Source organism: Oncorhynchus keta, chromosome 33 (assembly GCF_023373465.1).
Source record: "Oncorhynchus keta strain PuntledgeMale-10-30-2019 chromosome 33, Oket_V2, whole genome shotgun sequence".
Classification (NCBI taxonomy): Eukaryota; Metazoa; Chordata; class Actinopteri; order Salmoniformes; family Salmonidae; genus Oncorhynchus; species Oncorhynchus keta.
The window spans coordinates 20,130,629-20,193,267 of record NC_068453.1 but is presented as its reverse complement, the minus strand read 5'-3'; the positions used below and the strand labels follow the sequence as shown (position 1 = coordinate 20,193,267).

The 62,639-nt window shown below is 41.8% G+C and overlaps 1 protein-coding gene across 1 annotated transcript; it reads right to left on the bottom strand.

Annotated features, from left to right (window-relative positions):
- Positions 1–2,410: 2,410 nt before the first annotated feature.
- LOC118366367 (synaptotagmin-10-like) lies at positions 2,411–28,780 on the bottom strand. The gene is given in 8 exon segments (XM_052492405.1): positions 2,411–7,122; positions 7,982–8,111; positions 8,993–9,164; positions 11,746–11,866; positions 22,034–22,209; positions 22,212–22,594; positions 26,313–26,718; positions 28,496–28,780. Coding segments are annotated over 8 exon segments (1,662 nt in total). The 5' UTR covers positions 28,698–28,780; the 3' UTR covers positions 2,411–7,050.
- Between the last annotated feature and the right edge of the window lie 33,859 nt (positions 28,781–62,639).

The following is a 62,639-nucleotide window of genomic DNA, read 5'->3' as shown; positions in this document are numbered from 1 at the left end:
GTTATGACCACACCACGTCTCGTTAATCATTCGACACATGCTATCGGAGTCGGTACAGCCAGCTCGTTTCTTCATGCATCACGCCTACAGAAACAAGCATCTTTCTGGTAAGAAGAAGGGCGGGGGTGTATGCCTTATGATTAACGAGACGTGGTGTGGTCATAACAACATACAGGAACTCAAGTCCTTTTGTTCGCCTGACCTAGAATTCCTCACAATCAAATGCCGACCATATTATCTACCTAGAGAATTCTCTTCGATTATAATCAGAAGGACTTGAGTTCCTGTATGTTGTTATGACCACACCACGTCTCGTTAATCATAAGGCATACACCCCCGCCCTTCTTCTTACCAGAAAAATGCTTGTTTCTGTAGGCGTGATGCATGAAGAAACGAGCTGGCTGTACCGACTCCGATAGCGTGTGTCGAGTGAGCCATGTTTCTGTGAAGCAAAGAACGTTACAGTCTCTGATGTCTCGCTGGAGGGCTACCCTTGCTCGGATTTCGTCTACCTTGTTGTCAAGAGACTGGACATTGGCGAGTAGTATGCTCGGGAGCGGTGCACGATGTGTCCGTCTACTGAGCCTGACCAGAAGACCGCTCTGTCTGCCCCTTCTACGGCGTTGTTGTTTTGAGTCGCCTACTGGGATCTGATCCATTGTCCTGGGTGGTGGGCAAAACAGAGGATCAGCTTCGGGAAAGTCATATTCCTGGTCGTAATGTTGGTGAGTTGACGACTGTATGTAATAAAACCTAAAATTACCCGGGGTAACAATGTAAGAAATAACACATAAAAAAACAAAATACTGCATAGTTTCCCAGGAATGTGAAGCGAGGCGGCCATCTCTGTCGGCGCATGTGAATGTTATGATATTCTCATCCTTACTGGAATTTGGTGTCAAAATTGAACCTGTTGCGTCCAACAATAAACGTGTTGTAGCAATGAAATGAAACAGTTATTGTCATTGAAGCCATCAAATCTGGTGACAGATGGAAAGACAGACTTCCATAGAGACAGACAAAAAGATAGGTAAGGTACAGTGTGTGTACAAAAGACAATGATTCACGACATACCCCTCATCACAGAGCAAACCTAATGACCCCTTAAATATGAGAGCTGTTTAACAGAGCCTGACCTCCGCCCATCTCACCTCAGCCAATCTTGGACTCCATCACCACACCTGTAATTGCTCCATGGCTCCTTCACTCATCCCTCCATCTTTAATATTTGAATATCCAAGGGGGGCAAATGGCATGTGTGAGCACCTAGAGGCCCATTACTGAAGCAGCTCCATAAACGAGGGCTGAAATCAACCTCTTACCCATGGTGAGCACAACAGCACTGTCTGCCACACACAGACAACACCATCAATTACTGAAACGAGGACATCTGCCACCATTGCAAGAAGGGATACTGCAAAAACTCCAAAGTAAACAACCCCAGACATGTCCCTGACACTCTGTTCAATTCTTAAATGTTTTGGTTCATTGCTTTACACATCGTACTGATAGTTTGTTAGAGGACGTTGGTTCGCCTGCAGGTCATTTAGAGTGTGAAGCTGCTGAGTAAATGGGCTTATTATCAGTACAGTCCTGGTTGCCAATTTTTATCTGGCACTCAATTCAGTATCCAGTGCACATAGTATGGGTTGCATAACCCGGATATGTTGTGACTAGCGAATACACCTCTTTTTGGCACTAGGTAATGTGCGTCCCAATGACTTTTTCCTGAAGTGTGCACTTGTTCACTACTTCCCACAAACCCAAAAGTATTGGATTGGTGAAGGAAGATATTATTGGGACACACCGACAGAGCTGCAGTGATATCCACTCTGCAGGGTTACATAATGGATACGTGTATTATAGGGGAATTGAAGTAATTATTCTTAAACTGGCACAAAAAAATGCACTCATCTTTCATACTGTAGCACAGGGGTATGAAACTCACACTACGAGGTCCGGAACCTGCTGGTTTTCTGTTCTACCTGATAATGAATTGCCCCACCTCGTATGCCAATGAAAGGGGAACACTGAAAACAAGCAGTGGAACTGACTGAGGTCCAGACTTAAATTTAAGGGCTAAAGTGAATTCAGGGGGTAGCCCCGACCGGGACTCTAACCCGGGTCCAGCGACTGTCAAGCCAACACCTTAACCATTACACCAAGCTGTCCGAATCTATATGAGGTTGCCAAGTGTTTGGTTAAGGTCACTACAGTACGTATTGCGTTTTCCGTAAGGGCAGTCTCACTATACCTATGGGACATTTTGTGCTTGGCAGAGTAATTTTCCAAAGGAGGCTACTGAGTGATTCATGCATCCACCACACAGTCAATCAAATACACCCACACATTTTTTAGCACAGAAAATGTCTGACAGTAATAATTCACAAGATTATGATCTGTTCTTTGTTTATTTATTTAAAATACATATGAAACAGATAAAGTAAAATTATATTTCAAATGTTTACTGCAAATTGTTACAAAAGTTATCACAAACTGTACATTTCATGACAAATAGTTACAATTGCTGTTCTTGTTTAATATACTATTGATGTTAGCATTATGCACACAATCTCAGCTAAAAAGCGCTAAATTCCTAAGCATGGAGTGTCCCGAAAAAGTAGAGGGTTGCCTTAGATATGCTTACAATATGACAAATCATTCCACAATTGATACGGAATGTGTATAAAGTCACCCAAAAACACAAGCTTGAGCTGTACAAATGATCACCAAACGATCCATATAAATACACAGTAACATTTTAACAAGTTTTCAACAACAAATGTTCTTAGAAGTAAACTTTAGATATATACAAGTATTCGCATTGTGAGGTTTATGTACAAATGTAAAAGTAAAATATTAGCAATATAAAATACTATATTATATAATATATTCATGAAACTTTGATCTTTGATATTCTTATACTACTTGAATATATTGACTCGCATGCTACAAGTACAAATACTTATGGTTTTTATATTGGGGCCAGCCTGGGAACAGAAGCATTATTATATTACTAATGCGCAAAATAAATTAACAGTACACAGCCTTAGTATTTTCTATGTTCATATTAGTGATAGGTCATTCGTGAACTAGCGGCTCTTTTGAAAGGCTCTTTTTGGTGAACGTCAGGAACCTGAATCGCATTTGTGAAAGAGCCATTCATTTGCCTCCCTGATTTGTATACTGCTGCTTTATGAGCTGCAAACTATGATTATCTGCAGTAACAAATAGGTAGTGAGGACAAAGCCTTACTCTGGTCCACGCTCAATTCTCAATTTCATTTTGTTCGGAATTATTATTTTTTTACTCACATTTTACAATCTGAGAAAACAGTATGCAACTTTCTAGCCTTTACATTAGATTTGTAAAAATAATTTTCATACATTTTTAAGCACTACTGAACCAAGAGCCATTTAGGAGCCAAATTAACAGCTCTTCAAGGTGAATGGAGCCGAGAGTTTCGGCTCACCGAAAAGACTCCGATATGCCCATCACTATTTCATATTATTACTCACATGTGCAACTGAAATTCATTCTAGTAATGTTTTCAGATTGAGTACTAAACTCGATATCATAAGGCTTTATTTCATAAGGCTTTACATAAAGTGATTGCAGAAGACACAATTACAATTGGAATCTGGGGCTAGGCCATATGCATTTACAATGGCCTGCTTGTAAAGAAAAATGTACTCAAATTAAACAAATCACGAGCTTCGGACTATAATGTTCTATCTGCATTTTAGTCAAAATGTAGTTATTGACATAGCCGTGTTCTGTTCAATTCCTATATAGTACTCGAAATACCACAATTCATGTTAAGTTCAAAATAATTCAAGATCCAAATTGCTGATACCATTCAAAACAATGAGGGTTCAGAACTAAAACCAATTCTCAGAATCATCTTTTTGCAGATAGAACCTTACAGTGATTGATGGAAGTTTGTTTCCTGTGTCCCGTAACACTTTTGTCTCCACAACTAGAACAAATTACTCTTCTAAATATCCATATTAATTTGTCAGAGACCATTTTAATAATCTTTTTTTTTTGCTATTTGAAATCATATTTGGCACATGTGAAATACACATCAAAGATTATATTTTAAAGAAAAAAGGAAAGCCATTAGCTTAAAAAAATTAATTACCTTGCTTCAAACCCATCATAAATGAGTTTGATCTCATTTGCATGGTTTTACTTTTCTGGATTAATTAGTAAAATGCATTTCAGCAATCATAAAGATCTCTATCAATTCCAGTAACAGATAAAATGTTGGGCAAAGTTTCAGAGAAAAATGACCTTGGACACTGAAATGTTCTTAAGAAGTGACGAGGTCAGACATGCTTTTCTGAGTGTATTGAGTTCTGGCGGAAGCAAATTACGTTGAGTGAGATTTAAATGCTTATAATCTTCAGTGTAGCAGCTGTGGGAACATGTTTGCAATTAAAATGTGTATCAATCAATAAGAAAACTTTTTGTTTATACAGTGCTTTCAGAAAGTATTTATACCCTTTGACTAATTCCACATTTTGTTGTGTTACAGCCTGAATTCAAAATTGATTAAAAAAATAATACATTCACCCATCTACACACAATACCCCTTAATGACAAAGTGAAAACAGACATTTTTGCAAATTTACACCCAATCAATACAAAGATGCAGGCTTGAATGAAAACTCCACGCAAAACTCCGTTGGCCAGCAAGTAGGAGGGTTTTCAGTGGTCAAATTAAATGTATTCAACATGCGCAAGGGAACCATGCCTGCAAAGCTGGTTACGCACCTTCATAAGGTAAGTCTGAATACTAACTACTGAGATGTGCATAGGAAAGCTGTGTGTAAGACAGAAAATTATGCCTAAATCGGAATCGGGCCCATGGAGACTTACCCAGAAAGACTCACCGATGTAAATTGCTGCCAAAGGTGATTCTAACATGTATTGATTTAGGTGGTTAAATACTTATCTAATCAAGATAGTGTTTTACATTTCTTTTGTACAAATCTTATAATTTTTCTTCTACTTTGACATGAGTATTTCGTTAAAATCTTTGACAAAAAATGACAATTAAATACATCTTAATTCTACTTTGTAACACAACAAATCAAGGGGTGTGAATACATTCTGAAGGCACTGTAATTTTCAACATTTTGTTGCTTCAATACTTGTCTCACTTTCATCTCCCACAAAAGAGTTGAAAACACTATGCTACATTGTGTGGCTACTGTTGCTCTAATCTCAGTTAATCCAGATTAAGTTCTTTGGGGAGACGTGTTAGTACAATTTCTAACGCGACTTGCGAAGTCTACACCCTCGTAAACGGAAACTCTCCCATCTTTTCCCAATCCTGATACATCCCAAAAAAACAGTGATGAAAAACCCAAGTACCTAAACTACTCTTGCTTGTTAGTCGACACATCCCATTGCCCCTAACAGATTTATGGTACCATTTATGTTACGTAGTCTGTCCACGGGAGAATACTGCTGCTCTTACCACGTATTGCACTCTTGTTGATCCTATGACAAATGAATCTGCAACCCACTTGTGATATGGTGAGATATGCACCATGTTCTTTCAATGAATGGGATCAATTGGCATTCATTAGTGATGTGCCACTGGCAAACTACTGTATGCTCTGGGATTGGACATTCACCCAGCCCTTTGAGTTGATCAGTTATCTGTGTTCCCTGTGGCTACGCCCAGGGCACAGTTGACTGGCTTGTCTACTGTATGTCTATGTTGACATGTGGTCTTAGAATCAAGCCTAGCCCTTTAGTATCACATCATCCCAAATGAAAATGGCAACTCACTAAATAACTGTGAGAGGAGCAGAATGCCTTGGGCAAATGTATCAACCAGAAAGTGTTGAAGTATGTTACAAAGTTTAGTTCAACGTTTAGTTCTCTTAACGCCCACTGGTAGTATTGTGGTAATAAATTGCTATTCAGGAAACAAATACAATACCATTGGAATGAGAGGATGAAATCTCCATTTTGTAAAGCTATTATCTGATATGATGCCTTTCGGACCCAAGTGCCTCTCACGATGTACAATGGAAATAAAACTCTTGAGAAGTAAAATCAATTGTTTTCACAGCTCTATACTGAATAGCTTGCACAAGACAGAAAACCGAATTCTGATCATTCAAACTGTTTACTCTGAGGAGTAGAACATTGGTTGATTAATGCCATAGTACGAACCAAGATTAATTTTCCACTCCAGTCAAGCAATATAATACTGTAAATGGTATGTGATAAAGGTTACTGAAGCAATGATTAAATTAGAGAATTCATCATGGATAACACTATTCAAGACACAAACTTTGTAAATTTGTAAATTCACATTAAATGTAAAATGTTGTGATTCCACGAACAAGGCATTCTCATGTGTGGTCCATAACTGCATTTCAAAATCAGGCCATATTATAGAATGTTTTTAAAGGCCCAATGCAGTCATTTTTATATCAATATCAAATCATTTCTGGGTAACAAATAAGTACCTTACTGTAATAAATTTCCATTAAAAATGATTAAAATGGCTTTTTAGATAAATACTATTTCTCAAGCAATAATTTTACAAGGACTGTCTGGGAGTGGTCTAAGTGGGGAGGGGGAAACTGAAAACTAGCTGTAATTGGCAGAAAGGTTTGGAACTCTTTGTCATTGGTTCTATTAACCAAATGTATTGTATTTCCAACAAACAACTCTCAGGAATTGTGATCACACTTTTACAGTGTTAGTTTCATCAGCTGTTATACAATGATACAAAACAGAAAAATCAAATTTTGGCTGCACTGGGCCTTTATCTTAAAAGTAGGCTAACCCTTCCTGCAAGACATGAATTCAGTGCCAATGTTGTTTGTGTCATAACTCTGTAATGTAAAGTCCTGATTGATGATTATTAATGCAATAGGCCTATACGATTAAACACAACCTATAATGCTAATCGAACCTTGGCACTGGACATTTCTGTCTTTAACTGACAGAATTGTGGTTACTACAGCTGTACACATCTAGTTAATCTGCTATCAGGTCATATGGTTCCATTCGTGTTTCCTATGGAGTTTGTGGAGGTTTGGGGGAAGGACAAGACCCCTGGCTCTCAAAGCTTGTCGCTCTTCCTGGCCACTGTGGACAAAACAGACAATTAACAAGGGTTAGTTCAACAAGAGTTGGCTAGGTCTCCAAAGCTGCTATTGGTTTGTGTTTTAATATCAATTTTCTAAATTACCTGGATTCAAGAAAGCATTCAAAATAGATGTTTATCCTTCAGGTATTTTAGATTTAGAGGAGGACCATGTTATAGGGTGAGTACTCCTCCAGTTCTTGTTTCTTTGTTCAAGCTAAATAGAATTACACGACTCTTTGTTTAATGCACAACCACAAGGTGAAGTCTTTTCCCTATGCAACCGATGGGTCTAAATTCAACTACTCGTCTGTCAATAAGTATTTCTCCGGATAATAAAGATTGGAATGTTTCATACATTTTTCAAGGATATCGTCTTGTGTTCATAAACTGTTTATAGATTGTGCTATTAAAACTCACATTCTCTACTACTCCTGAAGAGCAAAGAAAAGGGATGGCCCACCACTATAATATGTGGTCCCCAGTTATGGGAACACACCGTAAAAAAATAGAGCTAATGACCCCATCCAACCATCCTGGGTGGATATCAGGGCACCAACTCCCCAATTACTTGAAATGCTTCTAGTTCAAACTAGCCCTTAAGTTTCTAGAATCAAATTGGTCTTTGTTCTAGTACAGACAACATCCTTGCATCTTTGTCATGCTGCACTATTACACATCTCTGTTGAAATTGACAGGGTTATTTCCTCAAGCTCTATGATTGGCTGCAAGACCTCTGGCTTTATCTGCTCTCTCAGAAAACCAGAGAGATGCAGCGAAGCATTGTGGGAGCTCTGGAAAGTCCTGCAATTGACTTGTACCTCCTCTTACTTTGAGGGAAAAAAACGAACAGTCCTCTACCTCTCCCAGGGCATGCCAGTGAGTAATGGGCTTGCGTGGGTAGGCCAGCATCTCGTTCCAGTGGTACCTCCCCAGGCCCTCAGCATCTGGCCCAGTCCGACACACACCTATCACCTCGTTGTGGCCCACCCTGTGGGCATTATGCAAACACACACAAACATGCAATATCTCGAGTGCACAAAATATATATGACACCTAAAAGCTGAGTGCTAGTTTGATTAAATCATTCTAAACCTAGGTTTGGTTATTTACAGTGAAGTATGTGGCTCCTGAGCATTCTGGTAAGTGGTCATGATTATATTGTATAGCGGCGCTTTCAGGATTTGAGTGAAAAGTTCTGTTGATCAAGTTCAACTCAAAGTTAGAACATCACTCATTCCACCTTCAATGTAAATGTTTTTAAAAAACAAGTACTTGTTTGTTGACTATATACACTGAGTATACCAAACATTAAGAACACCTTAATATTGAGTTGCGTACCCCCCTCTCTTTTGCACTCAGAACAGCCTCAATTCATTGGGGGCATGGACTCTATAAAGTGTCAAAAGCATTCCACAGGGATGCTGGGCCATGTTCACTCCAATACATCTCACAGTTGTGTCAAGTTGGCTGGATGTCCTTTGGGTGGTGGACCATTCTTGATACACACAGGAAACTGTTGAGTGTGAAAAAAACGGCAGCATTGCAGTTCTTAACACAGACCGGTGCGCCTGGCACCTACTACCATACCCTGTTCAAATGCACTTAAATCTTTCACCCTCTCAATGGCACACAGACATGTCTCAATTGTCTCAAGGCTTAACAATCCCTCTTTAACGTCCTCCCCTTCATCTACACTGATTAAAGTGGATTTAACAAGTGACATTGAATAAGGGATCATAGCTTTCACCTGGATTCACCTGGTCAGTTAATGTTTTATATACTCAGTGTATGTGTGTACTTGTACAAGCATGCTTATGACCACCATATGTGTTGAATTGTGGGTGTTGTATTTAGTGTGGTGTCACTCACCGGTCATAATCCATCACCATGATGGACAGGCTGACCTGTTCCACGTTCTCTGGGGGGATGTCAAAGATGATGGCCTCGTTGTACACCGGGTTCAGTGTGCTTTTCTTGGTGGTAGTTTTCCGCTTCTTCAGCCTCCGTCCGTCACAGAGCAGGGAAACCTTTACATAGGGATCTGTGTGCCACAAATAACATCTCCATGAAGTCAGTCGTGTAGATTGCAGGTAATGGCAACCAGTGGGGTGTATTCATGGATGCCAAGGGAAGGCAGGCTTCCCAAAATATTTGACCAATGAAAAATGCAAATATATCAATAATTTATCTTTCGTCTCTCTCGGTTTTTATAATTTTCCATCAATTCGCAAGTTGCTGAATCTCACTGAAGAAGTCATCAGAGATAGGAAAACAGCACCCCCCTGTCTCAGTATGTGTAGCCCATGTATCTGATGCTGTCTGGACCAAAAGAGTATAACATGTGGCCGCCGTAGCATTTGATTGATGCCAGCAAGCAATTGGCCTCCCCTGATAACATTGAGCTCAACTGTGGGTTGTCCTGGTGCAGAAAAACACCCCCCCCAAGGGAGGCCAGTTTAGATTTGGCTTCAGACCAATCAAATCACTTCCGAAGCAAAACGTTATTTTCAGAAAAACTTGTCTGTTTCTGGTCTACTGGTGTTGATATCCTGCAGTAGCTAGCTTGCTAAATCGTCTCTTTCCTAAACCATGGATCGAGATGGTGATTTGGACTCTGTACAGGCCAATGATTACGAAGGCGATTCTGATCTAACTATAAATAAATATGTTGTGCCACTGGCCTGAGACGATTGAAGTTCAATATGTAGCCTAGTAGGCTCAGGTTAACTAGCTAGCTAACTTAGCTGGTTCATTGTTGCCAATGCTAAGAAGTTAGGCTACCTAGCTAGGCCTGCTAGCCTATGACAACAAAAATATAAAGTGTATTGTATGAGAGCCATAGACCAATTTGCCAACATGAAAGAGAGGAGGATGGCATTGGAGTTAGGGTTGCATATTTTCTCTCTATTTTGCAAATGTTCCATCCTGAGAATAAATGTTCCATCCTTGGGCGGTAAATCTCAGTAACCGGGTTCCTGCCATTCAACCCTAATTGGCGTTCAACTAGTCTACAAGTAGGGCGAGTCAAAATGCTTTGTTTAACCTGCGTGAACATGCACGTACACACACAGAGACAGAAATCAATACCATGGACTGCCACATGATATTTAGCAACATTGATTGGACTAAAGTACTTTTGAGATCTTTAAGTTTGTTTTCAGTACATTAAACTGAGCATGTATAAATTGAGCCTTGTTGATTGGATGTTTAAATGTTTAATTTGAAATGATGCTGGAATAGCAGAAGCAGTGCTCTTGTTGTCTTTGTGCTGACCTATGGTAACTGTGGTTCTAAAATCAGTAGTTGTTCATAACTGTCAAAAAAAATGTCATTGCTTGATCATGCTGCAGGTGATATAATTGTTTGTTACATTAAATATTTGCTTTGTGGACTTCAGCAGACAGATGTTGTTCTCCTGTTTTATGGTGAAACTAATGTATGTGTAGTTGAATTTATTCCGCCACTGTGTGACTGTTGTCTTTTTGTTGTTGCGGCCTAATTATATATCATGGTGGTGTATGAACAAATGGGTTATAGAGCAAACAACGCAATTATCACAACATGGGTTGTAAATATGGCTTTTTTACAGGCTTGGCTTGCTCAGTGATTTTTACCCACACACAGCTACTGATTCAATTATTCATTTTGGCTAAATCCAGTGATCTTTTTTTGACAAGGTAAGTCAAAATGTATCTTCTATTACAATTTCACCACAAACAGTGAAAACACATGAAAGAAGTATCTCCCTGACTACTCTTATCTAAGGTACAGCCTGTTGCCTGACGTAATTATGTTTTTTGATTCTTTGCTTGCTCTTTTAGAGCTTAACAGTTTATTATATATATTTGTTTTGTTATTTTATTGAATATCCAAAACATACAATATACTTGCAGTGAAGCCACTCAACAACTACACCACACCAGTCATCCAACAGACTCCCATTCAGCGACACACAGAGACATCTAGGGTCAACGCCCTGCTCAAGGGCACGTCGACAGATCTCCCACAGTGGCAAAAAAAAATATAACTGGGACGCGAATCCTCCGAGACCCCTCCTACAGTACCCCCTCCACAGAAAAAATAAAATAAATAAATAATAAAAAATTACATTAATTCCATTCCCCACCCCCAAGAATCCCCCAATGCACCAACAACCAAGAAAATGAACTCATGCGAAAAAAGAAAAACAGAAAACAACAATGGACATCAAGGACAACTGAAATCATAACAGCAAGGCCAACTGTATATGTTTGAGTGCTTGTCTGGCACTGTTTACATATGTGTATCCCCGTGTGTGTGTGTGTGTGTGTGTGTGTGTGTGTGTGTGTGTGTGTGTGTGTGTGTGTGTGTGTGTGTGTGTGTGTGTGTGTGTGTGTGTGTGTGTGTATGTATTTGAATGAGAGTGTGTGTATATGCATGTGTACAAACACCTGCACAGCATCAGCCGCAGGCAAACCGGCATTAACTGTAGAAACTCTGCCCCTCAGTGTCATTCAAACTGACTTTATGTTTTATTTTGACTTAATTTTTTACCATCATTTAGTTGTCCCTCATTGTTATTCAGAGAACCATAATGTTTTAATGCCCAGCCTAAATGGCTGCGAGTTTTGTATTGTTGTTACCTGAGGAGCCAGTGATGTCCATGGCTTTGAGGTTCCGGCACTTGATGACGGTCAGGGTCATCCGTCCTGCTGTGGGCAGGTAGCATAGAGAGTACATGATCTCCCCCAGATCCACACTCTCCTGGAGAAAGACAAGGGGAACACTGCATCAAGGAAAGGGCGCTGTTGCTGTAGAATAACTATTTTAGGAAAGCAATTAGCTTTAAACAAAGAGGTGTCCTAAAAACTGAGAGAACATTTTCTTACAATGGGTGACGAAACTAGAACAAATCCAATCGTATTCAATGAATGTGTATTCAAAATGGTCGCCCTCTGGTAGTGATTCGCAGGATGTGCAAAGATACAAGTAAAATGAGGATTGTGATTGGTCACATTAAGGGTTTTAAAGCGCTACCTCTTCTAAATATTTTGCTGTGCTAATTTTAATTTGGGAGCACCAGTGCTCCTAGAAAATAATCTGTTCCACTGCTTCCGAGTGTTTTAGAGGTTTGTGACCGTGTTGATTGCGTCATTACTCCAGAGAAAACTGCTTGTCTCGAGCCCAAACCGTTTAAATGTTGTGACCCGTATTACCGATGCTACATTTTGTTCCTTCTATTGCGCTTTGGCGATGCAGCTCCATTGGCGGGCCGCATTTGGTATTCATTAACGATGCTCAGACGTTGCATGCATCAACCAATGGTTGCGTGTCACGTCGTCGAATGTTCCGTCGGGCACCAGATTATTATAACATAATGATGTGGTAAACTGATACGTAAAATACCTATCCAGGCGTTGAATGGTCTGGCATGCTACGGCAACACCTGGGCAGATGAACGCCCCCCATGTTGTGGGCCGTTCTTAAACTACTCACAGGCCGTTAACACGGTGTTCAGTAATGTTACCTCATTAGCTAGCTAGCTAACAACCTGGTAACTTTACCAGTATATCCAAACATTTGGGGACACAGAAAGAATGGAAACGGGTTAGCTAGCTTCTTCAGGAGATCAATGATCATAACAATAAATGACAGATATGCAAGTCATCACTGAAAGTCACTGACATTAAAGAGCATCTCCATAGAAAAAAAGTGTTTTTTACACAATGTAGAAACCTAATATTTATATTATAATATTTGTATCAACATTTTAGCCTTTATCATAAAGAAATGTATTCCCATAGTTACATATTAGTTTGTAGGGTACAACATGTGCTTCAAAAGTAGTTAGAATTCAAATAGACCCACTAAAGGCGGTGGGTGACTCAATCAATTTTAAAATCATATTTTCTGGTACTCTAAATTTTAATGTGATGCTCCTAACTTTTTAAGATGCAAGGACCAACATTTTTATTTATTTATTTAGAATCCTGGTTACATTGCCTCTATGACAATGTCTCTGTATAAAATGGACAATAACTTTAAAACTAACAAAGATCCCACTTTGGAACTTTGGTATATCCGTAGAGCGCATATATATATATATATATATATATATATATAGAAACATTTGCCAAATCAATAGTTTTATATTTGCAATGTTCATGTTTGTATTTTTCAATATTCATAAATGTATGTAAATTATTATTATTGTTAATATACAATATATACAAAATACTACTCATATTACAGAGAAAGTTGTAAAGCTTCATATGACACCAATTTGAGCTTTGTAGCACCTACAGATGAAACACTATGGAGTCTTAAAGGAGGCCTGGGTAAGGCAAAAATTTCACTAATGTTCAAACTTCAATTACTTATTTCTCATTTATGCTTTCGTGAAAATCCCCAAAGTCTTGGTCTTTTTTTTGGCTCTAGTGTCATGAGGAATCACCTCAAAACAATGTGTTTTGGATCAGTTTAGACTGGAGCACTACTGTAGTCTGAGCAAACAGCATCAGATGGACTGACTTGAAAGAGAAGAACATGAAGAAGAACATGTACTGACGTGGTGTGCTTGTGTTGATACCTAATCGGAGTTAATAAAAAGCACTCCAGAGATAAGATTTGATTGGCCAACCAGAGAACACAGAGGACTGACTGGGAGGCATCTCACTAGAGCACGGATGTTTGTTTAGTGTGTTTACATACACTCTTAGAAAAAAGGGTTCCAAAAGGGTTCTTTGGCTGGCCCCATAGGAGAGCCCTTATTGGTTCCTGGTCTAACCATTTTTGGTTCTCGGTAAAACTCTGTGGGGTTCAATGTAAAACTCTCAGGGGAAAGGGTTATACATATAACCCAATAGGGTTCTACCTGGTACAAAAATGTTTCTTCAAAGTGTTCTCCTATGGGGACAGCCAAATAAATATTTGAGGTAGATAGCACCTTTTTTCTAAGATTGTATTTAGAAATAGATCTGTGTGTTCTCACAGAATGTCACCATATAAAAATAGACTTAGAATAAGGGTGGCATAAGAGTTGCTCTCCATGGACAGAATCTTTACTTGAGATACGTTGGTGCAGTCTTCCAGTGTCATCAATGTATTGTTGACATGCAGGAGCTTCACAATAAAAATATAACGTGAAACAGAGGATGCCTTCCCAGCCCTAGAAGTTCTGCACATCAAAACAGTGTCAATACCCTCCCAGACCTCCATCCATGGTGTGTTCCAAAGCACCACCCCCACCCACCTAACCATTGTGAGCTCCGACTAACTTTGTGTCCCGTACTTTCAATCTCAGAACAGACACCCACACAAACAGCTGCAAGGCGGGAAAAACTCAACGTCTCAAACCGTGACCCTCATAGGCAGGTCATAGGTTGTTTTAGGCATTGACACCCCTCCCACTACCCTACCTGGTTTCTACCCATGCAATTGACACAAAGGGTCACATGCATAAAAAGACATCAATCTAGCACAGGGAAATAGGTTTTGAAATACAATACATAATAATCTTCAGCTGAATGTGAGGCATGGCTAGGGCATATTTCCGGTCACAACTTGCAGGCTTGTTTTCGAATTGCTGTGCGTTTTGTTGCCAACCTATTTTGCTACCTGACAACTTTACGGGTTTCACTTTTTAATTACCGTTCATATATTTATTTATTTTTTCCTCAACTTTTTCACTCCGGACGCTTTATCTGGACACGATTCGTCAGGACCTCCAACAGCCGAAGCTAAGTAGTAACATTAACATGATGCCTTCTAATTGCAGCCGCTGTGCTCGCCTTACGGCGAGGATAGCTGTACTGCAAGCCCAGCTTCAGACGCAATCGTTAGGCAAGGGTCATTTCAGTGTAGGAAAGGATGAAACAGCGTCTGTGCCACCAGTAAGTACAGATAGTAGTATAAATCCCCTGGCACAGTCCCCGCAGCCGGACAACTTTCTCACGGTTTCTGGAAGGAAATGCTGTAGGAACGCTCAACCGGTGTCGCTAAATCAGCCGACAGAAACTTTCAACCGGTTTTCCCCATTAAGCAGCGGGTCGGTGTCAGAGGCCGAGTCTTCTCTGGTCTCTACTCCTCCCGTTACGGGGTCTGAGACGCCGAAGCTTCCCACCATTAGCTCTGACAAATTGAAAACTCTAGTCATTGGCGACTCCATTACCCGCAGTATTAGACTTAAAGCGAATCATCCAGCGATCATACACTGTTTACCCGGGGCAGGGCTACCGACGTTAAGGCTAATCTGAAGATGGTGCTGGCTAAAGCTAAAACTGGCGAGTGTAGAGAGTATAGAGATATTGTTATCCACGTCGGCACCAACGATGTTAGGATGAAACAGTCAGAGATCACCAAGCGCAACATAGCTTCTGCGTGCATATCAGCTAGAAAGATGTGTCGGCATCGAGTAATTGTCTCTGGCCCCCTCCCAGTTAGGGGGAGTGATGAGCTCTACAGCAGAGTCTCACAACTCAATCGCTGGTTGAAAACTGTTTTCTGCCCCTCCCAAAAGATAGAATTTGTAGATAATTGGCCCTCTTTCTGGGACTCACCCACAAACAGGACCAAGCCTGACCTGCTGAGGAGTGACGGACTCCATCCTAGCTGGAGGGGTGCTCTCATCTTATCTGCCAATATAGACAGGGCTCTAACTCCTCTAGCTCCACAATGAAATAGGGTGCAGGCCAGGCAGCGGGCTATTAGCCAGCCTGCCAGCATAGTGGAGTCTGCCACTAGCATAGTCAGTGTAGTCAGCTCAGCTATCACCATTGAGACCGTGTCTGTGCCTCGACCTAGGTTGGGCAAAACTAAACATGGCGGTGTTCGCCTTCGCAATCTCACTAGGATAAAGACCACCTCCATTCCTGTCATTACTGAAAGAGATCATGATACCTCACATCTCAAAATAGGGCTACTTAATGTTAGATCCCTTACTTCAAAGGCAATTATAGTCAATGAACTAATCACTGATCATAATCTTGATGTGATTGGCCTGACTGAATCATGGCTTAAGCCTGATGAATTTACTGTGTTAAATGAGGCCTCACCTCCTGGCTACACTAGTGACCATATCCCCCGTGCATCCCGCAAAGGCGGAGGTGTTGCTAACATTTACGATAGCAAATTTCAATTTACAAAAAAAAAAAATGATGACGTTTTCGTCTTTTGAGCTTCTAGTCATGAAATCTATGCAGCCTACTCAATCACTTTTTATTGCTACTGTTTACAGGCCTCCTGGGCCATATACAGCGTTTCTCACTGAGTTCCCTGAATTCCTATCAGACCTTGTAGTCATTGCAGATAATATTCTAATCTTTGGTGACTTTAATATTCACATGGAAAAGTCCACAGACCCACTCCAAAAGGCTTTTGGAGCCATCATCGACTCAGTGGGTTTTGTCCAACATGTCTCTGGACCCACTCACTGTCACAGTCATACGCTGGACCTAGTTTTGTCCCATGGAATAAATGTTGTGGATCTTAATGTTTTTCCTCATAATCCTGGACTATCGGACCACCATTTTATTACGTTTGCAATTGCAACAAATAATCTGCTCAGACCCCAACCAAGGAACATCAAAAGTCGTGCTATAAATTCACAGACAACACAAAGATTCCTTGATGCCCTTCCAGACCCCTCTGCCTACCCAAGGACGCCAGAGGACAAAAATCCGTTAACCACCTAACTGAGGATCTCAATTTAACCTTGCGCAATACCCTAGATGCAGTTGCACCCCTAAAAACTAAAAAATGTCTCATAAGAAACTAGCTCCCTGGTACACAGAAAATACCCGAGCTCTGAAGCAAGCTTCCAGAAAATTGGAACGGAAATGGCGCCACACCAAACTGGAAGTCTTCCGACTAGCTTGGAAGGACGGTACCGTGCAGTACCGAAGAGCCCTTACTGCTGCTCGATCGTCCTATTTTTCTAACTTAATTGAGGAAAATAAGAACAATCCGAAATTCCTTTTTGATACTGTGGCAAAGCTAACTAAAAAGCAGCATTCCCCAAGAGAGGATGACTTTCACTTTAGCAGTGATAAATTAATGAACTTCTTTGAGGAAAAGATTATGATTATTAGAAAGCAAATTACGGACTCCTCTTTAAACCTGCGTATTCCTCCAAACCTCAGTTGTCCTGAGTCTGTACAACTCTGCCAGGACCTAGGATCAAGAGAGACGCTCAAGTGTTTTAGTACTATATCTCTTGACACAATGATGAAAATAATCATGGCCTCTAAACCTTCAAGCTGTATACTGGACCCTATTCCAACTAAACTACTGAAAGAGCTGCTTCCTGTGCTTGGCCCTCCTATGCTGAACATAATAAACGGCTCTCTATCCACTGGATGTGTACCAAACTCACTAAAAGTGGCAGTAATAAAGCCTCTATTGAAAAAGCCAAACCTTGACCCAGAAAATATAAAAAACTATCGGCCTATATCGAATCTTCCATTCCTCTCAAAGATTTTAGAGAAGGCTGTTGCGCATCAACTCACTGCCTTCCTGAAGACAAACAATGTATACGAAATGCTTCAGTCTGGTTTTAGACCCCATCATAACACTGAGACGGCACTTGTGAAGGTGGTAAATGACATTTTAATGGCATCGGACCGAGGCTCTGCATCTGTCCTCGTGCTCCTAGACCTTAGTGCTGCTTTTGATACCATCGATCACCACATTCTTTTGGAGAGATTGGAAACCCAAATTGGTCTACACGGACATGTTCTGGCCTGGTTTAGGTCTTATCTGTCGGAAAGATATCAGTTTGTCTCTGTGAATGGTTTGCCCTCTGACAAATCAACTGTAAATTTCGGTGTTCCTCAAGGTTCTGTTTTAGGACCACTATTGTTTTCACTATATATTTTACCTCTTGGGGATGTTATTCGAAAACATAATGTAAACTTTCACTGCTATGCGGATGACACACAGCTGTACATTTCAATGAAACATGGTGAAGCCCCAAAATTGCCCTCGCTAGAAGCATGTGTTTCAGACATAAGGAAGTGGATGGCTGCAAACTTTCTACTATTAAACTCGGACAAAACAGAGATGCTTGTTCTAGGTCCCAAGAAACAAAGAGATCTTCTGTTGAATCTGACAATTAATCTTAATGGTTGTACAGTCGTCTCAAATAAAACTGTGAAGGACCTCGGCGTTACTCTGGACCCTGATCTCTCTTTTGAAGAACATATCAAGACCATTTCGAGGACAGCTTTTTTCCATCTACGTAACATTGCAAAAATCAGAAACTTTCTGTCCAAAAATGATGCAGAAAAATTAATCCATGCTTTTGTCACTTCTAGGTTAGACTACTGCAATGCTCTATTTTCCGGCTACCCGGATAAAGCACTAAATAAACTTCAGTTAGTGCTAAATACGGCTGCTAGAATCCTGACTAGAACCAAAAAATTTGATCATATTACTCCAGTGCTAGCCTCTCTACACTGGCTTCCTGTCAAAGCAAGGGCTGATTTCAAGGTTTTACTGCTAACCTACAAAGCATTACATGGGCTTGCTCCTACCTACCTCTCTGATTTGGTCCTGCCGTACATACCTACATGTACGCTACGGTCACAAGACGCAGGCCTCCTAATTGTCCCTAGAATTTCTAAGCAAACAGCTGGAGGCAGGGCTTTCTCCTATAGAGCTCCATTTTTATGGAACGGTCTGCCTACCCATGTCAGAGACGCAAACTCGGTCTCAACCTTTAAGTCTTTACTGAAGACTCATCTCTTCAGTGGGTCATATGATTGAGTGTAGTCTGGCCCAGGAGTGGGAAGGTGAACGGAAAGGCTCTGGAGCAACGAACCGCCCTTGCTGTCTCTGCCTGGCCGGTTCCCCTCTTTCCACTGGGATTCTCTGCCTCTAACCCTGTTACTGGGGCTGAGTCACTGGCTTGCTGGGGCTCTCTCGTGCCGTCCCTGGGGGGGGGCGTCACCTGGGGGGGTTGATCCACTGTTGTGGTCGGCCTGTCTGGGTTGGCGCCCCCCCCCCCCCTTGGGTTGTACCGTGGCGGAGATCTTTATGGGCTATACTCGGCCTTGTCTCAGGATGGTAAGTTGGTGGTTGAAGATATCCCTCTAGTGGTGTGGGGGCTGTGCTTTGGCAAAGCGGGTGGGGTTATATCCTTCCTGTTTGGCCCTGTCCGGGGGTGTCCTCGGATGGGGCCACAGTGTCTCCTGACCCCTCCTGTCTCAGCCTCCAGTATTTATGCTGCAGTAGTTTATGTGTCGGGGGGCTAGGGTCAGTTTGTTATATCTGGAGTACTTCTCCTGTCCTATTCGGTGTCCTGTGTGAATCTAAGTGTGCGTTCTCTAATTCTCTCCTTCTCTCTTTCTTTCTCTCTCTCTGAGGACCTGAGCCCTAGGACCATGCCCCAGGACTACCTGACATGATGACTCCTTGCTGTCCCCAGTCCACCTGGCCATGCTGCTGCTCCAGTTTCAACTGGCCTGGGCCCTAGGACCATGTCCCAGGACTACCTGACATGATGACTCCTTGCTGTCCCCAGTCCACCTGGCCATGCTGCTGCTCCAGTTTCAACTGTTCTGCCTTATTATTATTATTCGACCATGCTGGTCATTTATGAACATTTGAACATCTTGGCCACGTTCTGTTATAATCTCCACCCGGCACAGCCAGAAGAGGACTGGCCACCCCACATATGCTCTCTCTAATTCTCTCTTTCTTTCTCTCTCTCGGAGGACCTGAGCCCTAGGACCGTGCCCCAGGACTACCTGACATGATGGCTCCTTGCTGTCCCCAGTCCACCTGACTGTGCTGCTGCTCCAGTTTCAACTGTTCTGCCTTATTATTATTCGACCATGCTGGTCATTTATGAACATTTGAACATCTTGGTCATGTTCTGTTATAATCTCTACCCGGCACAGCCAGAAGAGGACTGGCCACCCCACATAGCCCGGTTCCTCTCTAGGTTTCTTCCTAGGTTTTGGCCTTTCTAGGGAGTTTTTCCTAGCCACCGTGCTTTTACACCTGCATTGTTTGCTGTTTGGGGTTTTAGGCTGGGTTTCTGTACAGCACTTTGAGATATCAGCTGATGTACGAAGGGCTATATAAATAAATTTGATTTGATTTGATATTAATGTCATTTGTTGTGACAAATTACTTTGTGCAATTTTGCTTCCACATTAAATTGAAAATTGCTTGAAGTGTAAATACACAGAGCGTTTTTCGAATTAGGCTAACCTCTGATTTTCCTGTGTTTTTTCTGTTCATATGTAGTTGCATACCATTTTTTTTTGAGAATTCAAGGAAGTAGGTAACACAAAGTACACACTACTTTGGTACACCAGAGCACGACATGATCAATTTATTGTTGTCAGACAGTGACGAGTAAAGTCACCGTAAATGGTCATCTCCAAATACATAGCATAAAGGAAGACACTTTTAAAAGGACTCTCGTTAATGTAAATTAAAAAAGGTGGACTGAAACACTGTCAAAATAAAATGTATGGCAAACTTAATTTGCTATGAGTCATTATCCATTCAAACATCCTTATCCTCATTCCCCTCTGTTCCTCATTCCCCTCTGTTGGACGGCAGTTCAGGCAATGTAATTGCCCAGAGACATAAACTAAATCAACACAGGAAGGTGAGATAAAATGATCCCAAGAGAGACATAAATAACAACCAAACACCAGACAAAATATATGTCTAACAATTAACAACAACGTAGGGAGACAAAATAGATCTTTGAATATTTACAATAATTGTTCATTTTTCTTCTGTTGTAGGCAATCTTGAAAGAAGTCTCACATTATATTCAATAGCCCAGCTCAATTGTAGCTTTCATAATCAACACTATCAACCACAGTCAAAGTAGCAGTAAACTTGATGTCTGTATGGATGCTCAAGCTTTTGAAAGTGTAATTTCCTCGCAGCACACAGTAAACATTATGTAATACTTACAAACTTCCTGGAGACAGACTACACATTGAGGTAAACACCATGGCTGTTGACATGGGATAACTGCATCAATGTCCAGCCAGTCCCCCTCCAATGGCTTAAAACCCAGACTTCTTTAAACTCACCTAAACTTGCCTATATAATGTGAAAGAAACTGGTGTAACTTTGTTGGCCAGAGTCAAATAGTACCTGTAGAGGTTAGGGCTCAATTGTGCTCTTGATGATTAATCTGAAATCCACAGTGCACTTTCTTTCAAGTTGATTCACTCTTGTTCTGTTTTCCACAGTATACCGTTCAGAGATCAACTGATTAATTAACCATTAATCCATCTCCATGACCATTAGACACAATAAATACCACCAAAACACACAATAATATTCATAAACAGAAGCTGTTGAGTAAACAAACTATGATAAAGCTACCGAGGCATAAGAAGTGTGTGGGCCCAGATAAAACTGCACTATCATTCCCAAGTATGTCAGTGAAGGGATAAAGGTGAAGAACAAAGGAGAATTGTGCCAGTGGCTATATTTAAGTCTACAGTGTGTACTTCAGTTTTCGGAGGTGTTGTGTGGGTGCTTGGATTCTAAATTCACTGCTCCTGGCAATGAGGTTATACAACACATGCAATTTACCAGTCATGTAATACAGTGCGGATGATTCCAGGACTTAAAACCTTATCCAATCAATTAATGCACAGAGACTTGAAAATGTCAAGTGCTTCCTTAAATAAGTCAGATTATGTGCAGTGCACGACCCCATCAGAAACTATGCAAATGTTAACTACGGCAGACTGACCACAGCTCCACCCTGAAATCTACTCCACCATCATTGACATTTTGAGTCATTTAGCGGACACTCTTATCCAGAGCGACTTACAGTTACGACCTACAGAGCCATCAGTTGTTGAGATCACTGATCCAATGATCTCCACACATACTGATATCCTCCATGTACTACACCTATCTCAACTAGCTGAGGCCCAGCCCACTCACCGTGGTCGCAGCGTGAATGTCCTTCCACACCACTGCCTCCCTCGAGAGGTCGGAGAGCTCAAAGAGGTTGTCCACCACCACCTCGCCGATCATGTCGTGGCTGGTGAAGCGGTCAAAGTCGTAGACACTGAAGTGCAGTTTGCGGTTGCACAGCTGGTCATACTCCACGGGAAGCAGAAGGCCTCGTCGAACGTGGGGTTGAGCGTCTTGCGGTGGACACGCGTCTGGAACTTCTTCTGCCTCTCTGGCAGCAGGTAGATCTTGACGTAAGGGTCGGAGGTGCCAGTGAAGTCCTTGGCCGGCAGTTCCAGGGCCTTGAGGATCGTGACCACCAGCGCCTGTTCCTCGTAGTCGTAGAGCAGGGAGAAGCTCAGCTTACCGCACGTCTCCACCGGCTCCTGGGTCCCGTCCTCGGAGTCCACAGACTTCTGCTTGTAGAGCTCGGGCTTGATGCGGCCGATGCTTACGGTGGATGACTGGCGGATGGGGAGCGTGTCCATGCTGAAGTCCACACTCGTCACGTTCATCTGGCGAGGCAGATGGCGGCGGAATGAATTGTGCCTGTTGAAAAAGGAGATAAGTCATCTACTGTTCCTGGTACCTTTCAATACGCAGGTTTCCATTGACCCAGGGTTATTAGACAAAAGCAATGTCCCAACAATAACAACACATTGAGACGTGTAATGGAAACGGCAGCTATAGGTGAAATGTACTAAAGATTGACAACTTTTTTATCTGTTTGACAGGGGTGGTAGCCATTATTTTTTCTTGTTGATGAAACTAGTTTACTTCATTGGTGTTTTTACAATTCCTTGCTTCTTCTTGTAGTTGTAGTTTTACTGTTGGTAGGAAAATGTTTGTTGAGATTATTTTTTGCACTATAATGTTGTTAATCCATTCTCTCAGCATTAACGAGAAAGATTTTACTGGCTTTAAAGTTTTTATTTGACCTTTATTTAGCTAGGCAAGTCAGTTAAGAACAAATTCTTATTTTCAATGACGGCCTAGGAACAGTGGGTTAACTGCCTGTTCAGGGGTAGAGCGACAGATTTGTACCTTGTCAGCTCAGGGATGTGAACGCTCTAACCACTAGGCTACCCTGTCGCCCCAGCAGTAGTGATGTAGTTACTTTATGATTGAACTCTTACGAAGCTCAGAAGCTACATGACTGAGTGAGTTGTTTTTCACAGGACTTTTTGGGGAAAATAACATTACCTGGGATACCTTGAGCCCAGGTCCATCTACTGATAATGACTTACATACTTTGAGCAAACCACTGTTCTGTACTTCTCCCGGTTGTCACCTAGCAACTGATAACTCCTACCCCCCCCACTGACGCCAATAAGAAGATCACATTAATCCGACACGGTTAGTATTGGTACAAATGTTCAAATCTAACCCTAACCCTAAGACATATGGGATATGAAAAAAACATCACATTATATTCTAACCTCATATGAAGAGGTGCCTTGCATGTTCTAGCAAATGTTCTGGGACATAATAAGACACAATGTTCTTTGTGAAGGATACTTTGGGAGTCCTATTATTTCAGACAAGGGACATCAATTTACAACCTCCCATGATTCCTACAGTTGTTAGAACATTCAGCGAATGGCATCCAAGAGGATGAATAGCATACACTGGAAGAGTTGATAATGGAGGAGGCTGGCGGATTTCATCCACATTTGCCCACATATTCCTCCCTGTTGTGTCAGCCCTGACCCAGAATCAGTTTTAGCAGGCCTGCCATCCCAACTCCAGTTAAGACATTCACTCTTTCTCTACCTCTCCCTGCATACTCTTCTTCTCCAGGGCCACATTCATTATTTTCTTCTATAAGATAACACTTTTTCTGTCCTCCACTTTCTCAATCTTATAGGATCAGGGATGGGCTCTCAGTCTCAATACTCACATTGAACCTGTGCTCAGTTGGTAGAGCATGGCACTTGCAATGCCAGGGTTATGGGTTTGATTCCCATGGGTGACTAGTATGAGGAAAAGTACAAGAATGTATACATTCACTACTTTAAGTTACTCTGGATAAGAGCATCTGCTAAATGTTTTTTTTAATTAAAAATATATATTTTTTAACACCTCTAGCACTGAGATGCAGTGCCTTAGACCGCTGTGCCACTCAGGATGGCTCCAAAATATGGTACTTCTCGCAGGTGTCAGAGATCTCTGTTTCCGCCCGTAAAAAAAGTGACCAATTAAAATGTCAAAATCTTAATCTCTCGCAGGGAGGTAAATCGTACAGTAATAAAACAGCATGACAAATCCCCAGTCTCATACCACCTGGCGCTGTTTATGGATGTAACATATGATGAGGTGATGTACTGATATATACTGCTCTGTAACATTTTATCAGAGATTGGTGGAGGAATGTCTGAAAATCACAATTTGAGTAGACCAGTACATTCTGAACAAGACTCTCTCTCTCTCTGACTTTGCCCTTGCCCTTGGACATTGCCTGTTTAGAATGTGTCTGCACAATGCTTGAGCAGTGAATACTGATGTAGCTGTCGGAGAGGATCGATGTTAAGAGAATGTATCTGTTGCTCTTCTCCATGGTAATCACCCGCTCTGCAAGTCACATGGTTGCAAAGGCTCATAGTTTTGCCCTGAAGGCCAGAGTGACACCAAGCGTCTCCTCCCACCTCGTTTCGCATGAATACGTTATCCACGTCTCCTAAAATTGATGCATTCATGCAGGGTATCATCATCAAATTATTCCTAATTACTTGGATGTACTACAGATGCAGTCCTTACTTGTGTCGTGATTGTGATGATTTGTATTGAAAATTATAGATTCGTGCTTCAGATTCAGCCAGACTGGTACATGTATATTTAGATATTTGTAGCCCTTTCCTGCAGTCAAATTACCTAGTGGCCTTATGGGTGGAATATTATTCATATTTTTCATAATTTCCTAATGAATAATTAATGTTAAAAAAATTAAACAGCTGAAAATCTGGTGTTTCTATGTCAAACAGTTTTGTTAGATTTCAGTCTTATATGATGCATATCAAGTGTAATATTAGGATTTAAACTCAAAACTGAATGCATTTCAACTCTATATCTGACATGGTACAGGTGTCTTCTTTTTTAAAAGTCCATAACCATGTGTGTGAGGTCTATACTTTTGTTTAAAGTTAGATTTGTATAAGACTACCAAAAAACAATCTCTGTGTCCCTGATTTAGCCCACTGCAGTAAAAGGTTTTTAAGTGTCTTACTCTGAGAGCACTGGGAAACATACTTTCAAGAGATAAACAGTAACATGATGATAGACCTGCCATTAACTTTATTGATCCTACTTTTCAATCATATACAACAAGTCCTCTCCTTCTTTGAATCTTTCATTATGTTCTTTTTTTCCCCTAGATGAAAAGCTTGCAAAAGCATCTGAGGGAGATTCAACTCAAAAAGTGATGAGACACTATTTAATTAGCCCTTTCTGCCCCTTCGTCAGTGTGTAATTCATGAAAAGCGCCAGGCTCTATAAATTGCATCAACGTTCCTAATGACAAACTAAAGCAAGTGTCAATAATGGCTTCCTGCAGAAGATGGAGTGCAGCTGCTCAGTGGGTCTCAGTAGGACGAGCGCCTCGCAGCACGTCAGTTCTCAACCTGCGGCGGCGCTAATTACAGACGCGCTCGTTTAAACACAGTCCCCGAAAACAAAGAGAAGAGCAGCTGATTGTTTCATTACCGGGGTGCTTACCGCGGTTGCCATGGCAGCGTGGCTCACGCCCGCCCAACACAAGACGTGACCTGGGGTGATTACAGGGTTTCTGTGTGTGTGAGGAGCAAGGGGGCGTGCTGTCGCCCCGTTGACAAGCACCATGGGAGATGTTCCTTCAGGTCATCTACTGAGCATCCAGTTTAAGGTCATTCGTCACAAATTCTCCTGAACTGTCTTATTGATATTTGTCATGGCTATACTTGATGTGTAAGGTTCAAGTGATATAATTTGTCACTTGTTGTCACTTGTTTGAAAGCATCATGTTCATAACCTTCACTCACAGGAGGTTGGTGGCACCTTAATTGGGGAGGACGGGCCCGTGGTAATGGCTGGAGCGATTAGTATGAGCCATCCTCCCCTGAGCAGCCTCCGCTGCCTTTGCTATGTGTGCACAACTCTGTGCATGCATATGACATACCATAACACAGAAATCCTTGGAACCAGTGCCACCAAAAATGTATAACAACAGAATGTTGAGACCTAGTGACAGGAATGTGACTGGGACACTACTCTGGGAGAGGTCCAATAATGTTACCTGGAGGACGAGGTGGGGTCGGTGGTCTGCCTCTGAATCTTGGCCTGCTGGCCCAGCCTCTCCCTGAGAGCCGTCTGCACCTCAGCAGGGATGTCTGGGGATGTCTGACTGATCTTCATGGCCGCCTCTAGCAGCTTCACGGAGCTGCAACGCCCGTTCACCTTCACCACTGGCACAGGCTTCTTCTCCTCTTCCATTGGTGCCACCTTTTGGAGGGGTGTGACGGGCTGGGGGGGCGGCGGAGGGGCCTCAGGGAGCCCGACCCGGGGGACATTGTCGACGTGGGACGAGAGGGCCTTGCTCCTCCAGATGGGCCAGCACAGCTTCCAAAAGACAAAGAGAGAGACTACCAACAGGGCGAGTCCACAGAAACCCACGACCACAGCAAGGAGACTGATAGAGATGTCTACGAGCGACCACAGGGATCAACAGTGACAGATAGAAAGAGTGACAGAGGGAGAGAGAGGACGGGCAAGCGATGGTCGGAGCATGATAGACAAACATGCAAGAGAAAAAAAGAGAAGAGAGAAAGCAAGCTGTAAAAGAGGAGGATGCAAATGCCCTCGTTTGGTAAAGATCAGAGGAAGTTAGAAAGTCATACAGCTTCATTCCAAGACATTCACATGGACAGGACAGATAAATCACTCTTCATGGCCATATTTGTTCAAGTTGACAATTCAACTTTCGGAAACCACAATACCCTTCCTCTGCAACTAGATACAAACCAAGATTTACCACAGGCTGTTACAAAATGCATTATGCATTCCATTGTGTGCATGTTACACACTTGTATGGTTTCTTATAAATAAAGTTGGACAGTATACGCCTGTGTGTGGATTGCAATGTGCAGGAGATATCTCACTGATATCACTGCATGACGTCATGTTCTTTGCTGTGTTCGTTCTCCGTGTTATTCCCGCTCCTGTTGCTCATTCACTCTCACAAGGACACGTATGCTTTGTGGTGCACCATCTCAAAGCCATATCCTACGTGAAAACAAGAATCCAGATCTATAGGCAATAATCAGTCCCACTTTATATGAAGTGGCGCTAAAATCGTCTATTTATTTTTCAGACTAATAACTTTAACAGGTATGCTAGACTGCTGAGATGTACAATTCATCTAAGTTGGTTTGCAAACGTAAATGTAGTTATGGAAATTACACAAGCAGGTAGGCCTAGGCAGTTATCAGTTCATCAAGTAATATAATACATTGTGTAACTGTGTTGTAATTATCACGAATTTAACTCCATTTAGTTGAGAAGAGCAAAAAACTACTGCAATAAATGCAATCTAGCAGACTGACCGACCAATTCCATTTCCATCTGTTAAGCTTTACGCAAAATCAGAGACGTTATTGCACCAGTAACAATGCTGCTACAGTCTTATGCAACTCACATCAACCCAGAGGGAATAATGACATGCTGTTAAGAAACTCTACAAAAAAATACATATGTAGAATGTAGAACTGTTTCAACATTTATCCAAGCATTACCATAAAATTAAAAAGGCACTGATGAGTAGGCTACAATATAACTTTCACCAAATCAATGAAAGAGACATTATCAAGTAAATAAATGGGTTTATTTGACAGAAGGGGATCTATGTTTAGAACACGAACTGGTAGCCAACAGTATGACTAATTTCAGACATGCCGGTCAGTTGGCGCATGGTGGAGTCAATGAATGCAAGATCACTGAGAACACATCTCCTCTTTCAACAAGCTATCGGTCTCACACAATCAGACTATCACACCATCAGATTGCACACGCCAGAACCAAGCACAATGACATGGGAAAACGAGCATACATTGATGCTGCAACAGGTGTAGTCTTTTCCCTTTGCAGACACAGATGTTTCACCTGTTGAGCGTAGCTCAAAGCGACATGAGGACACAGCACAACCTCTCCATGATTATGTAACATTCTAAACATGTTTCCCCCTACAAGTTACGCTAGTCCTATACTTAAGTCGCGCATCTTACATGATTATATTGCAGCGCTTCAAGGGGAAAGTTGAGTCAGCTGAAGTTTAATTTAACACGCATTTTACTGTTCAACTCATCATTCTCACACAACCTTGTGCAGCAGGTTGACGCCAGAGAAACCAAACCATGACACAATAGAGGGATGCAAGCTTTAAGGAGAGGGACAGGAAGAAAAAGTTGATTTTGACCTATTTACCTGCGCTCCCTTTACCTGGTATGTTGCTCTCCAAGGGAAATATAGCCGAGCATTTCTCCCCATCTACATGCCCCGCTAGACAGAGCTCCGTAACGATCTGAAGGGCCCTTTGGCACAAGCTGATGTTGTCCTCCGTTCGGACACTCATGTCTCTCCTGTTAAGCCATTGCACGCTGGAGGAGCCGGGAGGGCGGTGATTCATTTGGCCACCTTGCGCGCCGCGGAGTGCAACCTCTTCGCGCCAAAGATCAGAGCGCACGAGGCGTCCACATCCATATCCACTGCGCAATGCCGGGACTGACTTCCAGCGCGCTTCTTGTGTTTGAACAAAAGATTCTTCAGCACTTAGCGTCCACCAGCCACTGTCCAATAGGAATGGAGCACCGGTTAGGCAAGACCCTAGTGTTGGAGTTATACACTATTGCGCTATTTGATCTCATTAGATTTGGACTAATACTAATGAAGCTTGACATTACTTCTGTGAATGCCCACAAGTTCAATCAGAAGCCTGAATAGTCTTCCAAATATTGTTCCTGTGCCTAAGGTTTACTATAATTACATCTACAAATACTATTTTAAATTATAAACCTTGTTTGAATAACAAAGATTAGGCTCCTCAACGTACATTATACTAGTCTTTTTTTGAGAGGACAAATATTCCTTTCAGAAACACATAGTCATGTTAATATTAACCCAACACCAGAATCTTAATTAGCCAACTGAATTACCAAGAGAGCCCACAGATATTGAAAGGGCAAAGTAAGAACAGTATCAACGAACTAGTCACAGGGGACAACAAATTGAAATCCAATATGCTAGTACCAGTACAGTTCAACATTGTAAATATGTGAATTACATATGCAACAATGCAATCAGTTTCACAGCCACAGACCCATGAAAAGGTTGTTTATTTCATGAATGTTATTATCTTTTAGGAACATGCATGGGGCAGTTTTCACTTATTAATTAATTTATGCAATTGCGAAAGTAGGATCCTTTACCAAGAATCCATAATGCAACACAATGACAGCTCATGACCAGGAGGAGGTAAGGTGCCACTCAGGCAACGGCAGAGGCAGACAGTCTCCTAGACAACAGGACATTAATAATGAGCAGCCTCATTGGGAAAAATGAACTTCCTCTATCAGTGTTTGCTGAAACTGTTGAGAGCTATGGTGTATGGGCAGAACTGGTCCCACATTGTTAATTCATCTCTCTTTCTCACACACACTCACACAAACACACTGTCTCTAGTAGTCTTGATAGGCAAAGTGGCAAATATTTAAATATGGGTGATAAGGTAACTGTCAAGCACTAAGGGCATGAATACTAATAGTGTAATCTAATATATTTTTTACTAGCAGTCATATGTATCACTGGTTTTCCAACTAAGTGGGTAGACAGGGTACCACTCTCTGACAGATTTTAACTGGAACATTCTCTGAATATGTCCTTGATTGTGCCCAAAGGGTTGTATAATGATAACACTGATTTCTATTTGTGAGACTATTTTGTCTGTCTCTATCTTATGTCTTTCTCTGTATGGTCTGTCCCTCTGATAGCTGCATCCATCACAGCGTCCACTGTAGCCATATTCTATAGCCACATTTACATTCTACTGGCATATATACGTATCTAACAGCTATATTCTTTAAAGACGTCCTCCAGTGATTTTTTTAACTATTACTGTTGAAAAGTTTTATCCCAAGTATAAATACAGTAAAGTATACACACTAAAGTTGTTTTAATTAAAAAGGAGGCGGGCAGGGCATTCATGGATCTGGTTTGATGGGAATCCGTGATGTCATGAGCCTTCTCCCTTGATTGAGTAACTATAGAGGACAAAAGAGGAAAGGCCCACCCCCTCACTTGTGCTGTCATGACACACCTGGACCACCTATTGCAATGTTACTTTTGTTAAGTAAATCAGGTCTTAAATGAGGTGAACAGGAGACTGGAGTGCCACTTTAAAGTTGTTTACTTTGATGGTGAAGATGTTTTGAAACATTTATGGTGTCTTTTCTTCTGAATGAGCAGTCATTTCAAATGTGGACATTTGGGTAATATTTGGTTGAGACATTGATCAATGACATTTCAACCTTTATTCACACACTCAAAAAGACAGCCAACAGTTGTTGTTTTTTAAATGTAGGTACCTTAGAGTTTGAAAACTACACTTGACTAATAAATCAACTACATTTAAATATTGGAGCAACGTTGAGAACACATTGTGACCTCATTTGACCTAAACACTGATTTTGACCTTATCACTAATCCATGAAGTGTGTCGATGAGCTGTTTGGAAGCAGTTGCCATTTTGTGATGTAGGGTTCTTTACATTAAATAAGGATAAGAGCTAAGAATAGGTAAAACAAACTAGGACTAGGACCTTTCTGATGTTGCACACTCTTGAAAAGCACCCTGATATGTATAATACAATTCTACTCTCGGTGCAAAATGTATCTTCCAGATTTAGGGTCTATATTACTGTAGGCTATTGTAATTCTGTGTAACACAACACAGCATTGTGTAAACCTTTGTCCATGTAAATGAAAAATTCTTGCACCACAAAATAAATGTAAAAGCCATTTAAAAAAAAGATATATAAGCCAAGAAATGAATTTCTGGCACAGGCTTCTGGAAACCAAAATCAGATATACAATAAACCAAAAAAATGCACTGTCAGAACAGGCTTTGATGCTTTAACTTCTTAAGAACTCTCATTGGCTCTCCCACTGGCCCCCTTGCAGTCAGGTGCATATTTCAGGCAGGTTGACATCGCCTGTAATATATCTGCCTCTGTAGCCTTTGATTCGCCAAGACTCACACTTGCTGTAAAGGGGGAAAACAAATATTAGCTTGAGAAAGTATTCAAATGTCATGTAAAAGGTCATGATTTGTACTCCACTGTACCTATAATGACACTGCAAAGGTTGGAGTCCTCAAAGGCCCTCTTCCATTTGTTACCTTTCATAGTCATCGTTGACATGAGGCCATTTGTCAGGGTTCTGTATAGAACACAAGGCCGTTTGTCAGGGTTCTGTATAGAACACAAGGCCGTTTGTCAGGGTTCTGTATAGAACACAAAATATGTACTTTACATATGTACACACCACAACTTATTTTAAAAGTGATACAAATATCGTAATAGTTTACTAATGCATTGCTCTCTTCACCACGTCTGGGATGTCTTTACCCCTCAGCTTTGAGACCTAAGATATCTGCAATTTTACAAAAGGACACTATTGTACTACAAAAGGGTAGGATTTTTCCATCCAGTACTACATGACAATATAATATCATTCAACTCATGCCAATTAAAGATTTCATTTCTCACCATGCATTTTTGAAAATCTTTCTCCGTCTAGTTCAGGTTGAAGTTGAATTTCTCAACCAGACTTGGGCGCTGTTCTTTGAAAAGGTCACAGATCACACAAAGGAGATGTAGGACTCTTTTTGAAATTCTGAAACAAGGTAGTTGTACATTTGTTCACTTCCAAATATAACAGCCTCATTTAAATATCATAAAACAATTGCTTAAAAATAAATGAGTCATTCTTGCTTCCAGGATAGGAAAAGGGTGTGAGCCTTTGCAGTGTTGGTGGTGAGGGGGATCTCTCATCTGAAGAGGCAGAAGGAGACCTCGGTCTCCCACATTACCTAAACTTGGAGCATGAAGGCTCAAGATTCTCTGCAGTAAAATATTGTACAATATGGAAATTCTTGGTACAATTACAATACATTTCCTAAATACATCAATCAATAATGAGAATAAGGTGTTGACTTACGTTGTGAAGGGTCCTCACTATAATAGCTTGGTGGCTTGTGTTTTAGTTTGCCATTTCCCCATCCCCACACTTGGTGGCTTGCAGGGCGTTGTAGCTTTTTGCTTCTTAAGCTTGTTCACATTGACAGTTTGAAGTGACTCAAATCCATTTTTTTTTGCATATCTTATCCGAATCCGTTATTTTTCCTGCAGTCTGAACAGCCGAAAAGCACATGGAACTGGCTATATCAAGCCACATTTCAAACCACCTTCATATATTGTTGCTTGTAGCTAGTCTAGTCTGTTGACAGTTTGACAAGCACATGTCAAACGGTCACATCTTATCCTTTGAGGCTTTAAAAGTCTTCTGACAGTATGAAAACGTCCATGGAAAGCATTATTGTCACCTTAGCTTGCTACATTCTGTAACTTCTAAGTGATAGGATGCTAGAGTACCACCAATCAGCCTACACCACTGTGCACACACCCATCGTTACTATGACAACTAGCTTAGCCATGTCAGCAAATAAATGCTGTCTGAACACACAAATCCTATGTGGTCACTTGTAACTTTCAGTTTGGACAGTCATTATTCCAGAACGGATTTGAAAAACAAAACTGATTTGAGCATTCAGGTCTACAGTGTAAACAAGACTTTAATGGCACTGTTTTTTTTGTGCTTCAGAACAGATTTTAGGGGGCTTAGGTATGAGCAAAAAAATTACACACATTTGTAAGGCAACGTAAAATGCAACATAAACACAATCTAATTTCAACCAAACTTTAAACCAAAATGATAAATGGAGAGTTTCATACTTGCGTCTGTCACAGGAAAAAGGTTTGATCCTTTATAGCGATTTGACGAGGGGATCCCTCAATTAAGAAGGCGACCGAGCCCTCATTCTCCAGCGTTAATCCATGTGAGTGACCAAGATGATTCTCTGCAGTAAAGCAGACCAAGATGGTCCTCTGCAGTAAAAGATTGGACAACATAATGCCAATTGTTTTGACAATTACAATACCTTTCTCAAATACAATGATCAAGAATAAGGAGTTGGTTATGTTGTGACGGGTCACCATTACTACTTGGTGGCTTGTGCTGCATTTTAGCCTTTTGCTTCTTGGCAGCAGTGGCAGTTTTTCTGGTGCTTGCCATATTTTTGTGGGGGCTTGGGTAGACCTTTGCCTGAAAATAAACATGCAGGTGTACGTTTTATTGAAGTGGAAAAAATCTACCTAAACATATTACCAAACTTTCAACCAAAATTTTGCAACATGCCAAGTTAAAATGCCAAGCTCTTACCCCCTAGCCTGGAAATCCAGACATTTGGTTCACTTCACTAATGGTGAAACATGGAATGATTCCTTCTGGGTTGAGGCTACCTTACCACTAGCCACACACTCGATTTGAGGGGATCAGTTAAAGTAATACGGTACAAGGTCCTCCCAGTCAATCAAAAGGCAAGGTTGTTGTACAGTGGCTAGAGATTAGGGACAAGGGGTTGATTAGTAATCAGCATTGCAGGCTACCATACTTACATAACTTGGCAGGAGTGGCTGGAGGTGGGAGATTACATTCCCCATGTGAATATACAGACTTAAAACCATGGCAAGTAAATTGAATGTACACAAACTGTCAATGCGTGTTTAAACACAACAGTTATTACACTTCACTGGCTTCAAGGATTTCGATGACTTCACATTGCTGTTTTGATTCTGAAAGGTGGGGGGAGGGTTTGAACAACTTAAGTCATTTTTGACTTTTTGTACTTTTGACTTATTGCATTTTCAAGTATAATGTATTGGATGTCAGTTTTACATTACTTCCATTTCAGAGAGGGTGTGGACCAATCCTTTATTGCTTTGTACTATTGATTTGGGGGCCACCACACAGTTTGGTCTTTGATCCAGTGCTCTGGAATTACACCTTCCTTCTCATTTTCCATCCACTCTGCTCTGGCCCACATCCTCTGAGGTGACAACCTTGAGAAATAGAATGTCAATATAATATGTGGCCTAATTGTAAACCAAACTATTCCAAAAGATGTGATCTTCCTTGGTAAAACTGTGCAACAGAGAGATCACGGTGTATTGCCTATGATAGGGCAGACACAGCCTTGCTGATAAGGTCCTCTGAGTAAATAATTTATCTTGCATTTGTGGATATTTGAGATATTTGCAATGTTGGAGTCTTTGGAGGCACATGGAAGAAGTTGTCAGTTTGAGTCAATGACATCACAAACCAGGTTTCCGTCGCCAAATGCACATTTGTCCTGGAGGAGAAAGCAACCATCTCATATGTTATTCTTGATGTATGGTTGGATGTTCTTGGCAGAATGTTTCACTTTTCTTTATTCAGACAGTCGCCTCATCACTTATACCAATGGATTATGTGGGCTTTTGATGGCATGTTTAAGCCACTGCAAATGGGTCTCAACCAATTAAGGTCACTGAGTGAGAAGTTGTGAAATGCAACATCTGCTAAGTGAGTGAGACCATGCACATTGTACAATGCACTGTAACTGTATCACCATAGACACACTTGCAACAAAGTGCATCAGCAACTGTTTGGCATGATCAAGGTAATGCCTCCTCCTGTCATCATCTGAATCTAGGAACATTGACATGGCTACATTGAGGGACATAAAGTGGTGATAGACCTTTTAGGAAACGCCATCCTTCAATACTATGGGACCCGTGTAGAGCAAAAACCGCCTGTACTCAGTAGCCTTCCATGGTCAAGATCTGCCAGTGACCGAGGTCATCGGGCAAATTGTTTTGGCAATAATGTCATGTTCTGACCTTAGTTCTTTTGTTATGTCTTTGTTTTAGTATGGTCAGGGCGTGAGTTGGGTGGGTAGTCTATGTTCTTTTTTCTATGTTGTGGGTTTGCGTTTGGCCTGGTATGGTTCTCAATCAGAGGCAGGTGTCGTTCGTTGTCTCGGATTGAGAATCATACTTAGGTAGCCTTTTCCCACCTGTGTGGTGTGGGTGATTGTTTTCTGTTATGTGTAGTTCACCTTACAGAACTGTTTCGTTTCGTTCTCCTTTGTTATTTTGTTGAGTGTTCTCTGTTTCAATAAATATAATGATGAACACTTACCACACTGCGCTTTGGTCCTCACCTCATTCCAACGATGAGCATTACAAATTAGCCTCAAAAGGAGATCAGAGCCTCTGACAACTTGGTTTTCTGAGAGGAAGACAGTCTGTATGTTCTTGGGCCTCGTTTAAGGAAAATCAACATCCTCCTCACGACACCCAAGCACACCATATGCATGGAATCTAAATGGAAGAAACTCCAGAATCTATCAATGGAGATGTAGATCTCTCCACAGTCCCCAGGTCCAGAACAGAGGCTGATAAACACACAGTATTAAATAGAGCCATGACTACATGGAACTCTCTGCCACCCGAGGTCACTCAAACTAGCAATAAAACCAGATATAAACCAGATAAAAGAACACCTTACGGCACGACGGGGACTGTGAAGAAACACACAGACATTTTCTGCATTTTGTATTATGTATTGTTTTATGTATGTGATACGTGGTTGTGATACGACTGTGATATGTGGTTGTCTCGCCTGGCTATCTTAAGATGAACACATGCTGAATAGATAAATTGTAAATGTAATGTAGCGCTATGTACACTGAGTATAGCAAACATTATGAACACCCTCCTAATATTGAGTTGCACCCCACCCTTTTGCCCTCAGAACAGCCACAATTCGTTGGGGCATGGACTCTACAAGGTGTCGAAAGCGTTCCACAGGGATGCTGGCTCATGTTGACTCCAATGCTTCCCACCAATGTGTTGAGTTGGCTGAATGTCCTTTGGGTGGTGGGCCATTCTTGATGAACATGTTAAACTGTTGAGTGTGAAATACACAGCAGCGTTGCAGTTCTTGACACAAACCGGTGCGCCTGGTACCTACTACCAATATCCCGTTCAAAGTCACTTAAATCTTTTGTCTTGCCCATTCTCCCTCTGAATGGCATATACGCAATCCATGTCTTAATTGTCTCAAGGCCTAAAACTCCTTCTTTAACCTGTTTCCTCCCCTTCATCTACACTGATTAAAATGGCCATGTACTCTTATCATCTCCAACCGGCACAGCCAGAAGAGGACTGGCCACCCCTCAGAGCCTGGTTCCTCTCTAGGTTTCTTCCTCGGTTCCTGCCTTTGTAGCGAGTTTTTCCTAGCCACCGTGTTTCTACACGTGCATTGCTTGCTGTTTGGAGTTTTAGGCTGGGTTTCTGTATAGCACTTTGTGACATCTGCTGATGTAAAAAGGGCTTTAAAAAGGGCATTTAAAAAATGATTGATAGAAGTGGATTAAACAAGTGACATAAATAAGGGATTATAGCTTTCACTTTGATTCACCTGGTGTAACGGTCGTCGTATGAAGAAGGTGTGGACCAAAGCGCAGCGTGGTACGTGTTCATGTTATTTTTATTTCAACTGAACACAAAACAAAATAACAAGAGAATGAATGAAAACGAAACAGTCCTGTCAGGTGCAGAAACACAAAACAGAAAACAACTACCCACACCTCATAGTGGGAAAACAGGCTGCCTAAGTATGGTTCTCAATCAGAGACAACGATGACAGCTGCCTCTGATTGGGAACCATACCAGGCCAAACATATAGAACTATAACACATAGAAAAAAAACATAGAATGCCCACCCAAACTCACGCTCTGACCAAACTAAAATAGAGACATAAAAAAGGAACTAAGGTCAGGACGTGACTCCTGGTCAGTCTATGTCATGGAAAGATGTTTTGTATACTCAGTGAATATAGGATGAAAAACAGATCATTTATTTCACAATGAGAAAATGCAGAAATTTCCCCAATAGGATGAAAATGGGATGTGGATCTGATGTTGCATGTTCATCGTATTTACAACACCACATGACATGAATTGTGTTGGAATTTCCACATAGATTCTACATGAGATTTTCAACTATTCTAAGTGGCATTGTCAACGCAATTTCAATGTATACTTAGTTTTGATGATTATGTTGAAATGTGTTTCAAACATAGATTCATCGTCGGAGTCACAAAATGTCACAAATGTTGAAAAAAAACCAAGAGGCTTATGGATTGCATTGAAAAACATCTAGAATATTCTTTGGGGATTTTGGGGCAGAGCCAGCTAGACCAACAGAGATTGAAAAAGGCTGAAATTGGTACTTAGAAAGAGGCAGGAAAACAGCCCTTGGAGTCATAAATCAATCATCTGAGATTTTATGGTGGCTGGTGAGATCCTTGTTAAAAGCCATTGTTTATAAGGCGGACAGAGACCTGTGATGACTATTAAATGATGGAGGCAGGCTTTTGTGCTGCATAAATACAGGAGTGAGACAGCCCAGCTCACGGCCATTGAAGGAGGATGGGGAAAACAATGTATTCTCAGGTCTGTTAGCTTGGAGGACTAAAGAGTTATGTGAATGTCAAGTGTCAAGTGAAATATCAATGGATGTATCAGTGAACTAACAAGAGCACCGAGTTAGAGAGGTGTTCAGGTCCTAAATATAGAAAAGGACATACTCAATTACATTTACTTGTTTCTCCATGAGCTGAAAAAAAGCTTTATAAAAGGAGTGGTGTTTAATTTCTGAGTAATTGTCATGAGAAAGAGTCTAACTTTAAACACGGAACCTTAGTTGTGAAAGCCAGCCTCCCTCTGGGTCTTGAATTGATGCCGTGGAATTGCATCCGTTGACATTAACTGAGGCTGAGGAATGATTTAATCATTATCATTCATGACCAGAAACAGAGAGGCCTCCAGCTCTCTGTGTTTAACACTGAAACAGAACCATAGCCAGTGTGCCAGTCAAATTATAGCTGTAATTGATTATTTGGGAGACAATGTCAAAATCAGAAATCTGGTGCAAAACACATTTCGGGAAGAGCTCGGGCTTATGTAAGAACGAACGGGCATGAATACCAAACAGACTGTCGCTTTTAGAAATGGTTGTATAGAGCCATTCCAGAACATGGTGTTCGCCAGCTTCCTGAGAGGGTGAGGAGATTTAGACACGGTCCCCTAATGACTATAGAAATAAGTTGTGCCGGACTGCCACTGGCGGAGTATAATGAATGTTCTCATTTTCAGCCTTTTTCAATTTGTCTCATTATGGCCCCCGGCCGCTGCCACGTCGCCACATTGTTAAGTTCAGCTGTGAGGTTAGATCAATTTGTTTGCTAAACAGTATAATTGTGCTTTAGCTCTATTGGCAGCGCACTCTTAAAAGGGCCAATTTGAGGAACATGGAGAGAGTCTCGCACACTCTAGGTTTCTTCCTAGGTTCCTGCCTTTCCAGCCACTGTGCTTCTACACCTGCATTGCTTGCTGTTTGGGGTTTTAGGCTGGGTTTCTGTATAGCACTTTGTGACATCTGCTGATGCAAAATTGCTCTCCTGGAATTGCACAGCAAAACCATTCATTTGGAGAGAAAATGTATATTTCTCTAAACACTAGAAGCCATTATATTTGGGATTTGTTGACATTTCAGTGAGGGCCTTTTTGCATATTTAAGATCCTGAACAATATGCTGAGTATTATTTCTCAATATTTGCTCACCAGAGAGAATTAACCTGCTGTATTAATGTAATCTTTTAGAAGTAAACACTTCTGGACTCCAGCTTCTATTTCAGTGAACTGCTGTGTTTGCTGGCGTAGGGAACTGTTATCGTGAGACAAACATGTTGAAGTAGTTGATTTGGAACGTATTATACACCTTCTACCCAAATATTGGCTTCAGCTGAAGTATGAAATCAACAGGATAGGCTAGGCATAGAGGTATGCTTCAACAAGCTACAATCATTGTCATTAGAGCTCTATACAAATCGAATTCCCCTTGGTAAAGGACTATTTTGTTTTGACAAAACATTGACGTCTTCTGCCATTTAGCTGGACAAATGAGTTTTCTCCAGGACCCCTGTGTTACTGAGATATGAGGGGATGCCCAGTCACAAACCTATTGCTTCTGCTATCAGATACCCAGCAGACCTCCGAAGACCAATAACACTGTTCTGTTGTTGAGAGGCAATGATCCTAATAGACTTTGTCCACTGTCATTATTTAATGTCAAGCCTTACTGTACTTCAAATGTTCCCTGTGTTCCTTGTGTGTCATTCAACCTCAGTTCTCAGTTCTTTTCCATGTCTATTTCTGTCTTATTCGTGCTCTTTGTAATTCACTCTTTATTGAAGTCACCACCTTCCCTGATGAAGATGGTAGAATGTTTAGAGATTTGGTGACATCAAATCAAATCAAATTGTATTTGCACATACACATGGTTAGCAGATGTTAGTGCGAGTGTAGCGAAATGCTTGTGCTTCTAGTTCCGACAATGCAGTAATAACCAACAAGTAATCTAGCTAACAATTCCAAAACTACTACCTTATAGACACAAATGTAAGGGGATAAAGAATATGTACATAAAGATATATGAATGAGTTATGGTACAGAGCGGCATAGGCAAGATACAGTAGATGGTATCGAGTGCAGTATATACATATGAGATGAGTATGTAAACAAAGTGGCTAGTGATACATGTATTACATAAGGATGCAGTATGACAGATGACACAACAGAGCCATCGCTCCTAGCATGGGTTGTTAATCAACGGTTGCGTTTAATGACTCATTTTATTTATTTTTTATTTTTTATTTTACCTTTATTTTACTAGGCAAGTCAGTTGAGAACAAATTCTTATTTTCAATGACGGCCTAGGAACAGTGGGTTAACTGCCTGTTCAGGGGCAGAACGGCAGATTTTGTACCTGGTCAGCTCAGGGATTTGAACTTGCAACCTTTCGGTTACTAGTCCAATGCTCTACCACTAGGCTACCCTGCCGCCCATATAGATTCATCTGAAATTTTCTCCACCCTATGATTCCAAAGTACAAACACACACGTGCACTAATATCAAATCAAATCAAAGCAAATTGTATTAATCACATGTGCCGATTACAACAGGTGTAGTAGACCTTACAGTGGGTGTAGTAGACCTTACAGTGAAATGCTTACTTACAAGCCCAACAACAATGCAGTTGAAAAAAAAATAAGAATAAGAAATAAAAGTAACAAGTAATTAAAAAGCAGCAGTAAAATAACAATAGCGAGACTATATACAGGGGGGTACTGGTACAGAGTCAATGTGCGGGGACAACGGTTAGTTGAGGTAATATGTACATGTAGGTAGAGTTATTAAAGTGACGATGCATAGATGATAACAACAGAGAGTAGCAGAGGTGTGTAAAAGAGGGGGGCAATGCAAATAGTCTGGGTGGCCATTTGATAGATGTTCAGGAGTCTTATGGCTTGGGGGTAGAAGCTGTTTAGAAGCCTCTTGGACCTAGACTTGGTGCTCTGGTACCACTTGCCGTGCGGAGGCAGGGAGAACTGGGGTGGCCGGAGTCTTTGACAATTTTCAGGGCCTTCCTCTGACATCGCTTGGTATAAAGGTACTGGATGGCAGGAAGCTTGGCCCCAGTGATGTACTGGGCCATACACACTACCCTCTGTAGTGCCTTGCGGTCAGAGGCAGAGCAGTTGCCATACCAGGCAGTAATGCAATCAGTCAGAATGCTCTCGATAGTACAGCTGTAGAACCTTTTGAGCATCTGAGGACCCATGCCAAATCTTTTCAGTCTCCTGAGGGGGAATAGGTTTTGTCGTGCACTCTTCACGACTATCTTGATGTGCATGGACCATGTTAGTTTGTTGGTGATATGGACACCAAGGAACTTGAAGCTCTCAACCTGCTCCACTGCAGCCCCGTCAATGAGAATGGGGGCATGCTCGGTCCTCTTTTTCCCGTAGTCCACAATCATGTCCTTTGTCTTGATCACGTTGAGGGAGAGGTTGTTGTCCTGGCACCACGCGGCCAGGTCTCTGACCTCCTCCCTATAGGCTGTCTCGTCGTTGTCGGTTATCAGGCCTACCACTGTTGTGTCATCGGCAAACTTAATGATGGTGTTCGAGTCGTGCCTGGCCGCACAGTTATGAGAGAACAATGAGTACAGGAGGGGACTGAGCATGCACCTCTGAGTGCATGCTCAGCGTATGCTCGCAGTACATGTTCTGGTAATCCGTCTGGCCCTGTGGCCTTGTGAATGTTAACCTGTTGAAAGGTCTTACTCACATCGGCTGCAGAGAACGTGATCACACAGTCTTCCGGGAACAGCTGATGCTCTCATGCATGTTTCAGTGTTATTTACCTCAAAGCGATCATAGAAGTAGTTTAGCTCATCTGGTAGGCTCGTGTCACACACACGCATGCACACACACACGCACACACGCACACACACACACACACTTGCATACCCCCACATACCCTAAACTCCCTACAGTAAAAAAGCAAGTCTTCATACTTTGCCTGTTGTGATACATCTCATTATAAGAAAAGAATACTTGCACCCCAGGTACCACAGCCTGCCTAATGTTCCCTCTCATCTCAGCAACAGTCCTATTTAATATAGGGTTATGTAATGGCCTTGGCAGTGATTTACAGTAATTAGGCCATTGAAAGGTTAACTGCCAGGTCTGCTCCCACGTCCAAAGCAGTCAGACAACTCACTGAGCACGGCTCTTTGCCTTTAATACTGATACTTATCACCACTGATTCTCAGTCATTGCAAGGAGAACATGGTTCTGACCGAAAAGGTTATTTGTTCATGTGAAAAACTAGACATGTATTATTGTACACTTACAGTATTTGCAATGCAATGAAATATACTGTAAGTAAGATTATTCAGGTGTTCCAGAAGTGAAATCTTGCTCATCTGGTATGCATCAGAACAAATTAGATTAAAACCCAGTCCTATCTGGTTTTGCATTGTCAATGGACGTTGCTTCAACTTGAGTGATTGATTAAAAATAATTACATGAACTACTGGACTTGGAATAATTGATACTTTGTTCCCACCCGAGTCATAGACTGTTCTCTCTGCTACCTGGACAAGTCTAGGTCCAAGAGGCTTCTAAACAGCTTCTACCCCCAAGCCATAAGACTCCTGAACATCTAGTCAAATGGCTACCCAGACCATTTCCTCTCACACACACACACACACACACACACACACACACACACACACACACACACACACACACACACACACACACACACACACACACACACACACACACACACACACACACACACACACACACACACACACACACACACACACACACACACACACACACACACTTAGTCTCTGTGTGGATGAGCTGATCACAACTGAGAGCGCCACACTGGGCTGTTCAGAACAATTATGTCCACCCGGCTGCCATGCACACCTCAGGTGAAGTCATAATGGAAACCTGAGGCCGCTCTTTGCAGTCACAGCTATTTATTTACATGAACACAGGAACCTGAGCCGTCAGGGGCATCTGCATGGGGGCCAGGCTAAATACCCATTCCACTGGTCAGAATTGGATACATAATGCCAATGTATGTGAGGCTATAAGTATATCACTAGTCATACCTTTGTGTTTATCTTGTCATCTATTAAGCAAGAGTGATGTGTGTATTCAAAATCTTTTGGTTACATCTTCATTAGTCGTCCATTCAAATCTGAAATGCACACATGAGAAGAATTATCCTACATGCATTTATCCAAGCCTTAGCGGACAGCCTCAGCTGGTTCATTCTTTTATAACTAGTTTTTACACAGGGTTCGAATTGAGTTTATTCTGCAGAGGACAGTTCAGACAGATGAGATATATTGTGTCACAACTAGCTAAGAATAGAGAGTAAGTACCCGCTTTCACAAGACGGAGCTGATCTTACTCCCGGGAACGGCCTGCCCGCTCCAAGACCTCTCCATCACGGTTGACAACTCCTTGGTGTTCCCTCCCAGAGGTAAAATAACCTTGGCGTGACCCTGAACAACACACTGTCATTCTCTGCAAACATCAAAGCAGTGACTCGCTGTTGCAGGTTCATGCTCTACAACATTCGTAGAGTACAACCTTTCCTCACACAGGAAGCGGCGCAGGTACTAATCCAGGCACTTGTCATGTTCCGTCTAGACTACTGCTACTCTCTGTTGGCTGGGCTCTCCGCTTGTGCCATCAAACCCTTGTAATCTATGTAGAACGCTGCAGCACGCCTGGTGTTCAACCTTACCAAGTTATCCCATGTCACACTGCTCCTCTGCACAGTCCACTGGATTCCATTTGAAGCTCACATCATCTTCAAGACCCTAACCTTACGAAGAAGCAAGGGGAACTGCCCCTCCCTACCTTCAGGCTATGGTCAAACCCAACATCCCAACCCGAGCAATCCGTTGTGCCACCTCTGGTCTCTTGGCCCACCCACCGCTATGAGAGGGCAGCTCCAACTCAGCCTAGCCCAGCCAAAGATCTTCTCTCTCCTGGCACCCCAATGGTGGAACAAGCTTTCCCCTAATGTCAGGACAGCTAAGATTACCTGCCCAGCTTCCGAACATCTGAAACGCTAATTCTTTATTTACCTTTATTTAACCAGGCAAGTCAGTTAAGAACAAATTCTTATTTTCAATGACGGCCTAGGAGCAGTGGGTTAACTGCCTGTTCATGGGCAGAACGACAGATGTGTACCCTGTCAGCTCGGGGACATGAACTTGCAACTAGTCCAATGCTCTAACCACTAGGCTACCCTGCCGCCCCAAATGCTAATTCTTTAAAGGGTATCTTAAATAATCTCACAGAATTGACTTGAGAATTTCTTTTTTTGTGTGTCTGATACAGAATACCATTTCTGAATCACTTAACATATACAACTGTGCAAAGTCTGCAGTCTGCCTGTTATTTTCAGAAGCGGATAAGACGCCAGAACAACTAAGCTTAGCGTAAACAACTAAACTGTCTTTATTTATATTTAAATCAAATGTAATTGTATTGGTCACAATCACATATTTAGGAGCTGTTATTGCGGGTGTAGTGAAATGCTTGTGTTCCCAGCTCCAACAGTGCAGTAGTATCTAACAGTGCAGTAGTATCTAACAGTTCAGTAGTATCTAACAGTCCAGTAGTATCTAACAGTCCAGTAGTATCTAACAGTCCAGTAGTATTTAACAGTGCAGTAGTATCTAACAGTCCAGTAGTATCTAACAGTGCAGTAGTATCTAACAGTCCAGTAGTATCTAACAGTCCAGTAGTATCTAACAGTCCAGTAGTATCTAACAGTGCAGTAGTATCTAACAGTCCAGTAGTATCTAACAGTCCAGTAGTATCTAACAGTGCAGTAGTATCTAACAGTCCAGTAGTATCTAACAGTGCAGTAGTATCTAACAGTCCAGTAGTATCTAACAGTCCAGTAGTATCTAACAGTCCAGTAGTATCTAACAGTGCAGTAGTATCTAACAGTCCAGTAGTATCTAACAGTCCAGTAGTATCTAACAGTCCAGTAGTATCTAAAAACGATTAACAACAACACACACAAACCTAAAAGTAAAAGAATGGAATTAGGAATAACGCAAAAATATTTCTGGGATAATAATGTAAGAAATAACAGACAAAAAATAATAATACTGCAAAGTTGCTTAGGAGATAGATGCAGAGCTGCCATATCTGTTGACGCCATAGCCATAGAATAATTGTAAGTAGTTTTTCGTTGAAAAATCAAATCAAATCAAATATTTTTGGTCACATACACATGGTTAGCAGATGTTAATGCGAGTGTAGCGAAATGCTTGTGCTTGTAGTTCCAATCATGCATTAATATCTAACAAGTAATCTAACAATTTCACAACAACTACCTTATACACACAAGTGAAAAGGACTTAATAAGAATATATACATATGAATATTTGGATGAGCGACGGCCGAAAGGCATAGGCAAGATGCAGTAGATGGTATAGAGTACAGTATATACATATGAGATGAGTAATGTAGAGTATGTAAACATTATTTAAAGTGGCATTTTTTAAAGTGACTAGTGATACATTTATTACATCCAATTTTTTATTATTAAAGTGGCTAGAGATGAGTCAGTATGTTGGCGGCAGCCACTCAATGTTAGTGATGGCTGTTTAACATTCTGATGGCCATGAGATAGAAGCTGTTTTTCAGTCTCTCAGTCCCAGCTTTGATGCACCTGTACTGACCTCGCCTTCTGGATGATAGCGGGGTGAACAGGCAGTGGCTCGGGTGGTTATTGTCCTTGATGATCCTTTTGGCCTTCCTGTGACATCAGGTGGTGTATGCAGACCTCACTACCCTCTGGAGAGCCTTACGGTTCTGGGCGGAGCAGTTGCCGTACTAGGCGGTGATACAGCACGACAGGATGCTCTTGATTGTGCATCTTTAAAAGTTTGTGAGTGTTTTTGGTGACAAGCCGAATGTCTTCAGCCTCCTGAGGTTGAAGAGGCGCTGTTGCGCCGCCTTCACAACGATGTCTGTGTGGGTGGACCATTTCAGTTTGTCTGTGATGTGTACACCAAGGAACTTAAAACTTTCCACCTTCTCCACTACTGTCCCGTCTATGTGGATAGGGGGGTGCTCCCTCTGCTGTTTCCTGAAATCCACGATCATCTCCTTTGTTTTGTTGACGTTGAGTGTGAGGTTATTTTCCTGACACCACACTCCGAGGGCCCTCACCTCCTCCCTGTAGGCCGTCTCGTCATTGTTGGTAAGCAAGCCTACCACTGTAGTGTCGTCTGCAAACTTGATGATTGAGTTGGAGGCGTGCATGGCCATGCAGACATGGTTGAACAGGGAGTACAAGACAGGACTGAGAACGCACCCTTGAGGGCCCCAGTGTTGAGGATCAGCGGGGTGGAAATGTTGTTTCCTACCTTCACCGCCTGGGGATCGCCCGTCAGAAAGTCCAGGACCCAGTTGCACAGGGCGGGGTGGAGAACCAGGGTCTCAAGCTTAATGATGATTTTGGATGGTTTTGATTTTGGTGTTAAATGCTGAGCTGTAATCGATGATCAGCATTCTTACATTGGTATTTCTCTTGTCCAGATGAGTTATGGCAGTGTGCAGTGTGATTGCGTCGTCTGTGGACCTATTGGGGTGGTAAGCAAATTGGAGTGGGTCTAGGGTGTCAGGTAGGGTGGAGGTGATATGATCCTTGACTCAAAAGTACTTCATGATGATGGAAGTGAGTGCTACGGGGCGATAGTTGTTTAGCCCAGTTACCTTAGCTTTCTTGGGAACAAGAACAATGGTGACCCTCTTGAAGCATGTTTGAACAGCAGACTGGGATAGGGATTGATTGAATATTTCCATAAACACACCAGCCAGCTGGTCTGCACATGCTCCGAGGATGCTGCTAGGGATGCTGTCTGGGCCGACAGCCCGGGTCACGCATTCGATATGCTTGTAAAATTTAGGGAGCCTTGTTTTCAGATTAGCCTTGTTAAAATCCCCAGCTACAAGAAATGCAGCCTCAGGATATGTGGTTTCCAGTTTACATAGAGTCCAATGAAGTTATTTCAGGGCCGTCAAGGTGTCTGCTTGGGGGGGATATACGCGGCTGTGATTATAATCGAAGAGAATTCTCTTGGTAGATAATTTGGTCGGCATTTGATTGTGAGGAATTTTAGATCAGTTGAACAAAAGGACTTGAGTTCTTGTATGTTGTTATGATCACGACCACGATTCGTTAATACATCCCCGCCCTTCTTCTTACCAGAGAGATGCTTGTTTCTGTTGGCGCGATACATGAAGAAACTGGGTGGCTGTGCCGACTCTGATAATGTATCCCGAGTGAGCCATGTTTCCGTGAAACAGAGAATGTTACAATCTCTGATGTCTCTCTGGAAGGCAACCCTTGCTCCAATGTCGTCTACCTTGTTGTCAATAGACTGGACATTGGTGAGTAGTATATTCGGGATCGGTGAGCGATGTGCCCGGAGCCTGATCAGAAGACCACCCTATCTGCCCCTTCTGTGGCGCCATTGTTTTAGATCACCTACTGGGATCTGATCCGTTGTCTTGGATGGTGGTCCAAACAGAGGATCCGCTTCGGGAAAGTCGTATTCCTGGTCGTAATGTATATCCAATAGTTCCTCCAGGCTGTATGTAAGAAGACTTAAGATTTCCTGGAGTAACAGTGTAAGAAATAATACATGAAAAAACGAAATACTGTATAGTTCCCTAAGAACGCGAAGCGAGGCCACCATCTCCGTCCTTCTGTAGCTCAGTTGGTAGAGCATGGCGCTTGTAACGCCAGGGAAGTGGGTTCAATCCCCGGGACCACCCATACGTAGAATGTATGCACACATGACTGTAAGTCGCTTTGGATAAAAGCGTCTGCTAAATGGCATATATTTATTATTATATTATATATATATATTATCTCTGTCGGCGCCATCACAGTCACTGTGTATAGTATAGATAGATGGAAAGATTGATTGATTGCTTGATAGGATAGGATAGCCTGAACATAAGTTGATTAGGTGTCTTTAGCTCTTGAACAGTTCAAGAGTTACTTTTACTGTTGGTGGATTATTTTATGCTAATTTAAATTGTTATAATTCATAAGGATAAACATTTGTTTAAGTGGTAGATGTTTTAAATGCTAGCTCTTTAACACTTTTAGCTACAGACATACGCTGTTATGGTTGGTGTAAAGTTAAGAAAGTAACGTACTCACTCCACAGCTAGCTTGAAATATCGCCTATGGATCTTTTTCATTAGCTCAAACGATTGTCAACTTATCAAGTAGGGAGGTCTGTCCATGTGTGTTTGCGAGCAGAGCATGGTATGGTGATAGGGACAGTGGACGAAGAGTGTAATGGAGTTAAGAACCTACCGCAAGCTCACTCTACAGGTAACTTGAAATGACACAGATGGAGCTATCAAATAAAATATTTTTCCATAGATCAACGATTGGTATGTTGTCAAGGAGGGCAGTGACATGTGTTTGCTAGCAGAGGATCACTGGTTTGAGCCCGATACAGCAATAGGGACAATAGAGGAACCCATACTGGAACCCATACTGTTAGAAGCACACTGATGTCTGTTTCATTGGCATTGAATCCATTACATTTGATGATAATTTATGCAAATATAAATGGTTTATAGCTTATAAAGGTTTTAGAGAATTTGAAGTTAGATAAGCTTGAACATTTTAAAGTTGGTCTTAATTGGCCAAGGAGCAGAAGCATTTTGAATAGCTATCACTGTATTCCAAGTGTTCTCATTCAAACCCATGATCATTTATACAAATGTAAAATGGTTATAAACTCAGCAAAAAAAGAAACGTCCCTTTTTCAGGACCCTGTCTTTCAAAGAGAATTCATAACAATCCAAATAACTTCGCAGATCTTCATTGTAAAGGGTTTAAACACTGTTTCCCATGCTTGTTCAATGACGCATAAACAATTAATGAACATGCACCTGTGGAACGGTCGTTAAGACACTAACAGCTTACAGATGGTAGGTAATTAAGGTCACAGTTATGAAAACTTAGGACACTAAAGAGGCCTTTCTACTGACTCTGACAAACACCAAAAGAAAGATGCCCAGGGTCCCTGCTCATCTGTGTGAACGTGCCTTAGGCATGCTGCAAGGAGGCATGAGGACGATGTGGCCAGTGCAATAAATTGCAATGTCCGTACTGTGAGACGCCTAAAACAGCGCTACAGGGAGACAGGACAGACAGCTGATCGTCCTTGCAGTGGCAGACCACGTATAACAACACCTGCACAGGATCGGTACATCCAATCATCACACCTGCGGGACAGGTACAGGATGGCAAAAACAACTGCCCGAGATACACCAGGAACGCACAATCCCTCCATCAGTGCTCAGACTGTCCACAATAGGTTGAGAGAGGCTGGATTGAGGGCTTGTAGGCCTTTTGTAAGGCAGGTCCTCACCAGACATCACCGGCAACAACGTCGCCTATGGACACAAACCCACCGTCGCTGGACCAGACAGGACTGGTAAAAAGTGCTCTTCAATGACGAGTCGCGTTTTTGTCTCACCAGGGGTGATGGTCGGATTTGTGTTTATCGTTGAAGAAATGAGCATTACACCGAGGCCTGTACTCTGGAGCGGGATCGATTTGGAAGGGTCCGTCATGGTCTGGGGCAGTGTGTCACAGCATCATCAGACTGAGCTTGTTGTCATTGCAGGCAATCTGAATGCTGTGCGTTACAGGGAAGACATCCTCCTCCCTCATGTGGTACTCTTGCTGCAGGCTTATCCTGACATGACCCTCCAGCATGACGATGCCACCAGCCCTACTGCTCATTCTGTGCGTAATTTCCTGCAAGACAGGAATGTCAGTGTTCTGCCATGGCCAGAGAAAAGCCCGGATATCAATCCCATTGAGCACGTCTGGGACCTGTTGGATCGGCGGGTGAGGGCTAGGGCCATTCCCCCCAGAAATGTCTGGGAACTTGCAGGTGTAACATCTCACATCAAGAACTGGCAAATCTGGTGCAGTCCATGAGGAGGAGATGTACTGCAGTACTTAATGCAGCTGGTGGCCACACCAGATACTGACTGTTCCTATTGATTTTGACCCCCCCTTTGTTCAGGGACACATTATTCCATTTCTGTTAGTCACATGTATGTGGAACTTGTTCAGTTCATGTCTCAGTTGTTGAATCTTGCTATGTTCATACAAATACTTACACATGTTAAGTTTGCTGAAAATAAACGCCGTTGACAGTGAGAGGACGTTTATTTTTTTAAATTAATAACATTTAAGCGAGTCTGCACATTTCAACATTGGTTTGGTGTTGATAGCTCAAACGTTTCAAGAGGAGTAGTGTCTGGAATTTGTAAAAAAGACAACAACAAAAAACATTCAAGTCTATGGCCATTGAAATGTATTGGAGTTCATTGTAATATTGTTGTAGTTCAACAAGTATGAATAGCTTAAAGCAGGGGTGTCAAACAAATTGTCCCCGCGGGCTGCATTAGGTCTTCACCGAGGTATGGAGGGCCACACTTAAAATGCATATATTTTAAGTGCGGCCAAAATTTGCTGTGAATTGTCCTCTATTCATCACTTTTGGAATTTGTGATGCTCCCTGACTGTGTAGCTTTCGTTTTGATCACTGTTTGATCAAGCTGGACAAAGTGGAGAGACTATAAATGTAGGTCCATTATCATTTATATGGCCCTGTGGGTCGGTAAAGCAAGAGATGATAGGTGATACAGTACATACTGTCACATTCTGACCATAGTTCTTTTGTGTTTTCCTTGTTTTAGTGTTGGTCAGGACGTGAGCTGGGTGGGCATTCTATGTTTTGTGTGTCTAGGTTGTTTTTCTGTGTTCGGCCTAGTATGGTTCTCAATCAGAGGCAGGTGTCGTTAGTTGTCTCTGATTGAGAATCATACTTAGGTAGCCTGGGTTTCACTGTGTTTTTGTGGGTGATTGTTTCCGTGTCTGTGTTTTACACCACATGGTACTGTTTTCGGTTTTGGTTATTCACGTTACGTTTATTGTTTTTGTATGGAGTGTTCAGTTTATGTGTTTACACATACTGTATGAGAGCCTTTGCTGTCAATCATCTAATGATTGGTTTATCCTCATGGCACCTTTTTGACATGAAGAGCGAGGGTCATAAGTTCATGTGAGAGGAATATGTCTACTATGTGGTTTATTGGGATTTGATCTACAGGCCCAGTCCCATATTTAGAGGTATGCATGTGTAATTATACTGCATATAGCTATATGCAGGCCTAGGTGTTTGTTAGGGCTCTTTATGGGAGCTCTTCATGTGAACACCTCCACTGTGGCAATAACGTCCGATTACAAGGCTTTAAAGGTTGAAATCTGAATTGGCCTATTACAGCACACACTGCTCTGAAGCAGACGGCCTTCCCTTCCCCTAGCCAGTGCCCAACCAGACAAAAAGGTTTCTGCTGCAGTAATGTATTCCGCTTGAGGCCTTCCAATCAATAGCCGTGTCCTGGCTGCTCACCCACAGGGACAGACAACTGAGAAAGCTCTTACTGTAATTTATGGCATTTGGTCACCGCTTTATAGAATGGCTGCTGTAATATATGGTGTGTTCTAACAATGCTGTTTCCAGCTATTTCAGCCTTGGGTGTTGTAATACTATAGATGTAGGATCTTAATTTGATCACTGCGCCACAGGAAATGCAGATGAGCTTTGTGATTTACATAAATTCAAAGAAAACCCACACTAAAACACAGTTATTAACATCAGTGCACTTTCCACATAGTCTACTTTTGTCCAGCTAATAGCGTAACTACCTATCAAGCAACATTATGGACTAAATGTTCAAATCCTGTTGCAGTGGGATAATTTTGCTCTGACAACAAAAATTAAGATCCTACATCTGTATCACCGCTGGTGTTTAAACAAATATTATGCTCAAACATAAAATTACTGCATTTCTGACAATGGACGGATAATGGATAGTCTGTCAACATGATTGAATTGAATTAGTCAGTTTCTTTGCTTCTAATCAATGAGAACTTCTGCTGTCTATATTAGTGGGTGCATCTTGTTCTGTGTGTGCAGGTATGCATGTGCGCTCAAGCGTGTGTCTGTCTATGTGCGTGTGTATGTCCCCCTCCCCGCCCAGACTCTATTGCAGACACTCACAATTCATTGAGCTGTCGCCATGGTTACCCCAGTGGTCAATATCAGGCTTGAGTGATGGAACTCTTTCCAGGTGCTCCAGGACTATAATTAAACAAAAAAATGATAAACTGGGTGGTTTGAGCCCTGAATGCTGATTGGCTGAATTACGTGGTATATCAGACCGTATACCACTGGTATGACAAAACATGTATTTTTACTGTTTTAATTGTGTTGGTAACCAGTTATAATATCAATAAGGCACCTCGTGGTTTGTGGTATATGGCCAACATACCACAAACCCCCTCATGCCTTGTTGCTTAATTAGAGCATGCCGTGGCGTTAATCTCCTTCCGCCGCTTCGTGAGCAGCTGCAGGTAGGCTAGTAGCTGCTATCTAGCTCCCAAGGAGAAAGAGCATGTCTCGCAGAGCATTTTGGAACCCCACCCCCGGCTACGAGATCAATAATGTGGATGTTGTGGTAATGGTGTCATGCAAGAGAGGCTTTTGCTTGACAGGCCCTCTAAATAAAGCCTGGAACAAACAGCAACACTTTCATTTATTCCATCTGGGCTCACTTTGTCGAAGACATTGAGCGGAAGTAATTAGGTGGTTGAGAAGAATAAGATGTATTGGCAACTGGATTTGTGTTATGTTGTGCATGCGTGTGTGTGTGTGTGTACACTGTGTACACAGTATGTGTCTGTGCTCTGCCTGTGCCACCATGTGTGATTCAAGTTCGCGGAATTCAATTCCTCCACTGTCCTTCATGTTTAATTTCAGGTTCGCGGAATGGAATGGTGATGGTGATTGCTTTGATTGTGAAACCTCATACAGGAGCGTGATTCTCAAGAAACTGGCACTTGAAAAAAAAATTTGACAAAAAAGAAATACATCATAAAAATGACTAAGACATTTCAAAAACGACCAATGCAAAAAATTCTCATTACCACAAGAGTTTTCAATGTCCAAAAAAGTTCTACACAAACATTGCTCCCCTGAAAAAGCCTGAGTTAGACATAACACTGAAAACAAATATATTTCTAATAAAATTACTAAAATGTATTTTGTCATTTCTCTCATTACCGCAACACATAACCTTTTCTAAATCTTGTTTTGTCATAATTATTTGTGTATACATGTCATTTTTATGCACACATATTTGGATAAAGAACAAAAGGCATCAGGTTTGTCACGCTCTGGCCAAAGAGAGGCTTTTGTTCTCTATTTTGGTTAGGCCAGGGTGTGACTAGGGTGGGCATTCTAGTTTCTTTATTTCTATGTTTTCTGTTTCTATGTTTTGGCCGGGTATGGTTCTCAATCAGGGAAAGCTCTCTGTCATTGTCTCTGATTGGGAATCATACTTAGGCAGCCTGTTTTTCCACCTTAGTTGTGGGTAGTTGTCTGTGTTTAGTGGCCTGTATAGCCCTAGTCAGCTTCACGGTCGTTTTAGTTGTTTCTTGTTTTGTTGGCAACATTGTAAATAAAAAGAATGTACGCTCACCACGCTGCACCTTGGTACAGTCATTTCCCTGACGATGTTCATGACAAGAATAAGCCATAATTGCTAAAGTATAAGTTGTATTTTTCCTAATAAGCAGCTTTTGGAGATAAGAATGAATGTTTCGGTAATAAGTGTTGCAGTTTGACAATCCATTGAAAAACTGTACTGAGCTCTGTCAGAGATTCAGTAACCCAATACATTATTAAACTGTGTCATTTGCTAATCCCAAATGACTTGCATAATATTAAAATCACTGATCTTAATTCAATTGACCAAAAAAAAACGTATGTATAATAATTACAGTAATTGTGCTTGTCTTTCAGATTTTACATGCATGCAAGTCAAAAGTGGACTTAAGGGTAGGAACATTTTTTTTTTAAAGACAAAGTCATTTTTCCAAGGTGCTTACAAGTAATATTGGTGTATCGGTACGTGGAGAAGTGTGGAGTTCAAATCAAAAGTTTATTTGTCACGTGCGCCGAATACAACAAGTGTAAACCTTACAGTGAAATGCTTACTTACAGGCTCTAACCAATAGTGCGAAACAAAATGGTTTATGTGCGTGTGTGTGTTTGTGTGTAGGTAAGTAAAGAAATAAAACAACAGCAAAAAGACATTTGAAAAAAGAGTAGCAAGGCTATATACACCTGTTAGTCAGGCTTATTGAGGTAGTATGTACACGTAGGTACTGTATCATTAAAGTTGTAAGGTATTTTAGATGTATTTCTGGATTGAATGGGATCCTATTTGCAAATGGCATAACATGATATGCCTATAAAGTATCTAAATATGTGGGATATGGACCAAGCACTGGCTTGGGATATGAAACAACTGTATAGGTAAGTTCTAAAACAGGTAAAGTGGGGGATATCAAATGGGCGGCAGGTAGCCTAGCGGTTAGAGCTTTGGGCCAGTAACCAAAAGGTTGCTAATTGGAATCCCAGAGCTGACCCTGGCTGTGACCCCACTCTCTGAGGGTGTCTCAGAGAGAGTTGGGATATGCAAAAAAAAAACATTTATAATTCATTTCAAATGTATGAAATAGGACAAATATAAGCACTGACCAAATCAGGGTTTGTCTTTGCTGAAACACAAACTCCAGATTGTGGGTTTAAGTATATTAAATGGGGTTTATACACTCTATATTTCTTGACAAACCCTACTTAGTCAAATAACTGATGTTTTACAAAAAATATAAACAATAGGTGTAAGCAATGGTCCTACTGTAGTAAAATAAAGCCTAGCGGTTAAAATAAATAAATAAAGCCTAGCGCACCGATTGACTATACATTAGAATTAAATTATTATCGTTAACTAAATTAAGGTTCTCGTTATCAAAACTGACCTAAATTATGTGTTAATGAGAAATGTGTTTTTCGGTAATGAGAGGCCCTTAGTTTAACATGCAAGTAATAGGAGACAGCCATTATAAGTCAGCAAGCAATAGCGAAGGTTCATAAAGATGGCGGCCCCCATGCACTTCCCACAAATGCCTTGTTTACTAAGTTCGCTGTGTTATACATTGCTCTACTTTACTCTTATTTGTGTCATCATTAGCAGACAGACACACAGACAGACACACAGACAGACACACAGACACACAGACACACAGACAGACAGACAGACAGACAGACAGACAGACAGACAGACAGACAGACAGACAGACATCACTTTTCTACCAGCCTTGGCAGTTTCTCACTGTTCTCTCCTCTCCTCCCTAGATTAGAGAGGCCTTGGAAGGGCCCTCCTGTTGTCAGGTCATGTGTAGTCTACCAGCCTCTGTTTTCTCAACCATACGAGGGTATGTTTGGCAGCATGAGTGAAGGATGCTTTGTTGCGATAAAGGAAGCCAATTCTAGATTTAATTTTGAATTGGAGATGCTTAGTGTGAGTCTGGAAGGAGAGTTCACAGTCTAACCAGACACCTAGGCATTTGTAGTTTTCCACGTATTCTAAGTCAGAGCTGTCCAGAGTAGTGATGCTGGACGGGCAAGCAGGTGCGGGCAGTGATCAATGTCATTCCAGGGTACCCCGGCCAGGTCAATTAGAAAGGCCTGCTCGCAGAAGTGTTTTAGGGAGCATTTGACAGTGATGAGGGGTGGTTGTTTGTTCGCAGACCCATTACGGATGCAGGCAATGAGGCAGTGATCGCTGAGATCTTGATTGAAAACAGCAGAGGTGTATTTGGAGGGCGAGTTAGTTAGGATGACATCTATGAGGGTGCCCGTGTTTACGGATTTGTAGTTGTTCCTGGTAGGTTCATTGATAATTTGTGTGAGATTGAGGGCATCAATCTTGGATTGTAGGATGGCCGGGGTGTTAAGCATGTCCCAGTTTAGGTCACCTAGTAGCACTACCTCAGAAGATATATGGGGGGCAATCAATTCACATATGGTATCGAGGCCAGCACTGGGGCAGAGGGTGGTCTATAGCAAGCGGCAACAGTGAGAGACTTGTTTCTGGAAAGGTGAATTTTTAGAAGTAGAAGCTTCAATTGTTTGGGTACAGACATGGATAGTAATACAGAACTCTGCAGGCTATCTTTGCAGTAGATTGCAACACTGCCCCCTTTAGCAGTTCTATCTTGGTGGAAAATGTTGTAGTTAGCGATGGAGATTTCAAGGCTTTTGGTGGTTTTCCTAAGCCATGATTCAGACACGACTAAGACATCCGGGTTGGTAGAGTGTGCTAAAGCAGTGAGTAAAACAAACTCAACATGTCCACAGACACTGTGTTTTTACAGAGTTTAATGTAATCTTCAACTAGTATTTATGGACAAACTACAGCAACATATTTTGAATTTTATTCAAATAAATGTGGTTTTTCTCAAGTAAAATTGTATAAAATGACCAGAGAATTTAATCCAGATGCGTTACGGCAGGTATTCCCAAACTGGGCTATGCTCAATGCCGTCGGGGATATGCCAAATAAAATTCACATTTACATTTCACTGCCAATTTTTTTATTTATTCAGCTAAATAACAACACAATTTCAAATACAGGTAGCCTAGTCAAAAAATTAACATCCAATCACATTAACGGTCCGTATGTAGCCAAACGTACCTGCTGCTCATTCCATTTGCTCAAAAATTGATAAATGGTTAAAAAAGTAAGGCCCGCGTCCATAGACACACATGCCAGCTCTACTGGTAGTACTGCTACTACCAGCAGTACTACACCTGCATCTGTTCACGACACAAGCTGTTCTGCTTCCACGAGCACATCCAATGCTAGCATCAGTAATTCTAAATTTGTTGTTAGCCCAGCTAGCATGGACACTGTAAGTTGTGAATCTGACGCAGCTGAAGAACTACTGCCCCCTTACCTGTGAAAGCACCGAAAAACAAACAGGGATGATATACCATTGAAGAGGAGCAAATATGATGAAAACTACATGGATTTGCGGTTCACTTACACTACCGTTCAAAAGTTTGGGGTCACTTAGAAATGTCCTTGTTTTTGAAAGAAAATCTGATTTTTTTGTCCATTAAAATACCATCAAATTGATCAGAAATACAGTGTAAACATGGTTAATGTTGTAAATTACTATTGTAGCTGGAAATGACAGATTTTTAATGAAATATCTACATAGGCATACAGAGGCGCATTGTCATCTACAAAATAGCTTCCAATACTCTACTCAGCAAACTGGATGCAGTTTATCGCAGTGCCACCCGTTTTGTTACTAAAGCACCTTATACCACCAACCACTGCGACCTGTATGCTCTAGACGGCTGGTCCTCGCTACATATTCGTCGCCAGACCCACTGGCTCCAGGTCATCTACAAGTCCATGCTAGGTAAAGCTCCACCTTATCTCAGTTCACTGGTCACGATGGCAACACCCACCCGTAGCACGCGCTCCAGCAGGTGTATCTCACTGATCATGCCTAAAGCCAACACCTCATTTGGCCGCCTTTCCTTCCAGTTCTCTGCTGCCTGTGACTGGAACAAATTGCAAAAATCGCTGACTTTTATCTCCCTCACCAACTTTAAACATCTGCTATCTGAGCAGCATAGTCCATCGGTAAATAGCCCACCCATTTTATCCTCATCCCCATACTGTTTATTTATTTATTTTTCTGCTCTTTTGCACACCAGTATCTCTACCTGCACATGACCATCTGATCATTTATCACTCCAGTGTTAATCTGCTAAATTGTAATTATTCGCCTATCTCCGCATGCCTTTTGCACACAATGTATATAGACTCTTTTTTCTTCTTATTTTTTTCTACTGTGTTATTGACTTCTTTATTGCTTACTCCATGTGTAATTCTGTGTTGTTGTCTGTTCACACTGCTATGCTTTATCTTGGCCAGGTCGCAGATGTAAATGAGAACTTGTTCTCAACTAGCCTACCTGGTTAAATAAAGGTTAAATAATTTAAAATAAAAAACAATCAGCAACCATCACTCCTGTGTTCCAATGGCACGTTGTGTTACCTAATTCAAGTTTATAATTTTAAAACGCTAATTGATCATTAGAAAAACCTTTCGCAATTATGTTAGCACATCTGAAAACTGTTGTCCTGATTAAAGAAGCAATAAAACTGTCCTTCTTTAGACTAGTTGAGTATCTGGAGCATCAGCATTTGTGGGTTCGATTACAGGCTCAAAATGACCAGAAACAAAGACCTTTCTTCTGAAACTCGTCGTTCTATTCTATTCTATTCAAAACACCAGTCTCAACGTCAACAGTGTAAGTCGCTCTGGATAAGAGCGTCTGCTAAATGACTTAAATGTAAATGTAAATGAGAGGCGACTCTGGGATGCTGGCCTCCTAGGCAGAGTTCCTCTGTCCAGTGTCTGTGTTCTTTTGCTCATCTTAATATTTTATTTTTATTGGCCAGTTTGAGATATGGCTTTTTCTTTGAACTCTGCCTAGAAGGCCAGCATCCCGAAGTCGCACCTTCACTGTTGACGTTGAGACTGGTGTTTTGAGGGTACTATTTAATGAAGCTGCCAGTTGAGCACTTGCTTATCTTTAAGCAAACAAGGAAATGTCTAAGTGACCCCAAACTTTTGAATGGTAGTGTATATTGGGAGTAGTGCCTTTCCACAGCCACAGTGTGTTATATGTGCAAAAGTACTCACAACTCGATGAAACCGTCACTCTTGCGCAGACATTTAGAAACAAAACATGCCAATTTGAAAAATAAGCCACTGTAGTTTTTTGAGTGAGAATGAATTAAAACGACTTTTGAGTAGTAAGACATGTATAAAAGCAACAGATACCATTAATAAGAAAGGGCTAGAAGCGTCTTATATGGTGAACTAACGAGTGGCTAGGACAGGCAAGCCCCATACTATTGTGGAGGACTTCATTCTTCCTGCTGCCACGGACATGGATGGGGGAAAAAGCCAAAAAAACTATACAGACGATGGCTTCATCACACAGCACTGTTTCACGACGCATCAGTGACATGGCAGGAGATATTTTGAAAAAATTACTACTTCACATACAAGCCAGTGAATTCTATGTATTACAGCTGGATGAGTCAACAGACGTGGAGGGCCTGGCACAGCTCCTGGTATATGTCTGTTACATTTATGGGGGGTCAATTGAGGAAGACATTCTCTTCTGCAAACCACTGGAAACCAGGACGACAGGAGAGGATCTTTTTAAAGTACTGGACAGCTTTGTGACATCAAATAGACTTTGGTGGTGAAGATGTGTTGGTGTCTGTACTGATAGCGCAAAAGCCATGACAAGGAGACATAATGGAGTGGTAAGGCACGTGCAAGCTGTTGCTCCCGACGCCAGTGGGTTCACTGCAGCATCCACCGAGAGAATTTGGGGTGAAAATGTGAAGAATTCAGGCGAAAATTTTAAATGTATTTCAACTAATACATCATATTACTGAGCATCTTAGTCGTCAGAATGTATGTGGACACCCTTCAAATGACTGGATTCAGTTATTTCAGCCAAACCAGTTGCTGACAGGTCTATAAAATTGAGCACGCAGCCATGCAATCCCCATAGACAAACATTGTCAGTAGAGCTCAGTGATGTTCAATGTGACACTGTCATAGGATACCACCTTTCCAACAAAGTCAGTTCGTCAAACTCCTGCCCTGCTAGCGCTTCCCCAGTCAACTGTAAGTGTTGCTATTGTGAATTGGAAACATCTAGGAGCAACAACGGCTCAGCCACAAAGTGGTAGGCCACACCAGCTCCCAGAACGGGACCGCCGAGTGCTGAAGAGCGCATTGTGTAAAAAATGATCGTCAGGAGCTTCATGAAAGGGGTTTCCATGGCCAAGCTGCCGACACACAAGCCTAACATCACCATGCGCAAAGCCAAGCGACTTCTGGAGTGGTGTAAAGCTCACCACCATTGGACTCTGGAGCAGTGGAAACACGTTCTCTGGAGTGATGAATCACGCTTCACCATCTAGAAGTCCGGTGGACGAATCTTGGTGTGGCGGATGCCAGGAGAATGCTACCTGCCGAATGCATAATGCCAACTGTAAAGTTTGATGGCGGAGGAATAATGGTCTGGAGCTGTTTTTCATACTTCAGGCCTCTTAGTTCCAGTGAAAGTAAATCTTAACACTACAGCATACAATGACATTCTAGACGATTCTGTGCTTCCAACTTTGTAGCAACAGTTTGGGGAAGTCTCTTTCCTGTTACAGCATGCCCCGAGAGGCACAGCGGTCTAAGGCACTGCATCTCAGTGCTTGAGGCGTCACTAAATCAAATCACATTGTATTGGTCACATACACTTGATTAGCAGAAGTTATTGCAGATGTAGTGAAATGCTTGTGCTTCTAGCTCAGACAGTGCAGTAATATCTAACAAATTACACAACATATACCCAATACACACAAATCTAAGTAGGAATGATTTAAGACTACATACATATGGACGAGTGATGTCAGAGCGGAACGGACTAAGATAAAGTAGAATAGTATAGAAAAACAGTATATACTTATGAGATGAGTAATGCCAGATATGTAAACATTATTAAAGTGACTAGTGTTCCATTTCTTAAAGTGGCCAGTGATTCCTAGTCTATGCCTATAAGCAGCAGCCTCTAATATGCTAGTGGTGATGGCTGTTTAACAGTCTGATGGCCTTGAGATAGAAGCTGTTTTTCAGTCTCTCGGTCCTAGCTTTGATTATATTTTTGGCCTTCCTGTGACATCGGGTGCTGTAGGTGTCCTGGAGGGTGGGTAGTTTGCCCCTGGTAATGCGTTGGGCAGACCTCACCGCCCTCTGGAGAGCCTTGCGGTTGCGGGCAGTTCGGTTGCCATACCAGGCGGTGATACAGCCCGACAGGACAGAAATGGTCAGTTGAGATTGTTGTGGAAGAACTTGACTGGCCTGCACAGAGCCCTGACCTCAACACCATCGAACACCTTTGGGATGAATTGGAATGGTGACTGGATGCCAGGCGTAATCGGCCAACATCAGTGCCCAACCTCACTAATGTTCTTGTAGCTGAATGGAAGTAAGTGCCCCAGCAATGTTCCAACATCTACTGGAAAAACTTCCCAGAAGAGTTGAGGCTGTTATAGCAGCAAACGTGGACCAACTCCATATTAATGCCCATGATTTTGAAATGAGATGTTTGACGAGCATATACTTTTGGTCATGCAGTGTACTGTAGTTAATTTTTACAGATGCGTAGTAGTTTTCTAACTCAATTTGCTACTAACATGGTTAAAGCTGGTTTTATGAGAATCACACAGCAACTGTTGCAGATAGTACCCACAGGGCACAGGCGTCAATTCAATGTCTAGTCCATGTTGGTTCAACGTAATATCATTGAAATGACGTGGATACAACGTTGATTCAACCAGTGTGTGCCCAGTGGGTAGCAATTCATTTGTCAGCCTTGGGAGTCGATACATCTCTTTAGACAGGGTTTCTGAGACTATGACAATAAACTTTGTACAGAGCATCAAATGACATCTGAAATAAAGTTTATTCACGGTGTGGGTGTCTTTGTGAATGAAGCTGAAAGTTCTTCTATTGAAATTTCGCAGCTACACAACGTTGCACATCATTTACATTTACATTTAAGTCATTTAGCAGACGCTCTTATCCAGAGCGACTTATCATCCTTGAGATGATTTGTTTTCTACATTTGGAATAGCAGTATAGGAGTGGTGGAAAGGTCACAAAACAAACTGAGTAGGAGCAAAGCCCTTAAGAATGAGGAGGCATCACTATTTAAAGCTCTTTCATATATTCAACATTTCGTTGCGCATTCTTTCCCTCTGCACACCATCACTGAGCTCCCATCAGAGGAGAGACAATGAGAACAAATTTACAGCCTGGAACATATAATCTCTTCTTGTTCCCTGGCTTTGTGTTCCTTAAAAAAGACAGAGGTCTATTTGACAGGCGCACAAGTGCAAGGAACTGGCTTACCAAAGACTGGCTTACTTACCAAGACGAATGAGACTTGAAACCATATCGACTGATATTTGTATTTACACTCAGCCCCCACGTATCTCCCCTCCCCCGCACCTTCACCAACAACCACCAAGAGAGAGAAAGCCTATTCATATACCCTGGCTCAGATGTCTGTGTGAAGGGAGAAGCCGCCCGTTGAATCTCCCCTTCAAAGGACACTTCTGAGGTGGTTGTCCGCTTTGGTGGCCCGGAGGTTATTTCTGGAGAAATAGAGGTGAAAGCTGTGGTGGTGGAGGCTAAGAGGGTAGTGCCTAACCGATCCTCCATGTTTGTTATGTAAGGATGTATAAAGTGTTATGCAATGAGACTGAAGTTGTTCTGCCGGACACAAGGACCCATTTAACACCACTTATCTCTGTGGAGGATGATGTTTAAACTTCAAAACTCAAAGTCAACCACTACTGAGGTGGTTCATGTTAGAGATCTATCTACTCTAAGTGTCGAGTAGGACTGGTTGAGCATATTGTGTTGTCAATGGTTGACCATGATGGTAGTCAATCAACTGCTCAGTTATGTGCCTGGAGAGACCAGTGGCACAGACCCAGCTCACGAGGTGGCAGTTTAGACCCTTCTCATTGTTCTGTAATTGCCTTTCCTTGCCTGTCTCCTTTCTCCCCTGTCTACAGCCCAGAGATAAGCTGGCAGAGGTAGCCCAAAGATAATGACATTTACTCCCATCTGTTGATTCCCCGATGCTCCCTGATTTCTGGAGGTTCTGAGAAACACCACCCTCGCCTGACAGAGAGATGGACGAGAGACGAGGGGCACATCTCAGCCAGGTCCTCTGGTCTGCCGTCTGTTCAGATAGTGTCATGACACTATCGCCTCTCCAACCCTTCTTAAGCCATGTGTGAAGCATGCCACACCAGCCTGGACAATAAGCTACAGTGAGGGGATGGATGGATAGCAGCGCCTTGTAATC